The 71600-nt window shown below is 42.3% G+C and overlaps 2 protein-coding genes across 3 annotated transcripts in view; both read left to right on the top strand.

Annotated features, from left to right (window-relative positions):
* Positions 1-18985: 18985 nt before the first annotated feature.
* On the top strand, positions 18986-60321 carry SLC22A15 (solute carrier family 22 member 15). Its single transcript, XM_037389444.1, has 12 exons — positions 18986-19162; positions 33613-33825; positions 36945-37077; positions 38088-38252; positions 39246-39375; positions 41152-41367; positions 42687-42827; positions 43598-43683; positions 45774-45894; positions 46853-46925; positions 47906-48094; positions 51090-60321. Exons 1-12 carry the CDS (start codon positions 19076-19078, stop codon positions 51174-51176), a joined length of 1641 nt encoding a protein of 546 aa, XP_037245341.1. The 5' UTR covers positions 18986-19075; the 3' UTR covers positions 51177-60321.
* An 11088-nt stretch (positions 60322-71409) lies between these two features.
* Positions 71410-71600, top strand: part of MAB21L3 (mab-21 like 3) — a 17955-nt gene continuing 17764 nt past the window's right edge. Inside the window, exon 1 of one of the 2 annotated variants that reach the window (XM_037390428.1) lies at positions 71410-71600. This exon is cut by the window's right edge and continues 59 nt beyond it. The gene's annotated coding sequence lies outside the window, so the exon portion shown is untranslated. The other variant, XM_037390427.1, reaches the window with a different exon arrangement.

Raw genomic sequence — 71600 nt, forward strand, 5'->3', positions numbered from 1 at the left:
CTTGAAATACAGTAGATGTACGTAAGGTGTGTGGCCCGCTTCAAGGGCTTGTATGCTTCTCAGTGGTGTAGGTAGAATCTATTTGTCTCTTCTCATAATTTCCTAGATTCCCATCACATCCCTAATGTATCTCAGTTTCTAAGGATCCAGTCTCATTTGAGGAAGTTATCAGTTTAATGCTGTGTATGGTCATGAATCCTAGCTATGCCTGTGGCAGATCACATGCTTCATTTTCACTATACAACCAGGGCTTGCTTTGCCACTGGCTGTTCCTCTTCACATTGTCATAAAAAGTCTATAGATAGCTATAGATGCAGACCTTCATTGTTTCCTAGCTTGACAGTCAAGGCCAGCATAACTTTATACTTCAGTAGTCTCACAGGTGGCACAAAGGGATCAATATCGAACTTTATCTTAGCCTCACAGGACTTTCACCTTCTTGAAATATTTTTCTACAGTGCTGGATAAGATTTACAATAACTTCTTCATCCTTACACATGGCGAGTATGTTCTGGCATTCCATCATGATCCTAGATCACAAAATAAGCAATAGCATCTCTTGTTCCCTGAGGTTTTCAAGCTGAAAGTTTTAAATAATCACTACTTGAAAAGAGTGTTTCCAGGTGCTACTAGGACCCGAGGGCACGAATTAGACTTTAATTGCCCTGCCCAGCTTTTATTAGGCTCTCCACCAACACACTCTCTGCCTGTAGGGCTAAGGAATCTGTATAAGCTCAGGGTGCAGGTGCCCAGGTCTAGCCTGAGCAGTGCCCTAGGTGTACCTCTGCCTCATCTGGCCTTACTGGAGGATTTTCCAGGCTGAATGCCAGACCTATGTTGCGAACAGCTTTGTTCCAACTCTTGGCTCTTACCCTGGCTCCTACTGCTCCTGATCAGGCTTCCTACCTGACATATCACTTCACATTGTCTGGGACTGTCAGTGCACTGTAGCTGCTCTGTCCTGCTCAGGTACTGTGTTGAGGTCATCCCCAGTTCCCTGCCTCCCCTCTGCAGAGTAGCCCTTATCATGCTGCTCCTGGACAGGTATCATGTTGGTAGTCACGCACGTCCTGTCTGGTCGACTCTATGGCAATAAAAAGCAGTCAGTTTTCTGGCTGTTGTCAGGAGAAATAGCCCAATGTTGTTGTGGAAGATCCAAAGAGACAAGGATGTCATCATGCCTATAACCTTCAGGGAGATGTTGGCATCTAGATAAGCTTGCTTTAGTACACTGCACACATCAATACTGAAATTCTTTCCGCCGTTGTGGTTTTGCTCCTGACTTTTCTGAGGAAAACTTCCTTTGAATCCTTCCTGAGAGCAAGATGTGTTTAACCGTTTCAAGCACATAATAGGTTGTCATTTCTTGTACAGAATAATGCATTTCCTCCTATGAATTGCATTTGCCCTACACTGGCCAATGCATATCATCAGCACACGGATGTATTTCTCCCAGCTCATTTTCCTCCTTATCATTTTTGTTAGTACTACACAGCAGCTGGGTCTGCAGTCCAGCAGAAATCAAATTGGTGATTGATCTTAGAGCAGAGTTAGTACAATGGTAGCTGAACGGCACTGTTCAGAGATGTGCTTAGCATGTCTGAATCTCCCTGGCTCTGTTATTGCAGTACAGAAATCCTCTTCACTGGAAGTCTGTGTCATGTACCTTACCATCCATTACACAGCTGTGCTTTCCTTCTGCAGAAGGTACCCCACTGGGAGGTGAAATGGTGCCGTTTCTCCAACATCTTCCACACCTACTCGTGACCTGTGTATTATCCTCCTTGTCTCTTGAATTGATTCTGTGGGGTGTGCACTGGATTATGATTTATTAGTCAGCTTTCCTACTTCATGAAAACTGTTAGCTCTGGCATTCTACTGTTGCAGACGGGTTTTTTTGGTGCTGTCTGTGGTTCGGTTCAGCAGCCCTTGCGACTCCCTGAGTCTGGGTCTGTGTTTCTGGGCAAAGTGGAGTTCTCTTGTTTCAGAGGTGGGTCACTTTTAGGGATCTTTAGTGAGTCTCCAAGCCAGTTTTGTTGTTATTGTTGCTTTAAGTATATGTTTCTTCTGCATTATGTTTGTATAATCATCAATGCATTGTAACTTCCCCAAAAGTAGCTCTCTGAACTCTGATTGCACTGGGGTCACTGTACTCACCAAATACATTGCAGGCTTCCCTACATCATGTGGGTGTGGGCATGTTTACCCACAACAAGTGTATCTCACTCCCTACTTAAACTTTTCTTCCAGTGAGATACGAAAGGGATAGCTTTAGCTTTGGTGTCCATGTGCCCCTTGACCAATGGTGTTAGCACCAAAGCAGGAACACTCCTTTCCAGGTTTGGGCACATGGTTTTGAGATTGTAAATAGAGTATCCCTGCAGCATTTCTGCAAGTTGCTTTATTTCCATGTAGTCTCCTCCTTGCTGTGGATCTTCCATTTTGCCACATGCTCACTGGGTAAGAACCAGGAAGGGCTCCATCTATAAAAGAGAAGCCTCCTTAGAGAGGAAGATGTCTTTTTGCAATGATATGGCAGCCAGCATTAAAATACACATGTGCACTGACTTACCAGTTCCTCCAGTGGTTCCTTCCCCCTTCAGCAGACTGCTACATCAGAAAAGATACCTTTTGTTGGATCCTCAAAATCACAGCAAAAATGGCCCAGGAAGCTGTGAGCTTTGAGCCCCAAACAGATGGATAGGTTTCAATGGCTGAAGCCTCCACTTTGTGTAGTTGTTACTTTGTTAGTGCTAAGCAGATGTGTGTGCAAATCCCTCCTGCTGGAAGCAATGTCTTTGATGCTTGATATCTAAACTATCCACTGGAGAAGGAGTCAATAGCCCAGGTCTAATAATGAACTATTGTCACCCATTTCTTCCGTGGTCTCTGGGTCCTCTGAGATGAAGCAATGGCTTTGGTATATTACCTGGCAGATAGAAATAAGATGTTGGCAGCTTCTCAAAGATGCCCTAGGCTACAGAAATAAAAATCTTCAACCTCTGCCCCTCAAGGACAACCCCTGAGGTTGAATGCTACAGCACATTTTGTAACAGGATCTAAAGACAAACTTGCTTATTAACAGATCATAGAAACATGCCTTGAAACCTGCTGATTCCTGACTTTTATCTGACCATAAATGCCACCCCTCTTGCTCAGCCCTGGGAAGCAGCTTGTGAGAAGTGGTGTGATTGACCTTCCCTGTTTACCCATCTGACTCTGTGCACTTGCATGACAGGCACCACCGAAAGCTTACAGGGGATGTGGCACCTCTTCTAGGCTAGAAAGAAATGTCTGTCATGGCTGGTGTGACTCCAGGGTGGCAATTCAAACGCAGGGACTACTACCCCTGTCCTGCTTTGACAAGCAACATTACAGGGTGTATGATCCAAAGAGCTGGCTGAGTCTCACATATAGGTCAGTGCCTTTGTTTAGACATTCAGCACACTTCTTCCAACTGCCTGGCAAAAGGAATGCGTTTGGAGGTGTAAATGATTTTGACAATTCAAGTGTTGTGTGTTAATACACTGATCAAAATGCTGAGAATTTTCAGGTCAGGGTGCATCTGTTCATCTCTGCAATCTTGTTAAGAGGTAAACTCTTACAGCCTGGGAGACACTGAGGAAACATGCAGGATTTTTCTGTTTGACAAGATTCTTTTCCAGTATTAACTAGTGCTGGATCTTCACCTCGGAAAGATTCCTGTCAGGGTCTTAAGCACTAAGCGGAGACCTGAGCAGATCAGTGTTAAATCGAATGGGACCTAAAAGGTCAGAAGTGCCTCCACACTTTCCCAGCACCAGCACTGATGAACGGCCAAAGCAGACAACCATTCATCAACATGACTAAATGAACGCAAGGAGTTTAGCCAACACTGAAAGAAAAGGCAGAGTCGCAGAGCCAATCTGCAGAGCTGCTGTTGCTTGTGAGGTTTGGGTCAGTTCCCTGCCTGTGCTACCAATTCCTTAGATAAATCTGGGTACTTCTGAGGCCAATGTGAAGTTTCCTGTTTTCTGCCAGTAACTTGGCTTTAAACTGTCATTGCCTCTTCTTCCCTTCTTATGAAATAAGAATATTTCTCCTCACTAGGGAGGCTCTCTTTGGGCTTGTGCTGCCTAGGATGTAACAAAAAGCTAGATCTCCCCACCTGAGTGCAAGGCATCTTGCCTATCAAGAAATGTCCCTGGGAATAAACACTTCTGGTGAGTTGCTACACTTCATTCCTAACAAAGCAGAACAATTTGCATTACAAGTCAGTTGTTTTAGAAGACAATGGGCGAAATCTGGAGCTTGACACTTGGCTTTCACTCAGTCTGTCTTCTGTGGGAATTCTGTTGGTCTCCAGCCAAAGAACTGACTGAAGACAGTATAAGATGCACTAGTACTAGCAATGCATTTCTGCAGTGCTATTTGTCAAAAGACCTCAGAGTATATTTATTAACTAAGGTAGAGCCCAGGAAAATCAGTTGAAATCTTTGCATTGAGAGCCTTAAGTAGCTCTCAGATCAGTGACAAAATATGGAAATATGCAGGTTCTGGAAAATCATGACATGTAGGCAAGAAGAATAATCTATTTCCTTTGAGGGGTGGTGGGTGGGGATGGAGGCACAGAGGTGAAACAGCTTGTCTTGGTGCTGCTTGGATGATCTGAGACTGACACTAGGTAAATATGTATGTTTTAGGAAGTACTGACCATGGGGTGAGGATGTGCAGTTGATGTGAAATTGGCTAAAGTGCAAATTCTAATTGCTTCAAGAAATTTTTTAATCTAAAAGAAACCCCAAAACCTCATATGAATTTGGTATAGCATGAATTAACGACAAATTTCTTTTAATTGTATCCAAAAAGCTCTCTTGACTATTCTCTCTTCCATTTCTGCCTTCCTGCTCCTTTGGTGCCTGTGTAGCTGTTACGTTTTATTTACAGAGAATTGAAAATGGAATATAAACTCTTTCAGTGAGTCCAACTGGAACTCCAAAGAAATCAGAAATTGAGTGTATACTTAAAACAGTCTTGCTTAGAGGCAATAATAATGGATGGACGGATGGGGTGGCAGCAGGTACATTCTGGCATGTGGGGTGAAAATACATTAGGCTACCCAAATGTGGCCCCAGCTTTTCCTGGCTTAGGGAAAAGTTTGATCCCCCAACCTGAAACCTAGGAACTGACTTCAAGTGCTGTGCTTTCTGCACAGGACTGACCTAGCTCTGATCACAGCTCTCAATTGACTCAGTTGACAAGTCTCTATTGACTTCCAAATAGCTGAAAAACTAGATCCCCATCTGAATCATGGAGCGTGGTTCCCCTTTATGTATTAGAAATACAACTTAACTAGTGGCCAAGATGGGCCAGAACATGCCAGAGGGGAACATAGGACTCTGCTCAGACTCCTAGAATCACAGCCAGTTTTGAAGAAGGGGCTGTTCAACTCCACCTCTAGTGTTGCATTCCCTTTCCCAGGATCTGTGCCATCCACACTGGCTGATGGTTGTTCTTCTGTCTGCCCCATGGTCAAATCTGGGCCCAGTTCCACCTCTTGACTGTTTGCTTGTTAGTCTAGCCGTGCATCCCTGTCAAAAATAGACCCACTATTTCCATTTTGACTTCTTCTCTTCCAATCTACATAGACATATATACAATATTTTCCACTTAACTTCTTTCTGCTTCTTTCTTTATTAGCAAATATGAAACTGGTCAGAAGTTTGGGTTGCAGTCCATATGGCACATATGATAAAGTTGTGCTAAGTGGCACTGTGGACTAATCGCTTCCCAACCACTCTACACTCATAAGGAGCAAAGACAGCTCTGCCTGTTTCCTTTCCTTGCAAATCTTTCCTTGCTTTTATTGGCAATGCTTCTGTTTTGGCAGCAACCGTTAAGTTTAGATCTGGCAATCACAGGGCTTTTTGCATTCTCAGATGAAATGTAGGCAACATGTTTTCTAGGAAAACATCCTTCCTACACTTCATTAGTGCTTCTAACATTATTGTTCTTGGTACAGAAAGCAAACATTGGTAGCTTTCCCTCTTCCACCACTGTAACTGTAACTTGACAGGGTTGAACTGACATGAAGATTTTGACCAGGAAAAAAACGTCCAGTGAGGAAGTAACAAGCAAAGTCCCTCCCAGCGAGCCCAGAATGGCTGAGTCTTACACAAATGGACATCAAGGCTAAGAGCTGTAAGCTGGTTTTGAATGAGCTGGTAGGTCCACACTGTGCCATACAGAGATACTTGATTCAGGGTACTGGAAATGCTGTGGTGTGTTAGCATCACTCTGTTCATGTCCCATGCATCCCTTTTAGCTCTGCAAACTGGGCCTTAGAAACACATTACACTGGAAGCAAAGCATGTCAAGTCCAAGAAGTTTGGTTTCTCTTTCCACTCAGTATAAAAAAATGTGGTGTGCATCTGAGGCATCAACTGGATCAGGATTCTTTGCTTAAGCACAGAGGCTTGTCCCTACAATCCCTGTTTAAAACCCTTCTGGCTTCCTGTGAATCTCACAAATAATTTAAAATCCAAATCCCTGAAGAAGCCTTATTTTTATCCTCCTAAATCTCTGTTGTCCTACCTTGTCTATCTTTATTGGGAGTCTTCTACTGCTGGCCCCCTCCCTGCCGGAAGGTTGCCAGCCCAGAGCATGCTATGCTCCAGTCCTTCCTCATCAAATATCCTGTTTCTCTGTTGACTACACTCTCTCACTTGCAGCAAGACCAGGGATAGTGTCAGTCCACAGCTATATGTGGAAAAAGATCTTTTAACTTCTTCGAGCATTGTTCCTGACTCCCCACGCATCTCATAGAGCTTACAAAGTCAGTTTAGCTCATGGTCTCCGCTCCCCTAAGCCTCCTACACCGATTTGTGAATTCTTGCTCCACACCGACCCTTGGGAGATGTGGTAATCTAGGGTGGGATTCAATTCCAAATACCCCCACACAAGAATTTAAAAATAAACTGTAAGGCAATGAGGAAGTTAATCTCTGCTGAGAAGCTTGGAGCCCTTACTCTTGCCCACCCTGGGGTTAGGATGGATATCCCAGCCCCAGCGAAGAGTAACACAGCTGTTCACACTTGTGCTTCCTTCAGCCCTCATAACACAGCCTCTGCCCCCATGACACAACGCACTTCAGTGATTGCAATCATTAAAGGCGTTGGAAATAGGGTCTCAGACTTATGCAAACTCCTGCCTCAGGTGTCATGACCAATGAACCGATCAAAAATGCCAGCTCGTTTTAGAATGCCATCCCTGAATTCATACCCGATGGCAGATCTGTCACACAGTAGCCAAACATGTTAATACAGCTGAAGCCTTTAGGTGCACTTGTACCCTCAAAACTCAGTGGAGTTGCTGTCATCCTCCAACTGTTCAGTGGCCTAGAAATTAGTCAGAAGTCTAAATGCAGCTGCTAATAAAGATACTGTCTTTCCATCTCAGAAAAAGCACCAGCTCCCTTTGCTACCAGATGTCCTCTTTGGCAGTTCGAGTTAACGGGGAGCTAAGTGATGGGGAATGAACCTGGTCTCCAAAAGGAGGCCTCAGGCCCCAAATGGCAGTAGTGCAAACAGCAGAAGGGAAGTTCTTCATTGCTACTGCCTACTGGGGCTTGGAGTTGATGTCAGTTCCTACTAACGTTGCTTGTCACCAGAATCCAGTAGAGCTGCTTGTGTGAACTGTCTCCTGCTCAGGAAACTTCTTCCCTTAGCTCCACACCGGTCTCCTGCAGACGGGTTTGGGGGTGGATGGGCAGAGTGATCCCAGGAAGAACTGCAGCGTCTGAGGCCAGCTGACAAATACAGCTTGTCGATGTCCAGATTTTTGGGGGGAGAAACGTATATCCTACCTCCTCTGCCTGCTTGCTACTATCAGAAAGAATTAGACTGGGAAACCAAACTCAGCTGGATGACTAGCCTCACCTTCACTGAGAAGTCTGTAGATATGAAGGCTATGTGTAGCTTGAATTCAGCACCGCCACCACCTTTGGCAGCAGAAGTGCTCTCCAGCTTTCATTTCATTTCGAGCAACAGTCCTAAATCAGATTGCTCCAAATGGACAGCTCTGGACTGAGCAAAGTGTTTTGGGAGATGTCCACAGAAAATCACACATCTGAATGTTTTATGCACTCTTTCCCTGTGTTTCCAGCTAAGGAGCTTTCCTCAGGAAGTTCTTCCCCTGTGCACTGTCCCAGAAGGACAGCAGGAGATCTAACAGTGCCTATCAAAGTTTATAAAACTTCCAAGTGGCATGGAGGATGTGAACTCTCTTCCACTTCACCAAATGAAGAACATGGCATTGACAGATGGTGGGTCGCAGGATAACAAAAGGAGGTCCTCTTTCAGAGAACATGCAGTTAGGCAGTGGAAATCCTTGCCACAGGGCACAGTGAACAAGAGTTGGCAGGACTTCCAGAGGGACCTGGGCAATGGATGCGAGCCTGTCCAGACCCACTAAGCATAAAGGCATTAGCCGTGGCTGAACCAGCTACACATTGCAAGAAGACTGGGCAAGAGGTCTGGGAAGTCTTGGGATACGTTTTCCCTCTTCCCTGTACTCTTCCCTTGATATCTGCAACTGGTCAGTGTTGGAGACACTACTGATCTTTGATCTTTTATCAGGCCCAGTATAGCTACGTGTATATGAAGTGCATATTAATGATACAGGTTAATGGGACTAGGTAGATCCCAGAATAAGCTCATTTCAAAGCTCAATAGCCCACCATGGCTAACATGGGTAAAGTACACCTTCCCTGTGGCCATAAAACGAATAATCATGAGAACAGAAGTGCAGACATTCATGGCCTTTGACTCTGGATCAAGGGGGACATCCAAACCCTCCCATGGAGCTGTGTAAGAACTGTGTAAGAGTCAAATCCACCCAGAACAGCAACACTAAGTTTTGGAGAGACCATCCACATTTTCAGCAGACCTACAAAGAACAGAATCTGGCCTGGAATGCATGCAGCAGGGTTGCCAAGTTCATTCAGGGAATCACCCACGATTTTCCGGGATAAACATATTAGGGGAATTAAGATCTCCCTTTACCATACAAATCCAGAAATACCAGAGATTTGGAATGTATTTTAAATTCCCCTGGAATGCATTGTGTCAGAAGAGCATGTATTTTTAACGTGGAGACATTCTTCTCCATTTTGGAGGACAAGGGTGACTTTCTTAGATTTTAGCATCATCCAGATTTTTTAAAAAGTCTTTGAATTTGCTGCACACAACACTTGGATTCTACCATTTATATTTTCTGGAAGCATTTCTCCCATTCAGCCTAAGCTAACTGGAGACAAATTTGCTTCTGTGCTACCGTCCAGAGACTTAACTAGGTATAAAAACACCGCATGCATTTACCTCCAGGAATACAGCTATGTGATTTAGACTTGGAATGGCTGCATTCTTTCTGCCCCTCTCTCGGCTTTTGCCATCATAAACAAATTTTGCAGCTATTCTGTACTGTTATGGCAATTTAATACTCCCCAGCAGTCTAGAAAATGTGACCATCATGGCTAAGTGACCAATATGCTGGTAAGCTTGGTACTTAGCATTGTCATGTGAAGGCAGTCCTCTATAGAGCAGCTGCTTCCCTCACCTCTGGTAGAAAAACATTCTTTGGCTTTGGTGGTATATTATAGCTCCATGCCTGTATATAGCATGGTACAGTGATGCGCGCAGTGATTGATAGCAATAGCAACTAAGAACTAGATCTTTACAAGTCTGAATGGCAAATTTGCGTATCTTTTGCTGGAAACATCTGACAAGTCTGCCTTCATATCCTGACAAAGATTAATCTAGGCTACAGCATTCAAATTTCAGACATGCGAGTGCAGTCATATTTAAATAGCATATTTAAGCAGGAAGACGTGCAAGTTGTAATGCTCTGTGCGATCCATGCTTCAGGAGCCTGATGCTTGAGTGCCGCTCTGTGTACGCACTTTGCAACCCACACTCGCCTAGCCACAGAACTAATTTGCAGCAATTAAATAAAATGCACGGTGAACTGGGGTTCTCCCTTGCTCCCCACCGCATTTTCCTGTTTCAGGGCTGAACTCGAGCAGACGCAGAGAATGCGCTGGGTGAGGGAGAAAACTCGCCACAGCCACATATGGGGGACATTTACACTCGCAACGATCCGCTCCCGACCGACACAAGGCCGGGGCCGGCTGCAAGCACACAGCCCCGCTCCCCGCCCCGTGGGGAGCCCACCGGCGCCGCGGGGAGACCCCGGCCCCGGCCCCGCGGGCGCGGCAGCGCTCGGCCGCTCCCTGCTGGCCCCGACCGGCGCCGCAGGCGCTCTTTGTTCCCGGGGCAGAGGGAACCACGGGCCGCTGTGGATTGATTATTGCCCCTCCCCCGCCCCCTCCCGCCCTGGAAAGTGATTTCGGCAACTCCCTCGGTTCCCCCTTTTGCTGGTGGAGGGAATCCGCACTCCCGCGTTTGTTTCATCTGCGTTGGGACGCGGAGGGAGCCTCCCCCCAGCTCAGCGGGGCACGCTTTGCTTTCCTTCCACCCCGTTCTTCTTCCAGAAGTGCGAATTGCTGAGGATACTGAGCGGGAACGTGAGAAACTGTGCCCTGTACAAAAGATTACGCTAATCCCACCCAGCTGAGTTGCAAAACCCTGGGTTTGGGCCTATTTTAAGAATTATATCAATGGTTATGCTCAACTTTGGTGTCTGGGTGATTTAAGCTGGTGTTAAAGCTGGTTGTTAACTGCACAGTGAAAATGAGGTGAGACTGAAGTGTTTTGAACCTGTAAATTCCTTCCCTGACTCACCCGACAGCTACAAATGTTCAGACTATGAGCAGTGGGACAGCCAGCCTCCGTACAGATCCGACCTTCTCCAAAATCCAGATGTAGCCATGTTGTTTCCTTGTACAGCCAGCTGAACATTTTGAGCCCAGCTGGATGTCCATCCTTTTCTAGTCATTTGCAGGTTGTTCTGAACCAAATGTATAGGGAGGTCCCAGGTAAGACCTCGAGGCTTCCTGAGGTCCTTAGCACATAGGCAGTCAAGCATCTTTCCTGCTGTTAGGGCACTGTAATAGCACCAGCTATGACACCGTCTGCACTTTCACATGCAGGATACGTAACATCCTTTGCTATCACCTCTGCTGGAGAAAGTCCAAATCCACTCCATTTGAAAGCCTTCCTCAGGACCTCTTTCTACCTGAATGCCTGTGGAAATCTGCCAGCACGTATCAGCTGTAACAGGCAGTTCAGTGCCGGTGTATTTATCTCATTTCTATCATACCATTTGCCTCAGTGGCAAAACTTGTCTCCATGTGTTCTGCATCCAGCTAACTTGTGTATTCATTCGGATTCACATTCCTGCCTCCCTGTTTCACTGTCCCTCATTGCTCTCATTGACTCATGTCTTGCACCAGACTGTAAATTTCTGAGGCCAACAATCAACTCGGGAAAATAAATAGTATCGTGGATGGCTGAGAGATCCTTCTGAATGTAGGTGGGCAGGAGCTGCAGGGCAAAGGCAGCTGTTTTCTCTGGGATCCTGGGCTGGGTAGGGGGTTTGGTGTCTTTCTTTTCCCACTTATCAACTGGAATGTCTGAACACAAGGATAACTTGAAACCTCCCATTTCCTTGGGTAACGGAAAGTACTGAAATTCTCTGTTCCCACTGTGTAGCTAGCTGCACAAGCTTCAAAAGCATTCTTTGCTGTGAAACTCTGATTGTATGCACTATCCCTTCCTGTTATTATTGAGTGAGGGTCTTTCCTTGCTTACATTCTTTTGTAAATGCTCTTGCAGGATCCCAAGTTCACTTTGAGAACTACAGCTCTTTGGAGACACAAAGTCCACAAGACCTTTGCGTCTTGGGAACTCCCCCAAGCTGCAAACCTGTTTGCTGGAGAAATGCTGTACTGCTACCTATAGAAAACCACGCTGTGGCATCCTGATTATTGACATAATGAGTGTCCCCTGCCTCCCACATCTAAAGGTAAAAATACAGAATCCCATTACCCATGGATGCTTTCTCTTTTCTGTGCAGATGCCTAAGTTATGTTCAGTTCAGTAGATCACACTTCGGATAGCCCTGAGCTAGTGCCAGCCACTGCCCGGCAATCCATATAGTCTGTGCCAACCCATCAGGTCAGACAAGTAGGGCCTCATGAGACTTTCCATGTTGCTGCCACAGTGACCTTAGGTCTCCAAACTTCCGTTAATTTTGACTGTGAGCTTCTACCTGACACTCGGCAGCACCTGTCTGATGTCTGGCTGTCTTTGCACCTTCATTTTTGATGGGTTTTCCTAAGTTATCTCACTTTTGCAAGGGCAGGAGAGAACCAAAAGCCTTATTTTGCAGTTTGGAGTTGCCGTTGAAGGACAAGTTACTCCTGTGATAATTTCGTGGGACCAAACATACTGAGCAGAATACCAGTATTGCACTACATGACACACCTCAGGTAGGAATAGCTGCTGAAATCCATGAAGTTGTCCTTTCTAAGGGCTTTTCATGTTTGGAGGGCTTAATGAGGAAGCTACCACCTGCCAAGCGCCTTCTCTGCCTCCAAACCCAGAGCACTGTTGCTTCTGCCAGAAAAACACCTTTAAGTGCTTTTGTGTACTTCTGTGGGATCTTCAGCAGTCTGCAGAATGAGAGAGGCAGTCCAAACAAATCATCTGTACACTGGTGATAAGGCAGAGAATGAAGGGTGTAAATGTCAAGATTATGAACACTACTCCAGCCAAATGATAACTGCTTGAAAGGAAAAGAGCCTATGAAGAACACATGGGTTCTCTCAATGGCAGTGTGGCACAACCGTTCAAGAGAACCATTCTGAGATACAAGCACTCACCTTTATGTTCAACATCGTTATCTCTGTGTCAGTCACTGCTGGGAGACCACAATGGCCAATGCTGCCTCTTAGGACTAATCTAGGTGTTTTTTTATGTCTAGGCTTTTAGTATGTTTAAGCACAAAGTGTGGTTCCTAAACTCCTTTTCTCAGCCTGAAACCCCTGAAGGTGTTCGTGGTGAAACTGGAGCTCCCACTCCACGGGGGACACTGCAAGTAATGTCTAAGTGACGGGAAACTGAGCAGGGTCAGGACAGTAGTTACAGATGCTGTTGGCCAAGAAGGGTGTTGTCTGCAGATGTGCACCTTGGGACATGACCAGGGGAGACATCTTGAGAGCAACTGTCCACTGTCAGAGATACGTAATGTGTGAGGACGCTCAGATCTCTGAACCTGAATCAGAGCTGGTTTCAACAGGGAACTGTCCATCTAGCAAGGGATAGGGAATCAGCTTGTAGCATCATTCACAGCACAGCCAGAAATTCAGCATCCTCAAGCCTCATTTAAAATTGAAAAGTGCCTCCAAAGGAATTGTTTGTTGCTTTGTTTGCAAAAAGTGCAAACGGCACATCAGAGAAGCAAAAATGCCTTGGTGGCTTGTTTGGCTGAACACTTAGTCAGGGTGTATTGTAATGAGCCATATGCTAGCTTTGCATAGTATTATGGAGTAAGCCAGCTGCAATGCGCAGCTGACTAATCTGGCTGGAAAAATCTTCATTTTCCATAACAGAAGGCCAGCAAAGGCAAGCATTCTGGCAGGTACCGTCAACCCCTCTCACTGCTCCTGTCATCTTGCTGTGGATCAGATGAAGCTAAGAGAGCAAGAAACCTCTGCTTCATTTTTGTCCTAAAGGAGAGACCCTCTTCAGCTCTAAGCTGGTTTAATGGTAACTGCTTTTATGAACCATAAGCGCTTTGTACTCTTACGGAAGAGGTTCCCACCACTTCTTCTCGCAGCTGCCATTCTCATTGCCTCAGTCAGAGCTCCATCATTTGCCATTCAGCATTCAGCTCAGTTGATGCAGTGGAAACCTCCTGTGAGTTAAAGGGAAGGAAGTCAGGAGGGGATGAGAACCTGATGAAGTGCAAGATCACAAACATGGCTGTGCAGCAAGAGAGCAAATGTCCTTTTTGACCCAAATCCCAACTCCTGCTGTGGCCAAAACCTAATGCCTAGGCAGAAGTATAAGAAGAGAGGATAAATATTTCCTCCAGATATCAACTTTGAGCAATTTATCTTTCAGGGACTTTCTGGAGCCAGAGGTGTTTCCTCTTTGCATTAGATAAACCTCAGTGGACTTTTCTTCTGTGTATTTGTCGAGCTCTCACTTGAACCCACTTGATCTTCCGGCATCCATGGCAGCCTGGGCTAAAACGTTTCACAGCTTACAATGTCCACTGTTGGACAAGCTGTACCTTCCTGCACCAGAAACAGATCTTCAGACTTCAGCTGTGCTAAGTGCTGATCCAAGGATTTGTCTGGCCACCCTCTGAATAGGTGAGAAATCCCCACCTAGAAGGTGGGAACATCAATAGTCCTTTTAAGTTCTTTTTTCAAACTATTATTGGTTGTGTTTCCAAGGCAAAATTAACAGCCATGTCAGAATCTACTACAAATGAATACAGCAAATCAGGAAACAATGCTGATGAACCAGAATTAGGTTAGCTCTGATTTATTTTTTTAAAGAGAAGAACTTAGCTTAGGGTTACCCCTCTGCATTTACATGTATCTAGAGCTTTGAATGCTCTGGGCCATCATTACATACAGACAGAAAGGGGCTGATCATGTATAGAACTATTATTTCAGAAAGGCTGAAAAAGAAGCCATGAAGCTGTCTCACTTTTGGAGTGCCCATGTAAATGTGACATCTAAGCCTCTCAAGTGCAACAAAACCATGACGTGGTAGTAATGGGAGGTGGGGGGGTGGGGGGGATGTGGGAAAACCTCAGGGATACCATATTTGTGTCTGAGTTAGAAGCCTGAATCACTCTCATTAAAAGAAAAATTCCCCACAGACAGGATTGTTAAGACTATTCTTATTTGACATGGTTATTAATGAGGAGGAGGAGGGAGAAAATTGCACATTAATGAACTTCTCAGACAATAATACTCTGGGAAGATCTGAGGGCTCCAGTGAGGAAAGATCATTGGCCAAGTGGAGTGCAGTGCTATCATTATGTTGACAAAATGCTGAAACCTCTGAACATTGCATCCAATCCTTTCCAAAACTGCCAGCCTCACAGGGCAAATACTTTTCATTGTCAGTGAAAATCGGGAAGATGAAAAAGCCTGTTTTCTTCTAAATTCACCGTATGGTCATTGCAGAATGTGACATGAGGTACCTGCATGTTTGGAGTGTAGGGTGGCAGTTAGTGGTATTTTACTTCACTCAGCCACTTCTACCTCTCCTCCCCCTACGCTCCACCTGGGTTCCTTGCTTTATACCTCTGGTCAGTGTCCCATAGATACACTCCTGCCAAGTCCTATCCTTCAGGCTGACTCTGAAACAACACCCTTTCTGCCCAACACTCAGGTTTCACTGCAAAAAATGAAAAGCCAAATCCCTGCTAAAATCAGGCATTTTTGGTGGTGTGACCAAAATCTGTAAGAACGAAGTGGGAATGTGAGAGGCTCAGTCATAGCTGGGATGTGCTAACTACAGAATCATAAAATGGTTGAGGTTGGAAATGAGCTCTGGAGATCATCTAGATCATCACCTCTTCTGCTCACGCCTGGACCGTGTCCAGTTGGGTGCTATCTCCACAGATGGGACACTCCATAGCCTATGTAGGCAACCTGTTCCAGTGTTTGACCACACCCACAGTAAAAATAAATAAATAAAATTATTGTATTCAAATCAAGTTTGTTGGTGGTTGTTTTCTTTTAAATGTGTGCCCATTGCCTCTGGCCCTGTTGGTAGGCACCACTGAGAAGAGTCTGGGCTCCTCTCTTCATTCCTTCCCATCAGACATTATTTACAGGTTGGGAAGTTCTTCCCTGAACCTTCCCTGCTGCAGGCTGAACACTCCTGGCTCTCTCAGCCTCTCCTCACATGACAGATACTCCAGTCCATCATCTTCATGGTCCTCCACTGGACTTTGCTTGGGAAGCACCTGCACAAGAGGAGACAGCTCCCCGGTAGCTGTTTTCCCCAGACGCAGGGCATTGCTGCATGCTACAGATATGCCTAAAGCCAACCCAGTAACCTCGGTACAGTCAGGACTGGAGGCTACGGGAGTCAGAAGTGTTATCTCAGCAGAGTGATGGCAGGGGCAGAGCAAGAGCATCATCTGGAAGGCAGCAACATGTGGAGATGAATACAGCACAGCACTGCCAGTCCTAATTGCTGCGCACGCAGCAGGCAGAGCCTGTAGCTTGGGTGGCTGTAAGGAAGCAGGGAACATTGGAAGGAAAACTCCCAGGCAGGTGTGCTGGAGGTCCCAAGCAAGAGCAAGGACAGAAGTGCCAAGGGGCTGAAGGGAGCACGGGGATTTGGAGTCAGCACCCTCCCTGACAGGGAGTAAGTGCTATCACCTTCCCCTGCCTCTGCTCACTTTGACTCCAGAGCCGCAGGGGGGCTGGGAGCTGGTGTCAACAGCAGCAGCTCTGCCTGGTGCTGGGCAAGATGGAATAAAGCTGTGGTTGCCCTCGAGTGTGGCTGAACTGACTGGGTGGGAAGGGTGCAGGGGAGAGGAATGCTGGGCTCCTGAGCACCAGGACACCTCCTCTGCATCTTAGCCGAGTAATAAAATAAGTGCGGTTGGGTGAACACCAGAAAGGTCCTGACATTTCAGAAATCCTTCGCTGTTTTGCCTTTAATCAATCTGTACTAAGCCTCAAATACAAAAAGAAGTGCTTAGGGCAAAGGTGAATTTCATATTAAGAGTAAATTGCTTTGATGCTTGTCAATTTGCTGAGATTTTTACAGCAAGGAAATAGTATTATTTCCCAGGCTCCTGGCATGGTCCTAAAGGTCACATCTTGTCATATAACCCTCTTCCTTTCTCTCCAGCTGTTGTTCACATGATAAAAGCTGCAAGTATAAAGATGTTGCTGCTGCTTTTTGGTACCACCAGGTAAAAAAAAAAATAATAAAAAAAAAGTCTCAGTTGTTTCATGTTCTTGGAGCTTTATTGTAAAGTGGAATGAAAATGGACCGTGAAAAGCTCATTGCCACTTTGCATTGATATTATTTCACACATGTATTTATCTTCCTTCCTACTCAGCTGAGTTCACATTTCTTCACAAACCAGTCCCATTACTTCTAAGTGAGAACTTCTACCACATGTTCACAATGAAGGCTCTCCAAATAAATGGCAAATGCTTTTCATAAAACACATTACAACTACAGTTTCATGAAGACTGCTGTAACAGAGAGGCATGTCCTCACTAGGCATTAAATCAAGAACAGTGAGATCTGCATAGGTCCAGAACTGAACTCGTGACACCTACGTGTCTCACATCAAATCTGGTTTTTTTCAGCTACCAGCAGGTATGCTATTAAGTATAATTACAGAATATTCCACAGTTGAGATATGACAGCATTTAGGGCCCTGTGTGAATTTATAGAACTTAAGTGACATGTACTACATGGGTACAGCCTCTCAGGCACAGGGCTAACACTATTCAATGCAGGTGCAAACCCACTGAGCACAGACTGTAACTTGGCGTGCTCTTATGATGAAATTGGATTTGAGTTACGCTGCTGCATGGAGAGTGCCATAAAACCCAGAACCACCTTGCTTGCAGGTACCCAGAGAAGCCTTCTTGCCAAGCCTGTGGGGCCAGTGCGCTGCCTTGGCGTAACCAAGGGTCCAGGGGTAATGCCTCTTTCCCCTTCCCATTTCCAACTATGACCAGAGGTGCTGCACCTCATGAGGAAGACCACTCCCCTCCACCTAGGGCCCATCTCCCCAGTCATGTGCTTGCTTGCTGTAAGCAGCCCAGCCATCCAAGCCACCTCCACGCCTCACACACCCTTGGCAAACTCCCTCAGTCCTCTCACCCGTCCTTCATAGCCACCACATCCCACTTCACCTCACACACCCCTCAGACACCCCTCACAAAGAGAAAGCACAAGACCCTTCACAGAGAGTGACAAAGACCCCTCACAGAGAAAGCACAGGCACAAGAGATCCCTCACAGATGGCGAGCCCTCACAGCATAAGACCCCTCACAGACAGCATGATCCCTCAGAGAGCGAGAGCAAGTGCAAACCCTCGCAGTGAGACCCCTCACACAGACACCCCTCAGAGTGTGACCCTCAGAGCACAAGCAACACATCAGAGCACACAAGCGGGTGCAAGAGACCCCTCACAGAAAGCGAGTGTGCGAGAGACCCCTCACAGAAAGTGCGAGCCCTCACAGAGTGAGAGTAAGCACAACCCCTCACAGAGACACTCCTCATAGAGCGTGACCCCTCAGAGCACGCGAGCGGGTGCAAGAGGCCCCTCACAGAGCACGCGTGCCCTCAGATAGCAAGAGCAAGCGTGACCCCTCAGAGACACCCTTCATAGAGTGCGATCCCTTAAGTGCATAAGTGGCCCCTCACAAAGCATGACAGACCCCTCACAGATTGAATCTTCAGTGAGAGATCCCTCACAGAGAGGGCGTGGGTGCAAGAGACCCCTCACAGAGGGCGAGCTCTTACAGAGCAAGAGCGAGCACGACCCCTCACAGTGAGTGTGCAAGAGACCCCTCACGGATAGCACAAGCCCTGAGAAAGTGAGAGCAAGCGCAACCCCTCACAGAGTGAGACCCCTAACAGAGACATCCCTCAGAGAGCGTGAGCGACCCCTCAGAGACAGCACGGATGCAAGAGACCCCTCACTGAGAGGGCGCGGGCTCAAGATCCCCCACAGAGAGCGCGACCCCTCACGGACAGTGAGTGCGTGAGAGACCTCTCAGAGAGCCTGACCCCTCACAGAGCTGCCTCGCCCCCCCGCCTCTCCCCCCGCCGGCAGCCGGCAGCAGCCCCAACCGCGCGCGAGCCGCCTAACTGGGGAGACGCGCGCGGGCGCCACACGCCCCCACCGGCACCGCGGCGGCCGCTGCACTTCCGCTTCCCCCGGCGCGCGCCCGGGAAGGAGGGGGGCTGCGCGTGCGCTCTGGGCGGGCCGCTTCCCGGGCGCCTGCGCGTGAGCGCCGCCTCGCGCCTCCCGCCCTTTCCTCCTCCACCTCCTCGGCGAGGGCCCGGCCGCTGCTCCGCGCCCCGCCCCGGGCCGGGGATGCGCTGCGTGGCGGGCGAGGAGCGGGATGGAGGTGGAGGAGGCGTTCCCGTTGGTGGGGCAGATGGGGCCCTACCAGGTGTATCTGTGCGTCCTGCTGGCCGTGCTTCTCCAGGTGAGCCCCCCCCCCCCCCCTTCCGTGGGGTGCAGCGCCCGGCTTGCATGAGGGAGGCAGTGGCGGCGGGGGATGCTCCCACCCGCTCAGTGTGGGTGCTTTGGGCAGGTGGTGGCTCGGGTGGTTGGGTGGGTGTGCCTGGGGTGGGTGCTGCCTGGGGTGCAGATTGGTGCTGGAGGTTTTCTGCTGAGGGCTGCTGGTGGCAGGAACTGGTTTTCTGCGGTTTGCTGTGCCGCTGGCGCGGAGGTGACCTCTGTGCAAAGGCAGGGTGAACTTCTGCAGGGTGAATTTGGGGCAGACGGCTGGTGCTGTCTGTGCCGTGGTGCCTGGGGAGTCGTGTGCCTCGTGTCACTGGGTGAGCAAACTGGGAGTATTCAGTCTGTCAGGTGAAGGGCTTGTTGAAGTGAAATTAAACAGATTTCCATGAGCTGGGTTGGAAGACAGTGACTTCTGTCAGAGACTGTGCTGGGAATCTGACACAACCTAGGGTTAATGGCCTAGGCTAGTCATTTCTAGATTGCGTGGCTTGTTTGTGGTGGAAATGTTTGAATAGGTACAGGTGGTCACTGATACCTCTGTGTGCAGAAGCTGTCATCTAATCAGCTGATAGGCTATGGTTGCTTATGGTACTTTGATTTGCCTTAACTCTTGGAATGTAGGGGCAGTGGCTCTGCATTAGGTATTTGAACGAGGCTTTACATTTTGGGTAGTCAGGTTTGTATTCTGTGAGATAAAAAACTGGACTGCCCTTAAGTTTCATGATTAAAATGGAGCTCAAAGTAACAGCGGTATGCTCTAGTATTAGAGGCTGCATGACCAGGTGATGTGCTCTGCAACCAGGTGTGTTGTCTTCACTCCAGCTTTGCTTCATCTTTGTGCCTATTCCTGTGGAGGTGGAGAGGAGAGATGAGGTTAATATGTGCACCTTCACAGTCAGGCCTAGACATATAGTTTGAATCTGACAGAACTTTGGTTTACTCTATGCTAACTTCAGAAATTTAATTTTAGTGAATTCAGCTAGGCTGACAAATGCTGGGTTACAGCCACTGTGGAAACTTAGCAGCTGCAGGAGGGGAGAGGAGAACTTAAGTATCCTCCTGCCTCTGCTGCCCAGTATTTTATAGTGATCAAGAACTTCTAGTCATGAGCTGTGAGACTGAAGATGTCTTCTCCTGGCAGCTAGGGGACTGGCAGAAGTGTCAAGAAGCTGTATGAGAGGACCAAAGAAAATTCAAATGCCCGGTCCTGTCAACTGGGATATCTGTACTTGGTTGCAAAGCTATGATGATGAACAGCAAAAAATTTGCAGGTCTCTGTTCTTTGTATTGTTTCTCTTTGACTGATTTAGTTTATTAATCCTTTAAAGTTAGACATTGCTCAGAGTTTGTTCTGCTGGCTGACCAGCTTTGTATGCTCACTGAAGATCAGGAATTTAGGAAGAAATAGTTATTTTTTTCTTCTGGTGCCAGTCATGCTCTGGACCAATCTACAAGTGGTCTGTATTCCTACAGTTTTGAGTAGTATGGGTCAGCTGTTCTGTAATGCTTTTGTTTGTTTGTTTTCTTTTTAATGAATTAACTTGCATTTCTCATGGGAGAAGTAAACAAAGATCTTTACAAATCTGGAAGCTAATCAGAATAACTAAAGAAAAAAGGTAGCTGGTTTGCAGGACTTTTTTTTTTCTTTTTTTTTTTTTTTCTTCTCATATTATTGTTAATTCTTGAACTTTACCAATGAGGATCGTCCCCTGACTGGTATGTTTTCTTTGCTTCCTATCATGCCAGGCACAGGAGTTTGTAAGGGATTTAGATGTGAAGCTTGTTGTCTTTCAATCCATAAATTGATTCAGACTTGTACAACTGGTTCCTGCTTGGGTGGTTGATTGCTTTCTGTGTTCCTTTACTGATGCCAAGTTATGTAATGTGTCACTGGGATGTGCAAGAGCAAGACTGAAGGCAGGTTCCACGGCCACTGTTAGTCGTTTGTCTGGTTTATCGTCAAGTCTTTGGAGGATGGACTCAAGGGTAAGTAATGTAGAGGGTGTGTGATGTAGATTTAGGCAATCATGGGCTCCTTTAGTGGATTTGCTGCAGCATCAGGCTGCAGAATGAGAACTCCTGCTAGTCTATGTCACTGGCTCTGCCATGGACTGAGTATGCCATTTTATTGCTTGTTTCCCTGTCCCTTCCCATGTGCTCCCTCAGTTGGCTTGTATTTTTGCATTGGCCTATTGATATAAAAAATAATTTTACATTCTTAAAGATAAGACTACCACATGGGTGAAAAATATTTTTGTCTTTGCTGTGTCAAGTCCCTTAATCTCTGATGCTAATATACTGAAATTAAACTCTTGTTTTTCCTGCCCCATAAGATGCCCAGCAGATGTTCGTGCTTTCCTTATAGGCATTTGTGCTTTTTTATGTCTGCATGTTTCTTATCTCTTGAGTTTTCTACTTATATTTTTTGTCATCATAGTGCTTTTGTCATATAAATTTCTACAGTGGACTGTTTCTACCATGCAGCCTTACTGACATGCCAATGTATCTGGTCTCTGAATTCTAATTACAACCATAGTTTAGTCAGAGAACTTTTTTGAGGCAAGCTGTACCAAATATTTGTGTCTGTATGGATGAGACTTTCCACATGATAGTAAACTTCCCTGTGGGCTTGAGCGAACTGGTAACTCGACCTGTGTAACGCACTTACTGACACTCTTGGGAAAAAACCTCCAGGCTGCTTGTAGTTGAAAAAATATTTTTGTATGTCATCAGTGTAAAACTAGATTAAGTGTAAGTCTTGTGGGCTGCTTCTTTCATTTTCTTCACTGATCTGTATTATTTCTCTGCTACCTGCTGCTGTTATTCATTACCTTGTTGAGCTGTTACTGTATTAAGATATGCCTGGCTTATTCCCTACCAACTTCATAGGACTTTGCAAGATTTTTTAGGAATGTTTTATAGCAGTGGTTGGTAACTTTATAATGGAGTGACAACAGCTAATGTAGAGAAACATTTTCTTTTTTTTCCAAAATCTGTGGAATTACGCAAAGACCAAACTTACCCAACGAGTGTGGGGATAGTCTAATGATGTGACTTTGAGTCTTGCGTTTTCAGTGAACCTTTAAGAGAATGAGGGAGGAATAAAGGGAGCTGATGACTCTTAAAATACTTAGGGCTCTGAACTAAAAGCAATTGCTTGACACTTACTGATTACTAAAAAGGTGCTCACTACCTTTTGAAGAGTTTATATTGAAGCATTATTAAAGAATGATGTCTTCTGATGTTTGTTCAGTGTGTGTAGCAATGTTAGATAAAATCTCACATCTTGATCCGATGCTTGAAAGCATGCAAGCATATTTTAAAAAAAAGTTTCTTGGTCCCTTGTGACCCAAAATACATGGTTGGAAGAGGCTCTGTCTTTGTTGGTGAATCTGAGCTATGTGATAGCCCAAGTCCAAACTGAATTTGCAGAAATCTGAGAACAGGAGTGTGTTCCTACTGGATCTCTAGTAAAAGGCTTCTTAAAACATGTTAAGAGTTTAAAAGGGAGGTCTTGTTTGCACAGCTGAAAAAGTCTTTGCCTAAAGTAATGAGTAATGTGCATTACGCAGCAGTATGGATAATTACCAAGGGTGGTGTTTCCATCCATCTTAGGGAGAACGGTTAAGATGGTAACATCAAGTTCCTTGAATAATAATTATTTTAAGGCAAAGACATTCTTGATGTAGTGCAGCTGTAATGAGTGGTGCTGCTAACATCTCTTCGCTGTTGGCAGCAAGTCATGTATGACTTCTGTCATTAGAACATCCCAATGCAGAAAGCTGCTCTTTAATCAGCTCATCTGCACAAATGTTTTGAGGGAAAGCATATTCTGGGACATGTGGCTTAAGTAAGGCAGACTCATTCCAAATCTTTAGAAATACATCAAAAGCAGTAGTGTCTGCCTTTGGATAGGATACAGATGTGATCCCATATAAAGCCTTCTTTAACTCTGTTCCTTGACATTTCTGATATATCCCCTGTACACGTTCTACCTCCTTAATAGCATGAGATGTTACTTTGTAGTTGTAGTGACAGTAATGAAATACTTTGTCAGTGCATCTTCTTTTAATACTTACATCTGCTTGAGTCTATTAAGCTGCTGTTTGAACTAGCCAGAAATGACCAGCTTACTCCCAGTCCTTGATGAGGTATACCATTAGAACTTTATCTGAATAGAAAGTACAAAAAATCTGAAAAGTAATGAAGAATTTAAAATGAAAGAAAGAGATGGGAATTACACAAATTGCCTTACAATTGCTAGCGTAGGGTGCTGAAGGCATTCCAGGGGCTTCATGACAGGTGTGCTGTTTACTGAAAGTTACTTGGACATAGTTCAACTGTAAGTATCTGTAAGGTATGTAAGCAAGGTGGCAGATATAAAAAAGATTTGCAGAATTGCTGTGTAACCTTCCTTCACTTTGATTATCTCACTGTTTGCCTTTTTTCTTTATGTCTATGGGAAAAGAAAGAGTTTTAAGTCCCTCAGATTGTCAAGAAAGCAGTTGTGGAATGTATGTCAAATGTGCGGCCACTTACATGGGAGGGGCGGTTTCAAATGTGGCATGAATACAAACATAAAAAGTAGGGGCCCAAATTCTTATTTCTTAAAGTAAGGTTCTTATTTCCACATCTTTTTGTGCATTGTATCTTACTCAGAACATGCTTATGCTAGAGGATGGTGTTGCTTTCTTTGCAGAAATTATGAAGGCTTTTAAAGTAGTTGCATCACTGAATATAAGTCCTTGTTCTGGTATAGCTTGGGAAAAAAATAAGCTAGGTGGATGTAATTATGTAAGTTAATCACACAAAGTACTCATTTAGCTAAGAATATTTCTGCCTGAAAGTCAGTGGAACTTTGAGGTGAAGACCATTCCTACCATTTGCTCCAGTTGAGTGGAGGGAGTCTTTTAAAGAAAAAGAAGTAGTTATTTTTTCACTTATTACATTTCATTTCAATGATTCAGATGCTAACCGAGATTCCTTGGTCCTTTAGTGGCCTTCTGTGAAAAAAACAGCTGCCAGAAGAATCTAATACAGTCAAGACCAGTGTGGTCTGGCTTTCTATAATTACTTCTTTCAGATCCTTAACTGTTCCATAAAAGAAACAGTCACATATTTTCTGATATTATAGTGATGTATATCACCTTATAAAAGTGAATGCTAAAAGAAACAGTCACATATTTTCTGATATTATAGCGATGTATATCACCTTATAAAAGTGAATGCAGCTGACGCAGACATCATGCTATATTCTTTAGAAAACCTGAAATAACAATGCTGAGTTTTGACGTGCTTCATTAGCAGTGAGGTCCTTAACTCTCAGAAATAATGCAGAAGTCTAAATTCTAATAACTGTTTCCTTGCCGATTAATTTTAAATAGCTAAATTGCTACTGTTTTTTCCAGAAGCAATCCTGAGTGGAAGGTATTCATGAGACTCTTATCAGCTGCCTACATCCCAGTCTTCCCTCAAAATTATGTTGTGTCTTAATTCAAACCAGTGCATCCACATAGCTAAGCCTTAAATTTATGCAGGGGGAAAAGTGTGGTCAGAGTATGATAAGTATGGTCAAAGTATGGTCAGAGCAAGCTTGAGGTATAGAAGAAACATGAGCCGTAGCTTTTGGGACCTTCCTTTTAGCTGCACTTAAACTGCAAAGCACATGTAATTGAGCTCATTTAGGTGATTCTAAGTGTCATTCACAATTGCTGTGTCTTGCTCTTTTAATGATCACTACACTCACTCTGACAGGGAAACCAGGCATTCTGTATGTATGTAGCTATATAAACACATCTAGCCAGCTTTTGCAATTTAACTTACAAGGTGACTTCAGTTTCTTGCAGTTCAGTCCTAGAAGATGTCTGTTCAATGTGCTGTTGTAAAGACTTAGCAGAGTTACTGCTGATGGGCATAGCAAAAAGCATAAATTTTGGGAGAACCACAGTAGACATTCTGAAAGCCTGGCAACAGAGGGAAGGAAGCAGATTGTTCTGCCTATTAAAAAAAAACAAAACACAACAGCAGACAAATGAAACTTTTTTTTAAAAGCAAAGGTTACGTGCTGTGTAAAGAGCGAAGTTGTCAGAAGGAACTCACTCTGGGGCTCTACTCTAGCTATGGCTGAATGCCTTGTTTTTGCAATGTCTTTTTAACAACTGGGAGTGGAAGGTGCCTGGGAGGCACTGTGTCAGTGGTGATTGGCATCTTTATATGTAGTGTGGGTAAAACATATGGGGACATGTTTTCAGATTATTAACAAGAAAGTTTTAGAATATTTTGTGCAATGGGATGGTATTTGGATTCAGCGGGAGCTGAAGCAATCCCATCTTCTGCTATTAATCAAGATGGCTTTCAGCCTGGCAAACTGTTGAGACAATTCATCTAGCCAGTCTGTCCTCTGAGCACCTTCAGAAGATGAGCCGGGGGGTTAGCAGGCATAATTCTACCAGACAGCAAAGAGTATGGAATAAAAATACTTGTATTGACACACTTATCTCCCTTTGCTGCTTCCCTGCCCATATGTACACACAGTCTAGCTTCCCATATTTCATAGGCAATAAGTTGCCTGTATTTTTCCACTAGCAAGTCACATCATCAAGTCTCTCGTCACTGACACTTCCTCCATTTTAGAGACTAATTTCCTTTTCTCTCAAGTGATAGAACCGGTAGATGTATAATTGAACTCGGAATAATTGTTTCCAACTTGCACATAACTGTTGCTCTTTATTTCTGACCCAAATAAAGTTTTGTGCTCTCAAATGTTGTTTGTTTGACTGGAGTGGTTAATGTAACTACTTCTATTTATAGGTAATGTAGTGCTTCATGTGCGTTGTTTGCATTAAGTAAAACCTTGGCTGGTACTTGGAAAAAGCAAGCATAGTGGGACTGAAGTCCCTCTGGAGCAATCGCATCTGTCTTCTAGGTCTTTTCTGTTTGCAGTATGACCTCTGATGAAGTTTGGGCTTAACCTGGTTAAACATTGTATTTCTGTTCACCTGTTCTTTTTCCTAATCCCGGTGGGCTTGGGGGGGAAAGGGTGTTAAGAATTTGCCTTGGAAGGCACAATGAAGCTTTTGAGATCCTTGGGTAAGGAAAGCTGAAGACAGTTGCGTGTATGCCCTATTACTGCTTTCCATTTGTGGTATGCTCTTCAGTTATTGGTGTCTTAAAAATACTTAGAGAAAGACCAGAGCTCTTCAGTCTTTTTGAATTTCCACCCCCCCTACAGACTTCCCACTGAAGATGTTAAATCCTTGTACAGTAAATCTAAGACTGCTGGCAGCTTTGTGTTTCTTCATTATTTTTCCCAGAACTTTAAGAAGTAATTCAGGGACTTCTGAGGCCTGTAGGCTGTACATTGAAAAATCGCTGGTTTAGCAAGTTCCACCAGAAAATTAGAAAAAAAACCTGTTTTCAGTTCTGGCTCATCGTGTTGCTCTGAAATAGCAGTAAACCAAAAGCTTTTGTAATTAAAAAAACCAAACCCCAAAACAAAACACGAGTAGATCCAATTGCTTATCCTGCAGGCAAGTCCTTAAAATGAATAAATGAATGAAAGCAGCTTATATAAATGTCAGCAATGTCTTTTAGTCTGGATACTTAAATAGCAGAAACTTCTGAAGTAATCAGTGTGTGCTTTTATTATGTCTTTTTACCGAGTTAAATGCTGTAGTCATTTGGTAGTGAGGAAGTCCAGGCACAGCTGAGAATGGGCTTTTCTCATACTCTTAGCAGAACTGGCTCTGTGAGATTAAGACACTCGCCCAATATTCTTTGGCAGTGTCCCAAACCAGCGTCTAAGGTGAGGACTTTGGTCTCTTACGATACTGATATTGGCTGTCATTTGGCTATGTTGATAGCCAAAGCAGGCTGGGAGACACGGAGAGAAAGAAGGATAAAGATGAAATGCAAACAAAAGAATAATCCTGTTTGTGGAGGCAGGACTAAATTCTGCCTGATACTTGTCAGCCCACAATTCCTGCTTTTTTTGTTACCAGGAGTTGCTGACTTTTTTTGTCATGTTATCATATAACGCCATTGAGACTGTTCAGTCCTGGGCTGGTTTTTAGTATATTGATAAAGTGGAATAGTAACTTCTGGCACTTTTTTGCTTTGTTCTCCTCTAAGTCCTTCTTCACATAATAGTGGAGTGGCACTTCTGATGTGGTATTGATGAAACTGTATAGCTGGTATTCAACTGGGGAGTCTTGGCACTTTACACATTAATGTAATTTAACTTTCTGGAATACTCCTGTTAAAGTAGAGGTAGTATTTATAATGGGTTTTGTAATTTTTGTTCTTGGTTCTTGTTTATTGGCTTGGTTCTCTAACTTATCAGTGTGTGAGCATTTTTAGCAGAGAGGAACTGCAAGTTTACATATAGATATTTTAATATGGCACCTAAGCTTTCTTTCGTCCTTTTGATTCTAAAGGCAGAAAGTTAATACTTCCAACTTGCATGTTCAGAGGCCATTCAACCTGTGATGCTGAGGGTGACTATTTCCTTTGCTCAGGGTGATCCGGTTGTAGCAGTGGCAAGTCCTGTCTCGGCCCTTTGAGATGCAGGCTGTGAGGCCATGCTAGGTAACTATGTTTGCTTCTTCTAAGTGGTGTTGCACGTACTCCAGCATACTACAAAAATGAAAATTGTTTAGGCTATAGTGCCTGAAGCAGTTCTGGACTCATGGTTTCGGTCTACCCAGCATGCAGTTGGCTGCTGTGCTAACTGTTTAAATATATAGTAAAACTACTGTTCATTTCTGTCACTGAACTTGATGCTTTGTAGGGCAAGGCTGTGAGGTTTTTTTCGGCGTGGTGTACTTTGTAACATGCCAGAAGCATTGTAGCATCTGCTTCTCCAGTCTAGGTCTTCAGCAAATTCTAGGTCTCCTTGGTATCCTGTGCATTGCCTCTACCTCCTATGCTTTTTTTTTTTTTTGGGGGGGGGGGGCGGGGGGAAGTATTTATGGTAATTTTTAACGATTCTGTGGTAGGTAGGACACTAGCTGTTAATTTATCCAACAGACTTACATCACAGTAGAGGAATCCTACTGAGCTGTTCTTAATCTTGTAAATTTTCATCTGTCCCGGAGCAAACCATATAGATAACTGTCTTGCAAGATTTTGCTTCAGTACAAGACTGACTTCTTAACAGCAAACTCATTGTCTGTATTTATAGCACTGTGGAGAAATCCAGCTTGCAGAAAGTGATAGCAACCTGTTTCATGATGGCAAGTTTTCTTGATTGTTCTGATGTTTGGGAGAATGGGGTGGTGGAAGAGTAGAAGAAGAATGCTTTTGGCACAGTTTAAGGAAATATGCGTATTCAGAGTTAAAACTCACTCATGATCTTGTGTGAAGAATACTGTTTTGTTCTTGGAGAACATTTTGTGGAACTTTGTTTTGATTTTTGTTTGTCAGCATCTTCATTCCACCCTCTGTTTTGCTCTCCAGTTATAAGCAGACTCTGACATGCCCTCTGTCTTGGGTTTATTGGCAGTAACTGAGAAATATCAAATGGTATCAGTTTACTTAAGATACTGGATCTCTAGGATGGCACTAGTGAAAAAAGTGCAGAGCTGAAAATACCTCACTAAATTTTGCTGGTAAAGATCACTTCTGCATGTTGGCAGAAAAAGGGGAGGTTCATTTTATTGTGATAGACTACAAAATAATTATTAAAGCAACTTGAGCTGAAGAGTTGAAGGTTTAGGTACGTGTCCTGCAGTCCTATCACCGATGCTGTAATGGGTTTTGTCATTGTTAGGTAGGCACGAGTACAGGTCCAAGACATGTGCAGCGTTCCCGTGGCTCTGACAGGCAAAGGTGTGTGCACGGGAGTTAGCTGCCACTTGGTCTGTCTTTGCAGAAAACTTGTACAATGAAGCTATTTGCTCTTGAGACTCAAATATTTGCCTGTGCTGATGGGGAGTGACGTGTCCCTTGTCTGTGCATGCACTGTTTGGTGGCAGCAGTTGCCTGGCTGATCAGCACGTGTTGGCCGGCCAGTCTGAGCAGAAGGAGCACCAAACCCCTACTGCTGCCATTGCCCATCCAAATGATACTGAGCATGAAACAGAATTGAGGCGTGTGTCTGTTTGGATGTTTCAAACAGAGAAGAAGGGGAAGCTAAGGGGACATTTTCCACAGACCTGTGGGAAATGAGGCTCTGAGTGTTGTGGTTTGCTGTACAGTGTTAGATTTCGCTGTAGATGTTAAAGAATTTCTGGAATAAGGTTAGGTGTGGTTTTGGACAGACTTTGGACTTTTTTCTGTGGATTCTTGAGGTCTACATTTTAAGGTTGAAAAAACGAAACTGGGTAGATTTTCTCAGTTTCTCTACAGAAGTCCTAAGTTCTTTCAAAATGTGTGTTGATCCTCTCATTGACACAGGTAATAATCCAACAGTGGTTACATTCTTCATAGGGAATGTTTCCTGCCAGAGTGGGGCTGGGGTTGTCAAGTGTCTGAGAGATTACATCATGTTCTGCGCACTGTGATTCTTGCTTTGTAACTAAAACAGCCTTTCCTTCTGTCTTACATTCATTGTACAACCAAGAGGGGAAAGGTACTTTGGTAGAAGAGCGTGTTCTCAGCAGCCGATAATTTTGCAGCAGGAAGACGTTTTAGGGCTTTTCTAAGTAAGAGTTGGGGGGGGGGGGGGGGGGCATGGGACATCATGTGAATTTCAAGACAGATCGCTCTTTTGAAATAACTCAGAACAGATGAGATCATCAGACTTTTAAAAAATCAGGTGACCCTCCAGCTTTTCAGCTGCTTGTCATGGGTTCAGGAGAAATAAGTCTAATCCTAAAATGTAACCGTCTCTTCATCACGGGCTTCTACCAGAGCAAGGTCATTTGTTGTTCTTCCTTAATTTCTGTCTTTCCTCAAGGTACAGTTTTTTTCATGTTTCTGTATTTGAAAGGTCAGAAGTTAGTGGCTTACTCATTATCTTGGTCAGCAGTGAATGCTTCAGCTGATACTTGTCTGGAATGACCAGGCTGGTTGTGAATTGCTGATGAGCTGATTAAAAAGGTTGAAGAAACTTCACAGAATTTAAGTCTTGCTTTTGTTTTTCATTTTTGCTTCATAATAGGTAAATTATGAAGTCTAAAAGTTTCATAAATTATTTTTGTGGGTGTGTTCGTTATACACAAATGAAACTATTGAAGTTCTTCCTTGTCCCTTACTAGTCTTACAAGAGATTCTACATTTTTTGTGGAAATAATTTATTATCAAAATGAGCACCAAGAAAGCTGGTCACGGCATTCCAGGCATTTCTGTTAATGTTAATTTCAAAATGTTATTTTGAAGTTAGTTTCAAAACCTGTTAATGAAATAGCTATAAATGGCTAACTAAAATCTTTTCTGCGTAGCAGAGAAAGTGAAAGTTTACAGGTTATTAAGGTGTTGCCTTTTACCAAATCTCCTTACACCATAGACTTTTAATCTAGACAGACTATAAAATTTTAACATACAAAGAATACAAACAAACAGGTGAAACTTGAACCAAACTAACGCAACTCAGCATTTCATCATCGGTGACTATGAGCTGGTGCCTCCTCCCCCGTGCTTGGTACTCATCTTGATTAACACAGATCAGTGCAAGGAATTCAATAGGGAACTGTTAACATCCACACAGAGCCAATTAAAATGTTTTATGAATAGAAGGTATACATTAAATGACATAAATTTGACTTGACTTGGGTTACAGAACAAATGAAAAATGAAGGGCTTTGTTTGCCACAGTGCCTATATTGTAGCCATTTTACATCTTATAAAGTCAGTGTATATATTTATATTTGCTTTAATAGTGTTTTATATTGATTTATATTTAATATATATTTTAATATTTTAAATTGCATAAATATAAATATTAATATTTTATATTTGATAGTGTTTATTTGTTTATAATGATTACTAGTCTACACAACTATGTTGCTAAGTGCAAGCATTTAGAATTCTTAAGGGGGGAATCTGCAGATTCATTTAACACAAACTCCTGCCTCTTACTGGAATGATATAACTGTATTTTTAATTTCTTTAACTTTAGAGTTTGTTTCATCATTTTTTAAGACTGCTTCTAGAAAATGTTTCTGATCTTCAGAATTATAAATGAATTTTTGGGGTGTTTGGTGGGGTTTCTTTTTGTTTTTGCAATGAAATGAAGAGGGCTTACCTGTTACCCAAAGTACAATGCAGATGAGCTCTAGGAAATACAGTCTTATGTCAGCAGTGACTCCAGTGAACATGAAAATAGAACAATAGTATTTGGTAACATCAAAATGTGTCTCCATTTTCATGTATTTTTCTTATTCAACAGATCAATTGGAAGTGTTTCTATCTTTGTTACATCCTTGCTTGCTGCAGCTACTAGGATGCTTAAGACTGATTTATTTTTTTTTTTAATTGAAAAAATATCCATAGTGTTTCATTGTACCTGCAATCACTTATTTTTTGACTTAGTTTTCTGTAGCTGGGGTGGGTTTCACCTAGAGGAAAAATCAAAAGGGTTATGCTTTCTTTCTCTAAACCAAATGCCTTGAGGATTTCATTTCCTGAACTACTTCAAAAATATGTTTTGTTATTTCACAAGACAAAAGCAAGGATGTTATCACTTAGTCCTAACACGGAATTGTCTGAGTGAGTCAAGGTACAGGGATGCACCACAGATTGTGACCTATAATTCTCATTTCTCGGCAATTTCAAAACCTCTCAATATTGTTGAGAGTACTGTATCCACACATCCCTAGCAATGTGGCCACTCAGGTTTTTAACACCTGTTTCCCTATATAATGTAAGTCATTGCCTTCTTCCCCAGAAAGTCTTTTACTTTTCATTGTTGTCTGTCTGGAAGTTGTTCTGTAGCTTAAATAATAACATAGTCAACAGACTGTGGTTTTTCTTCTAAATGGCTTTTGATATTCAACAATTTTATATTAAAAAATGGAAAGAGGATGATTTTTTAAAAAATACTTATTTACCTCCTGCTGCTGTGGCAGCAGTATATCATGTAGAATGCAAAAAGGAGCTGGTGAAAAGAAAATGCTTTCTGTTAATACCTTGGGGTCTCTGTGTTAATTTAGTAGTAAATCTCATTTAAATCTGGGTGTAACTGACTGCTCAGCTGTTGTACAGAACGAAATAGGGTTACCTGGTGTTGCGTGCATCTGAATTCAGAGGTCTTCAGACTTTTTTTTTTTTTGTGCCTATCTATGGTCTTCTGAGTTTTGAGAATTACTTGTGTAGCAGCCTTCTGAGAGAACACAGCTCCTGCAGGTACATTCTTCAAGAGCAGAGGGAGGGGATGCTGAGAGCAGAGCAAGGACTGTATTCAGGATGTGACTGAAGTGGGGTTTCAGGAATGGAGTGACACATGCCTCGTGTCCACAGCATGGCCAAGGGGTTGTTATTCATGGAGGAAGTAGTAGGCGGGAGAAGCAACAGGATCTCTTTTGTTCAGGAGCTACTGTGCTGCGTTACTGTCCCTTAGTGAGGGCTTGAGACAAAAAGCAGTTTTATTTGGAGAGCAGGGGATCTTTGTGTTGTTGCCAGCAACTTGTGTTGTTTCTCAGAAGACTTTCTCATACGTCTTCTGTTCCAGAATTCATGGCACTTCTATGTTCAAACAGGTCTAAGAACCCTGGGCTTTAAGATGGAGTTGTAATGTAGCCTGTTAAAGCAGTGGCCTGTGAATGTTCTGAGCAAGCAGCGGTGACCCAGCTCTAGACCACACTTGAAATGTCTGTGTTTTCAGCAGTTTTATTAATTCTTTCCTAAACAAAGCCAGCTGTTAATCACTGTATTTAAATCTCTTGTATAAATGTGTAGAGTTGTAAGAAGATGCTTATGTACATTCACGTGTGCTTCTATATTTTTTTTTTTTTTTAAGAGTAAAACAGGTTCACGGAAGATTAAAAATAGAAAAGAATTAATTGTGGTAAAACTAGGATAGATTAAATATGAAACAGTGAAGAGGAGATCTATTCCAAATATCCAATTAGAGGAATGAACAACACAGGTGAAGTGAGAGGATATAATAAATATATTTGCATTAAAGAATAGTTTTATTGTGTCATTAGCAGTACTACCAACTGTTCATGCATCCAGGAGGTGCACTTGCTATGTGTGGGAGCTGGGGGGGCTCTGGCTGAGGGAGGGGTGTCAGGAGGGAAACTTCTCTCAAATAATCAACAGATTAAAAAGTGCAAGAACCACTGTGTTGAAGTTGTGGTTTAGTGTGTGATATTTGGTAGATGGGGGCTACATGTGCTGTCTTATAGTGGTAGAAGGCAAATATTAAAAAGGAATATTTTTTAATACCGACTTGATCCAGCTGCAGAGGAAACATTGCTTGGGTTATGTTTAGCAACCTTTACTTTTATTTTTTTTTTTCTTTTGTGCCAGCTCTATGCGGCCACTGAAGCCATCCTCATCGCATTGGTGGGCGCAACTCCTCCTTACCACTGGGATCTCCAAGAGCTCTCAGCAAATCAGAGCCATAGCAACCAGTCAGTGAGCGAGCAGAGAGCTTTTGGGGAATGGCTTCTGAACGCCAATGGCAGTGAGGTGCATAAGCACGTACACTTCAGCAGCAGCTTCACATCAATAGTCTCTGAGGTAAGTCGGAAATGTGTTTTGCTGCCTTGTGTCTGATCTTACCGAGTCGGTTGCAGGGAGCTGGTTGTACTGCTGCTTTCTTCCATACTAATGCATGTTTTGATTAACAAATGAAACAGGTGCTACCTCCAAGTAGAGAACAGGTAATCTGCTCATATCTTTACTGGCAACAAAAACTAGCTTTATTTTGCTGTGCAGACTCTGACCAAAGTTCTGCTCTAAAACTTCCCACCTTTTCCATGTGGAAGTTATGTATTGGATCCTGTAGCCTGGTTCCACAATTGAGCCGGAATCGTGCTGTCCATTGTACTAATGTGCTCAAAATCCTTTATGGACCCTGAGCTCGCTCTGGCCACCTCTTGAGATTCCCTTGCTAAGGTCAAATGCATATAGTGCATCCATCATGCAGCTAGCCAGCAGTGGAGGAACTGGAGGGAAAGTAGCTTCTGCAGTCTTTGTAACTCCAGATAGGGGGAAGACATGGGCACTAGGGAGTCAGGTGGACAAAGCAACTCCCCCATCCCATCCCAAACCAAGCTTTAGCTTTATTGGTGTGGTCTCTGTGTTTTCTAAGTGTCTTCTTTCATGGGTCTAGCCACAATCCCTACAGAAATTATTCCAGCCTCTGCACTGATGTGTGCAACACCTGCCCTTCCTGGGGCCTTCAGTATCTGTTAATGTCAAATTGTTCCGTGCGAGAGCCCTGTCTGAGTGCATCTGCTAAAAGACCTGAATTTAGAGCTGTACAGTTGAGTCAAGTGTAGTACCACCTGATAATTCATGGCTATTGTCCAGAGGTATTAATGCTATCTGAATTACTCCTCCAAAGCACTTTATTGGTTATGAGCATATTAATGTAAGCTGCCAGTTTTGGAATAGTACCAAACAGTTGTGTACAACAGGCATTTCCTCTTATTCTGGTAATAAAGAGGATATGAGTACTTATGCCACTATTTAAATTAAAATCGTAATGGACAGTGGGGTTTTGTAAGTGTTATTGAAAGCTCAGTAAGGTTTTCAGACTTTCTCTGGACTTTTTTGCTTTTCAGTTTATCCAAGAGTCTTTCATTCTCTTAAACTTGACAAGTCAGACATTTGTGGACCTTAGCAGTGTTTTAGGACATAAATTTTATGAAGATTCTTATGCATTTTACTTGCATAAATAAATTGAGGTAAAGAACAAAGTTTACTTGAAAAATACAAAACTAAAAAACCCACAAAACTTAACAAAAACCAACAAACCTCAAACAAAAACAAACAAACAAAAAAAAAACCCCAGGCAACTTGTAGATTCTGCTTTGTAGTTCTTTTAACATATTTCTCAGTAAAGACCCATGTGTATAAAATCTTGTTAGCTCTCCTGTTTCCCACTGTTAAAGTATAATTTTTTTCAAAATTTCTTAGCTGAATGTGTGGTATATTTGGAAGTTGAATTGCATGCTAAATAGAAAGATTTTAGTGTGACTTGGGGGGGGGTATGTCATCACTGTCTACTTTATTGATGTGTAAAGAAGCTTTTTCTATACTTGAGGAGGATGTTTTTAATGCTTATCTTGTAGCATCACTTACTACTACCATGACCATTGCAAATTTGCACTGAAAAATACTCTGATGTAAATACATGTAACATACATGTACATACATGTACCATGCTTTATACAAGGGAAAAGCCTTGAGTCCTTTAAAGGGCTTCTTAGCTGTTGAGATTAATTTGCAGAACAAATTTTGCTTCGCAACCAAATTATCCCTTAATCCCTGAATGATTCAGAAAGCATGTAATGTCACTGAGTTTCAGTGTTGGCAGCTTTTTAAATTTTTATACCAAAAGTCAGGGTATGATTCTTGTAGCTCTTATAAAACAAACTGACCATGTTATTTCAAGATAAAATTAATCTCATGTGCTATTATTATACAAATGGATTTTTCTGGGAATTGTCTTTAAAATCTGGAGAAGCTTCAAAAACTGATTTGTGGTCATGTGGTTAGTTTTAGAATTGAATTTTGTCAGTCTTGATGTTTTATGGGCACATTACCTACCATATCCGTAAACACCTCGCCGTTAAAGTGACAATTCAAAATGAAGCATATACTGAGAATAAGTAAGTTGTTTTCTTGGAGCTTCTGAATGATTTTGTTTTGTTAGCTCCCCTAATCTTGGTGAGGTTTAATTGCATGGCTCTGTTCTCGTGGTGAGGTAGTTTATAACTGAGCTTTGAAATAATATAAGCTTTGCTAGAAAGGATATCTAATGGGATTTTGGTAGAGGAAGAGAAGATTATGAGGAGAAGATTAGAGTGTTATTGCTGGGATAATGACATAATCACCAGCTTACCAGCACAGGAAGAAAAGTTGGGTGTCACTAATAGGAAACATTATCTCAAGATGCAAGAGGAGTAGAAAAAGAACAGATGTGGAGTTTTTAGAATACAAAAGGAAATAACTTTTGAGCAGTGAGGGCATGGCTTATTTTCATTCTGCTTTTTTTTTGGTGGGGAAAAAATCTCCTGTCAGGTTCAAATTGAGACATTAAGTCTGTTAGAATGAAAACATATAAAGGTCACTTTTGTATTTGGAATTAAAAGAACAGGAAATGACAGGAAGTACACTGTAAAAAAGATGAGTATTTGCAATACCAGAAAACCTGTCTAACCAAAGTGTTTCTCAGTGACAAGACAGTTCTTGGAGGAGCATATGCAGGATTCTCTTTGGACGTAAACCACAATTTTTATTTTTGCATAGTATGCCTACACACTGTGGGTGACATGTATCAAGAGATAGTACTGAGTCTTTTTAAGCTAACAGACTTATGTGAAAAAAAGCAATAAAAGAGAGAGTGGGAGAAGACTGCAAAACCTACAATACTCTATGAGGGATCTGTCCCTGGTTTCAGAATCAACGACTGCATGTGATTTGGGGGAACGATGCAATTGGTTACTACCACCTGGTGAGTCTGGGAGACAGCAGTCGTGTTTTGGTGACCTGATGCTTAGGAGATGTATGTAAAGTTTGATCACTCTTAAAATATGTGTCATGCCCCTCCAGCTATTGGCTCTTGGTGAACTGCTGAACTTCTTGTATTCTGGTTAATTCACCTTTATTTGTTTTTCCCCTCCATCCAGTGGTTTTTAATTGGCAACACATCATACAAAGTCAGTGCTGCCAGTTCTTTCTACTTCAGTGGTGTGTTTATTGGAGCCATCTCCTTTGGGCAGCTCTCTGATCGCTTCGGGAGGAAGAAAGTCTATCTTACAGGTAACATCTAACGAAATGAATGAAGTAGTGGTGTTGTGCCTCTGAAGATCAATGGCAAGAGCTCAGTTTCTGCTGAGAGCTTGATACATAGCAGTGATGTGCTTTGAGTTTTATTTTTCTGTTTTGCCCTTCCAGTATTCTTCAGGAATATAAGTAGTGACAAATTAATATTTGACTTTTCAATCACCATCTGAATATCTGGGAGATGTTCTGGATTTAGGAATTGTACTGTAAGGGTTTTACACGCATTCATGTCATGCTCATGGGATCTCCACAGGTTGCAATTAATATTTCTAGTAATTTGTTAGCAGTGTTCTTACATATATAACCTGCTAGGAATTTGTTGCACTTTTTATCTCCTGTCTGCGTGATTTAATTTTTATATATTTGTGATCCTCATAGTGTTTTAAAGCTCGTAAGCTTTTTTACTGTCTCCGGATCAAACAACACTTGGAACTTCATTTTTTGTCTGTGTATTTATAAATTTGTATGTCAATGGATGAGCATGTAGAATTAAAAAACTTGATTATTTTTTGTTTTTAAAAGGAACAATCTCATTCAAAGCAGATAAAGGTGGGCCTGCTACACAGTGCAAACTCCCCATGTACTGTCCCCTGGTAACATTTCTCTAGCTTGTATAGGGCACTTTCCAAGAATGAGGGGAGGTATTTGGTCAGGTATGTAATCTGTGGCTCCTGTACAGGGATGAATATTAAGCCATCTTAACTGGAGCCAGACAGTAGTTCTGAGTATGTGAAAACATTGTCTGCTGTGAACTGAATTTGAAGGTTTAGTACTGCATATTACATATCAGAAACCACTCCTTTTGTGTGTCCCCTTTCATGGTACTGACTTCAGGTACTTAAACTTCTGCCCAAACCTGCATTGTAGTTGTTGACTATGATTACTTAGGATGGATCCTAGTGAACGTGAAGTAAAGATACTGATAAAATGCTTCTGCTTTTCTTTAGGTACTCCTCTGAAATGAAACCTTTTGTCTCGTTTTCCAGGTTTTGCTCTTGACATCTTGTTTGCCATTGCAAATGGATTCTCACCCTCATATGAATTCTTCGCCGTCTCTCGCTTCTTGGTAGGGATGATGAATGGTGGGATGTCACTGGTGGCCTTTGTTCTGCTGAATGAGTGTGTGGGTACTGCATACTGGGCGTTAGCAGGTAAAGTTTGAGTGCTAGTGTTTTTATTGTCAGAATTTATAAATTTCAGTCTCGTGCATCACTTGAGACACCCCAAAGCTAGCACCATAGCAGTTGCAAATTTTACTCTGCTTCAAGATCTTTATGTAATATGAACCTTAGACAAGCACAGTAGATGACTTAGGGCCATTCAGATCTCTGCATCACTCAAGCTGACAAAGGTCTAGTTGAAATGTCCCCTGTGAATATTACACAGTTAAATATTCGTCCAAGGTTCATGATAGCTGAGCTCTATCCATCGGAATTTTGCACTCTGCTAAACAGAGCTTAGTATTTGTACACTAAATAGAAATCCTTTCATTTCTGGCAGTTCTCAAAAAAAATTAATATATTTAAGCGTCTTATCTTCCCATTATATAAAAACCTTTTTTATATGTTAAAAAAACCAAAAATTGCCCCATGTAGTAATCAACTTTAGAATTTACAACAAAAGATACAGACACCTTAACTGTCTCGGTTGCCAGTGTTGAAGCTGTCCTTCAGGTATGATGTGTATAAATTGCACTGTTACAGCTCTGAGACCTGGCTTGCCCACCTGTGACAAGTGCCAAAGTGCTATGCTGAGACTGTTTTAAAACAGAGTATCTTAGAAATTGTGAGAGCTACAAATGAATACTATGTATTCCTAAAAATACCAGTTTTCCAATGCTTTGGGTTTTTTATATTTATTTTTATACATGGAAAGCTGAAACATACTTTTGGAATTACAAGACTCAACTGTTCATGGGGGCTTTTGTTGAGCAGGATGTAGAAAAGTGCATTTTGGTCTTGTGTTGATCTTTGCAATTAGATGTAATACTGCTGCCCTGCATGGGAAAAGGGTAGAATATTCTTTGGTCAGATGTGTTGCTGGGTGAATATTTCTTAATGAAGTGTTCTGTCTGTTCCCATGTGTTGAGAGTTAGTAATGTTCCTTCAAGGTGTGATAATGTTTTGTTTTTAATTGTGTGTTAGGATCTATTGGTGGCTTGTTCTTTGCTGTGGGAATTGCCCAGTATGCTTTATTAGGGTACTTCATTCGTTCCTGGAGGACTCTGGCTGTTGTGGTTAACCTGGAAGGAACAATCGTCTTTCTTCTCTCTCTGTAAGTTATTTTTTCAAACCGAGTTTCATCAAGAAAGGTGTCAATAAATAAATTTTAAAAAAACATACACCACCACCACCACCCCCCCCTCCCAAAAAAAACCCCAACACACACACACAAAACACCCAAGAAAAAAACCTAGGGAACAAACCAAACAGCTAAGTCAAAGTGCCTTTTGAGGATGGAACGAAATGGTGTAACTAAGGTATTTCTCTCAACCCCATGTAGACACCTCACGTTCTGTGCTTTCTTTAAATAGCAGTGCTGCAGTATTGGAAAATATAAGTGTACATGGTATTGTATATGCATTAGTACTGTAGATAGGAACACAGCAGAGTGTTGTAGAAGCATATCCTTGTCTTTAACCGGTGTATGCAGATGATCTAAACTCTTGTCTGGTGTGCTAGAAGACACTATATATGCATGTGAAAAGGTACAGAAATGTTTTTTGCAGTTAAGTGATAACATGATGTTTCTCTTATACTTGTGCTTACACAGAAGGAACAGCTTCAGAATTACTTGCACATACAGTCTTAAAGGTGACATGCAAAATGGGCAGCTTCCTTTTATTTTTCAAGTGTGATTAGGAAAGAATAGGAAGAAGGCTTCTTTAGATCAATATAGTAGGGGTTTTGTGTTTGTAGGCTTTTGCACTGAAAGCTATATGATGCAGCATGCTCTTCTTATATACTTCCTGACAGCAGAATCCCAGTAACTGAAAGAAGATAAATTTGCTGTTTAGATTTAGGGCTTTTTTCCTTCCAACATCTATTTAACTTCAGTAACCAACTTTCTGAATAAAGGTCTTTGCTAAAGAGTCAACACACCCTTTCAAAGGAAGCATCAGAACTCAGGGAAAGGTCTTAGAGGCTGTTCATGGGTGAAAGGCAGAGATGACACTTCTGATATTTCAAAACTTAGTGATGTTTGGGGGTTTTGGGGAAAAAAATTGTAACTTTCATATTGGTATGTACAGTTTCTCAAAGTGCTTTATGCTTAGAACTTCAGAGCTGTGCTCAGAGGCCTGTCTTACTGTAAGAAAGGATATTTTCTTATTCCAAATTTCACGCTGCCTGCCTCCCTCCCACATTACTTAAAAATTACTCTGTGCAGAAAATGCTACCAGATTTTTTTTCTATCATGAGGAAGAAAACATGTTCCTTTCTAAGCTGTTTTCTTTTATAAAAGCACAGATTCACTTTCCTTTATGTTTTAAATAAAGATGTCATTTCTTATCAGAGGCAAAAATCTTAAAAAGCTTCTGGCAAAAGACTAAATTTTATATTAGTTCTGGGAATCTGAAAATAATAGAACATTTGTTTTGAAGGCTCTGTTGGAGTTACAAACCTATAATGTGAACAGTGCATGTGGGGAGCAAGAGTATGACTTTGCACAGCCTCTGCCTTCCTGTCTACAGGAGAGAACTTGAGAAAAATTTGGAAAATGCGAAATGGTGTTACAAAAACATCCTGTTACTTGTAGTCATGTGGTGTCTCCTTAATTCTGAATTCTCTGAAGACAGGGTCCTAATGGTATACTGTGACTTGTAGTTTTGTGTATCTATGTAATATTCAATGTAATGCTTAGTATTTAAATTACATACAATGTTCCCTTTCAACATGTTTTGTCTCTGTTTCAATAAGTGAGTTTTATACCTGAAGGGTTGTTTGAAAAACTCTTTGTTATACCAAAATGTATTTCAGCCTTATTTATGTGGACAAGTCCAGCCTCATAGACAAGAAGTGCCCTAAAGCTGTCTGTGTTTGTGTGTTTCAGATTCATTCCAGAGTCCCCCCGCTGGCTCTATTCACAAGGCCGGCTGAATGAAGCAGAAGATGCCCTCTACCTCATTGCGAAGAGGAACCGCAAGCAAAAGTGCACTTTTTCATTAAAACTCCCAGCAGAGAGGAGCTCCAGAGAGGCTGGCAGCTTCTTGGATCTGTTCCGATATAAGATTCTCTTGGGACGCACCTTGATCATGATGTTTACCTGGTACTTGAAATACTTCGTAGGCTTTGTGCTGCTGTTGTCTTTTTAAGTCTTTGAGAGAAGATGTTGCTGAGAATTGGCCCATCCTGCAGATTGTGCTTGGTCTCAGCCTGTGGTGTTAGGGACACTGTACCTAAAAAGGATCCTTGTATTATAGCATTTCCTTAGTGCATTTGTAACATGAAGCCATTTTTACAGTCTAGTTCTTAGGTGTTTTATCTATGCGCTTCTGTCATGCTTTCTCAATCTCAGAATAGTTCAGAACTACCCCTTCTTTTCTGACCCTCGAAGGCAGCTGAGGTCAGTCATGCGGTCCTCCTCTTTGGCCCAGTGCTTTGTCAGTACTTTAAGTCACATGAGTTATTCATTGTTTTGTGTGTAAGGAGCCCATTAACAGGTGGGTGGCCTACCTTGTCTGAGTGTGTTTATTTTCTTAAGAGAAAGTGCTGCCAGTGGTAGTAAGGAGCAGGAACCCATGATGCGACCTCTTGTCACTAGCAGAAATTTAACTCCAAAAGTGTCTTGTCTTGTTTTCCATAGCTCTGCTGCCCCTGAGGTTATTTGGTGCTACTTGGAAATAAACCTTGTGTATGACATGGTATGGGGGTCCTCTGGCATTACCATTCATTCAGTTGCTTTTATAATGCATGTATTTGGGGAAGAGGTATTGATTAAGAAAAAAAAAAAAAGGTATTTTGTCAGCAGACAACACAGAGCTGTTTTCCTGTTCTTTTCCAGATGCTTACTGCAAAATAGTTGATTATTCTTTTTTTGTTCCTTAAATGAGAATTGCTGATTTCCTGCAGAATGAATTGGTGGCCTGTTCCATTCTTCTCTGTAAGGATAACAGTCAGTCAGGGTTACAAAAGAAAAGTAAAAAAATCAGAATTGGAAAATTAATAAAACTGGACCAGGATTTAGAAATTAGAAGGTGGAAGTGTCATCTGAACTGTTTGAGAAAGGATTTACACACAGTTGGAAAAATATGGATAAAAGTGAAATCTGATAAAAACAAAAAGGACCAAGATATCATTTGTCAAGTCAGATACTATAATCATGTTCTTATTTTAACTTTATTCTGGTTTATGCACATTCTTCTTAAGTGTAGTCTGAAGTTTAACTGAGTAGTAAGTCAGGAATTGGCTCTATGCAGAGACAAAATGGTTTCTTTACCTAGAAAACATCATATGCTTGTAGAGAAACATTTTAGACCTATCTTCGGAAACACTAAATGTAGTTTTTAGTGTATTGTGCCAGACCAGTGCTTTGATTTGGCAGGCAAAGCAGCAGCTCTGATTTTATTCTTTCTCTGTCTTTTGCAGGTTTGTGTGCAGCTTGGTTTACTATGGTCTTACCCTTAATGTGGGCGACTTAGGTGGAAGTATTTATGCCAATTTAGCCCTTTCAGGGTTGATAGAAATCCCAGCATACCCAATCTGTATTTATTTGATTAACCAGAAATGGTAAGTATGAAATTTATTAACCCATTCAGGGGGTTGTTATAATTTTTCTTAAAGATAATTTCTTGTATATTGCATCTCCTAGTTTATATCTGCTGTGTGGGGCTTCCTGCTTCAATTTGAAATTGCTATTGCTATATCTTTATTTCAAATAACAATTTAACTTGTTCTCAGTAGCTGCCTTGTTAATGAGACATCTAAATTTGGCTCAGAGATGAGGCTGGTCCCCAGGTCAGTTGAACCGAGCGGTGCTGACTCCGTGCTAACACAAGATGGCATTCTCCCCACCTCTCTCTCCTGATCCCCATTCTCACTGCTAGGTCAGAGCTGTTGCAACTAAACGCAACAGAAGCTGTGTGGTTTCATGGAATAGTTGCTGTGTGCGCTAGTATGTGAGCAGAGCTCTTGATTCAGATATTTAGCCGTTTCCTGAGCCATGATACTCTGGACAATGTCTTTCACTTTTTGTAGAATTCACCTCTCAATCTCTTCTCTACGTATCTCCTGAGGAGCTTTACAAATGTGCACACACAGTGGGAAGCAAATCAAAAATCCTAGAAACTGTCAGCCACTGCATAAAGACTTCTTAGTGCTCATTTTATTAAGAGTGCAGTAGAAGCTTGTTTAAAAACAGTGTGAGAGGAAGTATTTGTGGGAGATGGCATTCAGAATTTCCAACTGCAGATAAAGAGACAACGTGAATTTAGAGGACTCGTTGCTCTGCAAGCTACAGATCTAATGCAGAATAAAGCTTTGTTATCCTTGCACATCAGGTTTGGTCGGAAGCGAACATTGAGTACATTTCTGTTCCTGGGAGGATTGGCTTGTCTTATTGTCATGTTTCTTCCTAAAAAGAAAGGTAAATATTTCCTTTTGTCTCTGGAGTATGTGATAAGAATTGGTAAACACAGCATCCTATGGCCTAAGAATTTGTTGGTTGCCAGTAGATTAGGCTCATAGCCCATATGAGTCTCAATTTTTGAAGCCAGAGAAGCCACAACTCACTAAAAGGATAAGCAGCAACCTTTCTCAGACCTTAAGGAAAGGTGGAAAGGTAGAAAGGTTTAGTATTGAACTTTTGTCTTTGGATTCTGCCCTTTATATCTGATCACATCAATCACTCCTCTCTAGTGCTTCTGACTTACTCCAAGAAACATCATTCTTTGGGATTATCTTCATTAGCCAAATGATATGTCAGTGTAAGTAGTACCTGTGCAACTTATATGTGTCTCTCCAAGCGAAATACCAATGTCATAAGATCCTAAGATTTGATTCTTGTGGCAAGTTTCCATCTTTTCCTCACTGCTGTGTAATGTTCAAGACTGGTGTGATTGTAGTGTTAGTAATGTGGCTGCATTATAGTTCAGAGGGCATTCTGAAAATCTTCTCAAGCAAGGGGTCTTTAAAAGAAGTGAAATAAAATGTCTTTTCTGTAAAGACACACTAATGCTCATTTCTTCATTTTTGGAAATTTTTCAAAATGATAGAAGCAGAATTGCACAGCGAGCAATTCTTCCTTTAAATATTAGGTACATGAATTCATCTCAGCTTGTAAGATTTGTGCATGTATAACACCTGTCATAAGGAGGGAAAATGTTTCAAATATTTGAAGCATGATTCAAAAAGATTAAACATTTATGATGAGAGAGTGTGTAAGTTGCTCTAGATGGCAATTAATCTAATAGGTAAAACTTTCTTTAAAGGGGTGCAACTCAGTTTTCCAGAAGTATTCCAAATCCTAGAGCCTGGATGCTCAGGTTTTCTGGTTAAGCTGGTACCAGTCACCAAGCAGTTTCTGCATATCAAAGTATAACATGTGAAAATGAGAGCTTTTCAGAGGATAGGACTGCAGGACCCCAGGAAATCAGCTGCATGCTGAACCACCAAAGTCAGCCAGGAGCAAAGTGGCTTAGGAAGCAGAATGGCTGACTGGCCAGGAGCCACCTGTCTCTGCCTGTGATTTGCCCAAAGCAGTAAAGGCTTATGCTGTGGGCTTCCTTGGTAGGCAATTAATGCATGTTCTGACGTGCCTGGTGAAGAAGCACTGGCTGTTCTGACAAAACTGAGCTGGATGGAAAACTTGGTATGATTCTTTACAGCATCTTCCTGTCTTTTGTGTTTCTTTCAGAGTAATAACATTAGAAGCGTGCTATCTTGCATACTAGGAATTGACACTGAATAGGGCTCTTTTTACTAAACAAACTTGCTCACTTTTTCAAAAGACATCAATTATTCTTTTCCTCAACTTAGCAATGGGACTACTTTAGTATTTTATTAGTGGTAGACTCATAAAATATTGAGGTTTAGTTTCAGCCTTTACTATGTTTATAGGGTTTTTTATCTTACATATCTAGAGTTTGATGTTGTGGTAGAATGCAGGATTTTAGTGTTTTAAAGATGTCATTTATTGTAATGCTGAGGAAAAGGAAAGGAAAACTCAGTTTCTCTTTTTTTTCTAGCCTTGAGCAATAATTCCATTCTGTAGTCTCTGGAACTGTTCAGTCATTCAACTCAGTTTATTTCTGTTGGATTATATTGAATAGAATGGAAACAATTTTGGGCTAGTAGCAAGTCTGCCATGAATTTAAAATCCATTTTTTTCAGTTATTTTTTTCAAGTGTGTTACGTGGGGAATAATTTTCCTCTTTGTACAAATTTGATTGCACAGATAAAGGTAATAAATCTGTAGACGGAATATAAATTATGTTGTGTGATTTCTGCCCTTGCTGCCTAAAAGAAAGCTCCTTGGATTCTCTGCAGTTTTGAGAGTTCTCCTGAAGGTACAGATCACCCCTGACAAATACTGTCCTTTAAAGGAAAAATGCTTGGCTGTCATAGCAGGTTCTTCAGAGGATTCCTTTTCAGTCCATACTGTTGTGTGATTGAAATTATTATGGAGATGTATTTGAGTGCTCGAAAGCCTTACAAGAGTCACGTTTTCTCTGTCAGATACTGGAGTGTTTGCTGTGGTGAATAGTCGCTCTCTGTCTTTGCTGGGGAAACTGACAATCAGTGCTGCATTTAACATTGTCTACATCTACACATCAGAACTTTATCCCACAGTGATCAGGTAACGCAAATCTAAGGTCTTCATTTTTCTAGTTCTCTTACTTCTTCACCTTTTACTTCTCTGTTACTTCTTTCTATTAACTATACCTTTTCATATGAGATTTTTCAGTTATATATAATGATCAGCTGTAGCCTTATATGCTAAATTTCTTCCCTTATCCTCTTCTCACTACTTCCCTCAAATATGCAGTGTTCTCTTCAGACTAACTGTATTCTTTGTGTAACAGTAAATAGTAGTTTGGCTGCTTGGTATGCTCACAGCCCTCTCCACTTATAAGGATTACAATAGTATTTCTGGTATCTCTTTATTGAGTGATATCTGTAACTTTTTCAATGCTTTATAAATGAGACAACTCTATTAAATGTTCATACTTGCTTAACCAGCAACACTGAAGATGACTGGTCAGTAAGCTTTGGAAAAAATAACTTGATGCTTCATGTGCCATAGGGAAGCAGCAGTAAGGTTTCACTCATTAGAGGCAGAAGTACCCTGTGCTTGTGCTGACAGGGTAGACAAAAGCCTCGATTACATGGGTGCAATTTTTAATAGATATTTTAACCAGGTATTATTGTTGATGATCAGCCACCTGTGAAATTATACCGTGGTGTTTTTCACAGGAGGGCAAATCTACTGATAAATAGGATTTGGATAAAGGAATTTAGCTAAAGCTTTAGGCAGAGACAAGATGCATTAACTGAAATTGTACTTTCATTGCCTCTCTATGTGCATATGTGTTAGAATTCTGAACGTGGAGGGGATTTTTTGCTTCTCTTTAAGCCCAAAGCATATGTTTTAATTCCTGTCTTGGGGTGCTTTCAGTTATGTTTGACTTTTCTTCAATAGTTAATGTGGTCAGGGTCATGATGGAGGGTTTTTTCCTTGCTCAGTGGCACTTTTCAAAAGTTGTAATTTCTCCTGTGCAGATGTCACTGATCAATGATTTTTGTTTTCTTCTTAGGAATGTTGGAATGGGTGCCTGCTCCATGTTTTCCCGTGTTGGTGGAATCATTGCTCCTTTCGTCCCTTCATTGGTTTGTCTGAACTTCTCACTGTTATGTATATTTTTGTTTTGTGTCTCTGATATATCATCAGAGGCTTACAGAAGTGGGAATATTTTGTATAACATATGTATACAAACTAAGGTATACCTCAGACTGGGAACCAACTGGTTGAGTAGCAGCCTTGCTGGAAGAGACCTGAGTATGAAAATGGATGACAAGTAAAATGGGAGCTAGCAGCATCCTCTCATCACAAACAGGCAAAGTTCACACTGAGCTACATCAGACCCAGTCTGGGTATGTGGCCCACAGATTACATTCCCACCCAGTTCTAGAGGGATGTTAAAAAATCTGGGGAGGGCCCAGTGGAAGGTAACCAAGAGGTCATGGGCCTAGAGCACATGGCTCCAGATGAAAACTTGAGGGAATGTTGCTACTCTGATTCTCCCAGCAGTGTTCAGCAGGGGTCTATGACCACAAGTTTTGGCTTGGGGGTTAGATAGGAAATTTGGAAAATAGTCTTGAGAGGCTTAATGAGCCCTGGAACAGGCTACTTGGGGGAGAAATCTCCATCCTTGGGAGTTTTTTCAATACTTGGTTACACAAAGCTCTGATTGACCTGGTCTAGTGTTGGCTGTAGTCATGCTCAGAGTCAGTGGGTGACCTCAAGAGATCTCTTCCAACTAGCACATTTGCAATTCTGTGATATCTGTTCCCTGCTACAAAGTGATGTTGCATTTGTTAAAAAGTCCATGTTATGGACAAGAATTGAGTATACATTCAGCAGGCATTTCTTTTAAAGTCCATCTAAAAACCTGTGTGGATCTAATAGTATTGATCAGATACAACTGACAATATTAGTTAAAAAAAACCCTAGTAGGACTGGTAACTTTTATGCTAAATAAGAACACAAATACTTCCCAGATGGAATGGTTGTAAGGGTGAAGTGCTTTAACATGCAGTATGAACTAGAGGGAACCAATCTCAACCTAACTTTCTGTTCTGTTTTCCAGAAATCTGTACAGTGGTCTCTGCCTTACATTGTGTTTGGAGCGACTGGTCTTTTGTCTGGGCTCTTAAGTTTGTTGTTGCCAGAGACCTTAAACAGTCCTTTGCTAGAAACTATTTCAGACCTGCAAGTGTGTTCGTACTGGAGGCTGGGTGACGAAGCCATGTCATTACAAGCCCTAGATGGCTCACAGGTATGTTCATTTTTTTTTCCTAGTACTTTTCTGTTGTGTTTATTTCAACTGTCAGCTTGAATATGCCACTCTAGATAGATTTGGATAGTGATTCTTGGCCTGTGGAGGACAGGCCCCAAGGAGGTACAGAAGATAGTTAGTGACCTTACCCATTGCATCTGAAATGTCTGGAAATGCAGGCTGAAACATAGCTGGGTTAGTTCATCCCTTTAAGGCCAAAGCTTACAATTTCTTCCTTTGGCATAAAGGACTTGGTGGTGTCTAGTCTAATCTAAGACGGATTGCTGCAGCATGCTCTGTGCAAAGCTGGCCATTGAAGTCTGAGAAGCCTTAGATGTTAAAGAACACAGAAGCCTGTTCGTGAGGGGCTGTTCTGAAAGGTAGCACACTGTACTTCTGCTCTGGCTGTTCTGCAGTGTTGATGGTTAGATCTATCCTAGAGAGACTTTAAATGGGCTCAAGCTAGGCTGACCTCTGAGATCTGTCCCGCTGTTGATTCTGGGAAACGAGGTTCATTGAAAATGTTGGAACTACAAAATTCCTAGGCATAAGCATAAATAAATGTTTTCTATTGAGATTTCCTTGGAACGTTGTTTTTTCATGCTTCCTTTTGTCCACCTCCTCTTGAGCTGTGTACATCTTGCAGTCACGCAGAGGTTTTTTCACATGGCTGCTTCTCTGTGAATTGAGTGGGGTTAGAGAGAAGTAGCTAGAGAGCTGGAAGTGGGTGTTTTGAATTTGGCTAAGGTTTTAATGTTTAAATCCTAGTCCCAAAATTTTAAGTGTCAATGGACTAACAAAAGTTGAGGAAGTGATGAGTTGCCCTTCAAGTAGAAAGTTAGTTGTCCCATTACGCAGAGATAAGATGGGATCTTTATACCATCTTTTACTTTCATTTGATTAATTTTTGGTCAAGCGGTCTGAGATTCACAACTTTGTGTATTCATAAACTTATTTTCACACAAATCAGGAGGCAGAGTAACATTTGTTTCTAGGATGAGAACAGTTGTTTCCTTTCAAAGGCTTCAACATGTTGCCTTGTTTACCAATTTTAGCTGTAGTGATTTTTGACAGGACAGCACAGTTCGCTCACAAAAACACCCTTGAAGAAAGCTTGAAAGAGGCAGTTCTGTAATAATTAATTTTATGCTGTAGCTACTTTACATGCACGTTTTATAAACATTTTTACCCATACTGGGTAATATGTTATGGCACCACATTCTTGAAGACAACACAAATCCATCATATACACTTATATCAAGTTTACACCAGCTGTTATTTTGGTAATTATGTCATTATTACATCTTAACTGTGCAGATGGCTTACTAACAAAAAACAGTTCTAGCAAATAGTGCAGGTGTTACAGCTTAGAAGAGAGAAAGTCGCATTTTTATTTTCCTTTCTAACAAAGTAAGGTCAGTATTGCCCTTTGAGGTGACAAGTGTTTGTCAGTATTTGCACAACTTGATTCACTTATGTCAGGCAGCCTTCTCAGGTTTAAATCTTCCCTGCTTGCACTTCTGTATGCTTCTTAAAAATCGCAACCTGAACAGGATCCACAAAAGAAAATAAAGGAATGGATGGATTAAAATTATTGAATCCAAATCTAAAAAAAAGTCATTGGTTCAGGCCTGAAATAATCCTGTAACTGCAGTGAAGTTGTATCTGGAATGTCTGTGACACATTAGGGGTTTATTTTAAAGCCCACAAAGCACTGATAAAATGGAAAGCTGTTAAACATTAACCTTATTTGACAAGGCCATGGAGAGGTCTTATGAAGCTGCTATAAGAAAGATGTAGAATTTAGTTGGCATACCCTGAATTCCGCCTGTGGAATCCATTGTCCTTTTGTACCACTTTCAAGATAACGTGTTCTGGTTGCCCAGAATGTATGTTAACAGGGACAAAACCTCCAAGAATGTGACATTCAAGTTGGGCAGCATCCAGTGATAGCCTGACTTTCCTCAAATAATTTTAGAAATCCAGAAAAAAGCATAACATAATTCCCTTTATATCTTCTGACATGTCTTAGTGCTCAAACTGTTTGAAATTCCTTTGCAGTTAACGCACATTGCTGTAGCAAAACTCTGAAGACAGATCTAAAGCTACAGATTTTGCTTGCGTGGTACTGTCAGTCAGGAACATGATTTCCATTTCTCTATTTTTCACCCTTCTTCACATATGACTAGGCAGGCAGAAGTCTTAGGGTGGATACAAGCATACTGGAAAAAAGTCCTAAATACTCAAACTAGATGGAGTTTATACTAGCAAGAGAATCTTTTTAACTGGAATGATTTGTATCAGTTCTAATGGAAAAATGCTACACTGGCCAAATAAAAATCAATTAGCTGTAATAGTTGAATGTAATTTGGGTATGTGATATAAATTCTGTTTTTTAAAAGGACACTGGCTGAGGTAGGTATACTTATGATGAGGAGTTTAGTTTCCGAACATAGAAAATGGTAATTTCCACCCCCCCACCCCCCCCTTTCCATAACACCTTTATTTGGTATTTCAGGGGATCTTTTTAATTGAACTTGCATAGGAAAATGCCCATGCTACACATGGAGAAGTAATAATTCAGGGTGGAGAAGCTTTTTAACTTATCAAGTAATCTGTGTGTTCTGGAAACAGAGGTTCAGTAGCTCACCACAGAGTAGGGGCCTCAGACTTACTTTAGGAGAGCTGAGTAGATTATCACTTCAGAACCATTCTAGCCAGGCTGTCTCCTGCATGTATTCTCTAGTGTACTGATGGAGCAGAGAAAGTCCATCCACTAGAAGCCCATGTCTTTTAAAGAGATTTTGAGGAACTGAGGACACAAATTTTAATTCACCTAGCGTCTTTTACAGGGCTTTAATACAGTGATTTGACCTGTCTCATCTTACTTTTCCTCTACCAGCATTCCAACAGAGGTGTAATGGCTCATGCTTACATATTTTGAGGTTGACTTAGTGTTTTCTGTGCTAACTGATGGCTTCATTTTTGTTTCTAGTCTGGAGACAAAGACAGTTCTTCGGGGAGTGGAAGTGAAGATGAGCAGTTTTATGATGCTGATGAAGAGACTCATATGATCAAGTAATGAAAAGAAGAAACACTGGCCTATTTTATGCCTTTTCTTACTTGTCCAGTCAGACCAGCTGTAAGTCGAATGCTGGGGATCTCACCTGTCAGGGAATGTAATTGGGCGAGTGCCTGTGTCTTTTCCTGACCAGGAGAGGGTTTTGAGTACTGTTCAGTCTAATTACACCGCTGATGCTCTCCATATGAGACAGCTGTTCAAATTCTTGTGGTTCAGAATAACAGTGCACAGACCGAAGCTGAAGCCAAGTGAGACAGCAAGGGTGGGATTAAGTATTTGCCTAGGAAATTACCTAGGCTTAGACAGATTTGGACTGTTCATCAATGCACATGGTTGTATTTTATTTTCAAGGTGGTTGATTTTTGATTCCGTATAAATCGATAAGCTTGAAAACATCCACTGTTGTTTTCTGTAGGGTGAAAGCGGTCACAGAATGTGCTGTATGAAACCCTGGTGGGAACAGAGTTCTGAAATTGTATGTTAAAATGGCTTCTGCATATTGAACTGGGGGAGAGGCAACTATGAACATAAGGTTCTTGTCTGTGCGTACAGACACCTGTGTGGAGAGTTACAGGGTGCAGCTGATTAGTCATGTGCCGTGCATTAACGTAGTGATAATTGAATGCTGGGAGGAAGGACTATGGAAAAGAGCGAATATAAAACCTGCAGATGTAAAGGACATTACTGATAATTTTTTTTTTTTCCTTCTTTTCATCCACCAAGCATCTTCTTGGGCTGTCTTATACATATATTTGCCACATGTTCCTCACATCTCAGCACTGCTGTTTATAGCTTTAAGTCTTTTACCTTGTCCTCACTTTGCCATAAGTATAGAAGCTCAGCAACTTCTCTGTGCAGTGAAATAATTCTGTGAAGGATATAATTTCGTGGGTGGGGCATAGGTGAGGTATTTATCACATACTGTGTTTGTGAGGTGTGTGTTAGAATATATAGCTCATTTTTGTGGACCTGTCTGTATCTTTATTTCTGGAAGAAACTTAACTCTGAAGTGGTAAGAGGAACTGTGTGTTGCTGTTACACTTCGGGGGTTATTGCCAGGAAGCTGCTAGTATTTATTTATAAATCTTGTGTGTAGATAAAGTTCTCAGTTTTTTTTCTTTTTAAAAAAAAGGTTAACCTCTTTGAGGCAGCATTTGGTTACTTGATGTTGTTTCTTAACCGGTGTGTGCTCAAGCACTTGGTTACTTGACCTTCTTGAAGGCAACTTTCTTCTGCTGTTTACACTGAACTTCGTGTAAGTGCTTCATCAGAGGGATAGGGAATCTTGAAATATGAAACATGAACATATGAAATGTTACAGCTACAAAGATGAGGCCTTACAAGGATTCAGTTTTCTTGATTACATTGTCATCTTCATCCTCTGATCTGTGGCTTTCTATTTATTAAGATTGATTTCTATAAAATATTTATTAGTCTTTATACTTGGAGTTCCTAGCAAAGTGCCACACAATGGCAGCAAGTGTATTGTCAGGCTCACTAGCCATTTTTAGGGATGTTGGACTAAAAAAAAAAAGCTGGATTAAAAAAAAATGGAAAAGCTGACTGCTGAATATTTTCTGGTTAAACTGAGAAGCTTCTTTACTCTGAAAGAAGGTGAAAGTAAATGCATCTGAATTCTGTACCTAGCTGCGTGAACTTTGTTTGCTGGGAACTGTAACGCTGAGCAAAGTGCAGCTACCCTGGTTGGTGCAGAGAGCAGCCCAGAGACAGCAGATGCCCACGTGCAGTAATCCCACTTGGCCTGAACTTCATCCAGGCATTGACTGTGAGCAAAGTTGGGAACTTCAGTCCCTATGGACAATGTATCAATATTGTTGTAATTTTTGCCTGTTATGAGCTTCACTAGAAGAATTCCAGCCTGCAGTCTGCACTTTGTTTTTTCCAGATTGTTGAATAGTTGTAGATGTGGCAAAGCACTTTTAAACACAGCTGCATAGTCTTTCTGCCTTATTTGGTCCTTTTGTATGCAAGAAAATTACTCCAAATAAGACACTTGGAAATACTTTAAAAAAAAATATTCTTTTCCTAGTTTTGCATTCACATTTTGAATTATGGACAGCTGGAAAAAATACTTTTTGTTGCTGATGGCTTTTAAATAAATAAAACCTGCTTGCTTAGAAGCAAACAGTGATAAGCCTGGTGGTATTAACAAACTGCTAAGACCCAACAGGTTTTTTAGGTGTGTGCTGCCTCTGTCCCTCTTTGGATGGTAGATGGAGTAAGTCATCTGGGAGGCAGACAGGAGCTGTTGGGTTTCCTCCCTCCATAGTTTCACAGTTGTTGCTGCTGGCACCCCTCGTTATGCCACACCTCAACATAATTTTCATTAGAAAGGTAGGATGCTGTAATGGTTCAGGTGGAGGAGATCACTCTTTGCAGGACCTGAGCTGGATTTTGTGACAGTCACCAACTTTTAATTAAACTTACCTCTCCACTCATGCACTCTTGTATCATAAGTATACATGTGTAAAATTGCAAAACCAAGAGTGAAAATAACATGAGCAGGTTTTTTTCCATAAAAGTTGCTGCTCTTTTTTTAACCTTAAATATGTTCTGTGTTTGCACCTTTGGAGTTTTACAGGGCAGCATCCTTTTTTTGTCAACCATAGGAACTCTCTATTGTTACTTTCCCTGCCCAGTTAATTCAGAAGTTTTATAGGAGAGAATCCATTCAGGAGGAGCTCAGCAATGTAATATCAGGCTTCTTAAAATTACTTGGTCTAGTAATTCCTAGATTAGGAAGTCCTAATCCATTAGGTGCATTAAGCTTCTTTTCATAGAGGTTTGTTTTATACAAACTCGCTTTCTAGTACAGAAATGTGCAGGTTCACTTTTTTCTTACCCATGGAGTGTAATGCTTTATAGTATTGAGATACTTGTGCTACATATAATGTTCACTGGGGAGAGATGCTGTACAGTGTTATGTAGCCTATGTGGTCAGCGTTTTCTGTATCTAGATAGAGCGTTATTGCTAAGCAAAAGTTCTTCAGCTGAGCAGTACCTGCTCTTATGTGTGTCACAGCCATGTTACTTGAAAGCCCGAATCAGGTCAGAGAGAACTTGTGATGTTGAAGTTATGTGTAAGCAGTGTATGTAGACCCAATTAATAAATCTCAGTGTTTCAGCAGTACGTTTGCCCTGAGGAGTACTGCAGAGCAGAGGCTGAGGCAGCACTAGATACACCACAGCGTACGACATATGTTGTGATGCTGAGCCCGAGACTTGGATCCTTGCTATAGTTGAGTGAAGGATGACAACCTTATCCCACATTTTTTGCTAGACTAGCTTTGTATACTAAGCAGCCTGCACTGTTAACTGCTTTTTGTGTTGTGCAGGCACTACAATACCTAACCCACAGGATGGGAATTCCTTCCCTGGACTCCTTTTGGTTTTGGAGCTGTCATTTTTTTTTTTCCAGCCAGCTCACTTAGTGGGATTATGCTAGAGATTAAAGAGGCTTTCCTATGGTGCTGATTAATCAGATTTTAGTACTGTCTCAGCAGAATCCCAAACATACCTCACCTGTCTGGGGACCTCACAAGTGATCCTTGAATACAGCTAAAAGTGAGGGAGAGTGACAGGTCATGTGAGTCAGCATGGAGGAGAATTAGCTGGAGGGAGTTGAAAGAGTAGAGGATTCAGCAAAAAAACTTTAGGGCAAGGGTAAGTGAAAACACAAGATAGTAACCATTGGGTGGAAGTGCCCTTCTTGCTGCTTGTCTTGGCTTGCAGCTTCTCCTTTCAGAGCTAGCATTGGTTCCAAAATGTCCTACTGGGGCCGGCAGTTTCATAATTTCCTTTTAACATAGACTTTGTTCAGCACTACTATAGTGATGAAACATTTGGATCAATATAAAATGTGGCACACTTCAGTTTTCTTTTGGACTCAGCTTTTCTATGAAATGGCATGTCTACTTAAATCATTAACGTTTATAAAACCCTCTTTGGGAGAATGCTGTCCAACTGGTTATCACTTATTTGCCAGCTTCCCTTTAGAAAGATAGGAAGATCACAATTATTTGGTTCACTTTTTTCGCACAACTTCTTGTGAAGTGATACCTCAGCCTTTTAAAACAGTTTTAGTACCTGGCTGGTTTTGATAGGCTGAAGAGAATAGAATAAGCAAGTGATTAAACAAATTAACTTGTCAAAACTACTTCCTCTGAAAACAAAGTTAGTACTCTCCATTTAAGGATTAGAAAAGTGCTGCTCAGACTCCCTGTTGCACCAGAAACTTAGAAGGTTAAAGGAGGGCCACAGGTGACCTGATGTTCAGGTCAGGTTGCTGAGTGAAGAACATGTCCACATCTCTCCAGAGACACCAAATTAACGTGGAGCAGACTGTAGCTAGTTGCCACCTTTGTTACAGCCAAGGCTTTAAGGATTGCTGCCACATGCTCACCTGGTTACAGTGTGAAATCCATGCCAGGGTTTCCAGACTGTATGGATGTACTGAGGTTAGCAGAATATCCCTTGCAGAACTGTGGGGAATGCAGTTGAGCAGTACATTTTCCAGTCTGTTTAACCTAAACATATAAAAGCGGTTTGCAAGAGAATGTTTTTGTTGTACTGAGAAAAAAGGGAAAGTGAGGAACCAACCTACTTTTCCGAGAGTGTGTTAATGGAAACGTTTGAGCTAACACTTTTCTTCCCAAGTCTTCTGTGTAATCACCAAATGCAAGTTTGGTTAGTATTCCTTTGTTCTAGCTGAAGGATGGTGTGCTATGCAAACCTTTTCCTACCCTCTTAGAGCTTCTTTCATCATGCTCTTTGACACGGCTGAATCCAGGCATCTGTGCATGTAAGTTGTGAGCCATACAGTAAATCTGTCAAAAAAGCCCGAGAGCAGTGCTGTCACTTGATGGCGGAAGATAGTCTGGCCTGACACACTTAATGCCAGTGTCAGAAATGTCTATATTCAGCTGTTTACCAAACAGGAGGCTTAGGATGTAGCTGTGTTTTGAGTCTTACTGCTTGTATCTTACTACAAGATGTATTAAGTGCAAGAAAGATACCTACACACACAAAAAAAACAACCTCTGTGACAGATCTAAATGTAGAACTGGAGGGTGAACAAATTTATACAAAATTTTTTTCCGTGCTATGTATTTTTATTGTCTTGTCCAGTCTGTTAGCCTTCAGATTTTCCAGGTGCTAGGTCTAACAGCTGGGTAAAACGTTCACCCTGACAGTTTGAATTTACTGAACATTCTCATCTTATTTTTGGTACTACTTGCTGTTTCTGTCATTCTGAGAAGGGCTCCTGTATTGCCTAATGGGGAGCAGATTTTTCTGTTCTGATTTGAAGTGCCTGTTTTATAAAAGTCATCTTTAATTTCCTCAGCCAACTTGATAGGGGACTGTGTGTAAAGTAACATCATAGAATTGTATTACATAAGTGCCAAAGACAGTTTTTCTGGAAAGCAATGGTCCAAAACTAGTTCTAGCTGCATTCATTTGGAATTCTTCCACGCAACCTGCTACAACTGGTGTTTACAAGCATCTCTGGAGCTTTAGGGGACAGAAAGAGTTACCTTTGCTTGTCTTTCATTGCTCAGTTCACTTAAGTAGCTTTTCTTTCTGAGAAACCAAATAAATTAAATGAAGGATTTAAATAAAGCTAGGTTTTGTAGAATGTGCAGAATTTATACCATGTAGCCATTATCGAGAAATCTGCAGAGCCTGTTTGCTTCAGAGTTGCAAATGTCAAAGCTTATTCTGAGACTGATAAAACCTGGGTTTAAAACTGCACATTGGAATTTGTTAGTTCATTCACCAGCCTTACAAATTAGCATTGCTAATAACAGCTCGCCTGGAGCTTCAGAGTATCTAGCACTTTTCTATAAAAATATACAGTCTGAGGCATTGCTAAATAATAACATCTAAAGTTTAAATCCCTATTACAACTAAAATTCACTGCAAGTCAGCCCTGTTGTGGCTGCTTCTTTGCCAGTAAATAGGCAGGTTTGGGCAGCAAGAGCTGGCTGTCCCCAGAAGAATGGTTTAAAAAAATATATATCTTTCTCCAGTGTGTGGGCAGAGCGAAGTAGGACCATGGGGTGTCAGGGTCCTGTTGTACACGGCAAGCTTATAGGGTGGAATATATTTAAATAAGTAGTTGTCCACTCTCATTTACAAAAGCAAAAGGGTAGTAGATGAAACAGGTCTTTTACAGCTTCCCGTCAACATATCTGAGGTGATCGTATTATACCTGCTTTTATCAGGAGGCAGGAAAAAGTATGGTGGTAAGAATACCTTTGCCAATATTGAAAGTTATATTTACTTAAAGATGACCCATGAGAGGTATCTGGCACATCTGTGTTCAAACAACATGTTTTTAAATGATGAAAATTTGATTGGGAGACAGGCATTTCTGGTGTTTGTAGAAAAAAAATAATCAGTGTTGATGAAAATTGTTACAGAGCAGACAACTGCTGGGTGATTTCTGATGAAAGAATGTATTGTGGTTGCTGTGATTTCAAGTATGCCTCTAAAAGACTAATTTTGAGTATTTAATCCTTGTCACTCTCCAAAGTCTAATCCAAATTTTATTTTCTTCTTGTTAAAATTTAATTGGTACTTCTATTGCACTACATTTCCTTCCTGAATCTAATGAGTCTGATTTTTAAGCTACCTCTTTATGTTGAGCTTTTTTGTCAATTTTGTATTTAATTAATTTTTCAGAAGGTAGAAAATATTTCCTTTGTTTATTTATGTAGGAGTCAATGACTTAAGGACCACAAGTCCTCCTTCTGTTTAAAGTTTTTTCTTAAAGGCCTTTTAAATTTAGTTAAAAGACTTAAGCTTTTGAAGGAGCAGAATAATTACACACTTAGAACATGGATTCTCCTGTGTGTACTGTTTGTTTTTTAGAAGGGCCTGAAAGCCCTTGGTGTTATACTAATCTCAGTTGAGGACCTGACTTTTGAGGCAATAAAGTTTTGAGTTGGGGAGTTTTAATCAATTTAATTTATTGGCAGTTAAGGAGCTTTTAAGTGCTGGTTTTGGAACTGGAAGAAAACCTAAAGAAAACACTGCTGCTTTCTTCCAGACAATGCTTTTCGCTCTCTTGCCCCCATGCCACCCCCCACCCCAAGGTGGTCTCCAGTTCCTTGGCTGTGTGCTATGCTCGGGCCCTTCAGCAAGGCAGCGGGTAGGACAGGGGACTGGGATCAGTCTGTTGCGCTTGCTGCTGTTCTGCTGCTCCTTGTTTCTTACTCTGCTTTCGTGGGGTTTCTTCACCAGCCGCCAATCCCTTTAGAGTTGTAGCTTCTTCTGAGTCTACTCTCAGCCTCTGCTCAGGCTATGATTTTTCCTTTGGCATTTCTCCTGCTCAGCTGTCTCTCCTTCCCGCTCCTCTTGTGCTGGCATGGTCCCATCCTTTTTTCCTCCCACTGCTATAGCACTGTAATCTCTTTCTTGGCATTTATTGCCCTTTCTTAAACATGCCCTTGCAGAAGTGACAGAAACTCCTCTGGCAGTGTTGGAGTACAGTGGGTCAGTGCCCTCTGTGCCCAAGAGGCGCAGGAGGATCCATCTGAAGATCACTTTTTTTACTGTGAGGGTCACTGAGCACTAACACAGGTTGCCTGGGGAAGTTAATGGAGTTTCCACGCGTGGAAGTATTCAGAAGGTTTGTGGACATAGTCCTAGGCAGCCTGCTCTAGTAGGTGGCCCTGCTTGAACAGAGTGGTTGGACTAGATGACCTCCAGAGGTCCCTTCAAACATCAGCCATTCTGTGATTCCTGTGCCGCCTGTTGTTGAGCTGGCTGGGACCCGCACGGGGCAGTCACTGGCCTCTTCCCACACAAGACACCCCACAGCCCCTCTCTACCAAAACCCTGACAGTTATGCTCGATACATGACGGTGTAGGGGTTTCTTGCAAGTAAAGGCCTTATAGTTTGGGCTGACAGTTTTTGTGAGTTGTAATTGGTACTGTGTTCCCTTTCTGTGTTAGTGTTGTTGTAGGTCAAATAAATGAAACTCCTAGGGACATAATCAGACATGTGTAGCCAAGTTCTGTGTCTGTTTACATTTGCATCCCTGCTGATTTCAGAAGACAGAACTTAGATCTCCACTTGACCAGAGGAGCAGCCAAAGGGGTAAACTACTTTTTCTGCTCAACCCTTCATCATGAAAACAAACCTTTGTATAGTCTCTATATCCTTTAGACTTTGTATTGTTTCCTCATGCCAGATTAATTTGAACCAACCGTCAAAAAGTCCTTGGCAGTTGAGAGTTACTTGAGTAGGAGGAAAGTAGAAATTGGGGGGGGAATAGATTCACTGCTTCAAACAAAAATCAAGTTCTATATGGTTGGTGTGTGTTATTTTTAAATATTTTATTTGGATTACTTGAATACTGAGTGTTATGAGCCTTCCCATGTTAAACTGAGGACTGATACGTTTCAGAAGAACTTTAACTGTATTAGTGTGTTGCTGTTAACTCAGAGTTATACCGCCGAATGTTTTTAGAATACTTGACCTGAGAAGTCACAACTAAAGACAGCATAAGCTTTTCCACAACAGACCTTTTCTGGTGGTATATCCATATGTTCTGTGAACAGCTGTTGGATTCATCTTTTTAAGATGTTCTTTGCCATGAGTGAAGGACCATAACGGCTGTTGAAATATTCAGAACAATTGCACTTACCTGTTCTGTTTTCTTAATGTGTTTCCTATGCATACTGCCTTACCTGTATGTACTGTACTTCACTGAAGGTACAAAAAGTAAATATCAGGTTCTTAATTTATAAAATGTAAATGAGTTCTAAAAATAATTCTGTAATAGTACATATTTTCCAGTGATATCTGTCTTCTAAGAGAAGGGTGGTGGTGGTAATCCAGGTGAATTTAGTCAAGAGTTAATATTGGTGGTCTTCACAGTCTCACTTAATTTCTGAATGATTTTGATCATTTGAAATACATTTTTTTCTTTTAAGATTTTTTTTTAGAGGCTAACCTATGTTAGTAAGCCAACTTTAAGGTGACTTGTAACAGCTCTGATACTGCCTCTGACTCATACAGTTCATATAATGTCTTTGTAACTTATTTTGTGCCTTTTCTTCCCCTGACACACAATCTCTCAATAAAAACAAGCTCTTTTGCAACACTGCAAACCTATTTTATTGTCCTGGTTTTTTTACTTGCCTGACCCTTTTGTTTTGTTTTCTGGAGGGGGCTGAAGGTCTCATAATAGAATAGATATTTATAATGGACTCTGCAGAAGAAAATTGACAAGGTGGAAAGCAGGTCATTTTGGAACGGCAGTGCTACAAAGCGCCTGGGAAACTGGGACTGTCAGTACTAATCAATATATTCCACCATATCTATCACAAATAATTTCTAACAAAAACCAGCACCAGTGGAATGCGAGAATCAATTTACTACTGGCTCCAGTTGTGCTGATTGATGTTGAAAGACTGGAAACACTTTGGGGGGTTTAGGAATAGCAAAGTGTCTGTGGTACTGTTACTAATATTTGTCTGGGGGAGTTCCCACGAGCCCTGGTTGGCACTATAACACCCCTCCTTTGAAGCGCTGTGGCAAATGCACAAAAACATGGTCCCTGTCCTCGGCCGGGGCTTCTGCCTAAATATCTTGGCGGGGAATGGCAGAATTTGAACATTTGTCTTCATTACCTGGAAATGAGGTGATAAATAGCTTGACTGCATTTCCTGTCCCCTGTCCAGTGACAAGAAAATATTGTTGAACCTGAAAAAAAGTGACTATGTGAGATGGGGATCAGTGCTCTTTTTTTAAACTGCTGGGTACCAGAGCTTTCATACCTCTGTGTATGCTTTAAAAAAAGATAAATTAAAGATTCTCCATGATTAGGCAGTCCTTTGAGCAGATGCCAAAGCACTGCATTGATCAGTATTTTAAAGTGTACATTCTGAAGGAGGCAGGTGGTCTGCATGATAGGTAACATTACCAGGCCTTGTGTTCTGTTGCATTTTACTTTTCGACACCGTGGAGCTAAGAAGATCAATCCGGCCAGCCGCCCTGTTCACACTGCTGGGCACAGACCACGGCAAAAGTCACCCTTTGCTCTTGGCTGGCTTACTGCAAAAGAGAAATACAGCTATCTTAAGTATCTTTTTGGATTAATCTGTCATGCTTTCCAGAATCTCCTGAAGCTTTAAACAAGGTATTTTGAAGTCTTTTGAATGCCACGTGTTTTCAGCAGCAGCCTTTCTAGGGTGAGTAATTGGAATATATGAAGCATACATAAGCATCCAAAATCACTTGTTCATCCCTTGATCTGAAGATACCAGACAAAGGCCATCTTTTGTTCTTGTTGTTTTCTGATTCCGTGAGCCCTACTCTTATTCCTGGTGCTTGAGATACTTAGGATTTTACTTTAGTTTTCACTTTCGCTGCTGTTTCACCATGGAGGTGATGATTGACGGCCCCATTTTTCAGATGTGTGGGTATGTGCTCAGCATAGTTCCACCCGTAGCCATTCAGATTTGTTGTTCTCTCCTCTCTAATACGTTCCCACTCCCTGCTGCAGGGAACTAGTGGCGTGAAAGACTTTGGTTGTTCCCTGCATCAGCATAAGGAGCGTTTCTGTGAGCCACTGCTGGGTATGGCAGTATGAGCTCCCGTATCCACGGGCTGATGTACATGGACGCACCTTTCTTTTGAAACTGTCCACTTGGGCTGGTCTTAAATGCAGCTTTAAACTGGCTGTATCTTGCTGCGACTGGAGCCGGTTTGACGACCAGGCCGTTGCCTCAGACTCTTTGTTGGACCGAGATAAGGAAAAACAGGGTGAGAGACCGAGAGTGGGGGAAGGGGCCACAAATTGAAGGGACGTTGGTTCATATGGCTCTGAGATTATTTTTTTATTTAGGGGGTGGGGATGGTTTGTCTTTGGTGGTTTGGTGGGTTTTTTGAGTCATTGTAGCTTTAAGCTTTGCTTTGTTGTGATGCTTCTGCCATCAGTAATTTTTCATACTGAGAAGAGGAAGACGCCTCTGAACTCTTCAGATGGGAGGTGTGGAGCTAAAGTGCCGTCCCTGGAAAGCTGGGACATTTTGAGAAATGTGCTTGTCCCTTACCCAGTGACTGGTGCAGAATGGCAGTAGTAAGCGTTGCCTACCAGCTGCCAAGCAGCTATCAGGCAGAATTCCTCAGTTCTTCCAAACTGCGCCAGGCTGAAATTTCACTACAGTTACCTTACTTCTGCTGGGCTCAGACTGTCTCCAAGCGGTGTGGTTCTGAGAGAGACTCAACCCTGCCTTCTCCAGCATCGTCATCTTGTGTCTTGTTGGTTACACAGAGACAAGACAAATACTTGTTCTGAAATTCTCTCTGTCTTGGCAAATAAAGGTCTCTAATCCTGATTTATGGCTTAAGAGCACCTTCAATGAACAATCCTTGCTGCAAGGAGGAGGGAGGAACCTCAATTTATTGATCCAACTCTGTAACAACAGGTAATATAATGTCACACTTGGAAAAGTGGTTCTTGAGTGACTTATTCTTGCCCTTTGTTTTGCTAGTAAAGATGACAAAGATGCAACTGATCAGATTTGCCTCCATCTTGGGGAGGGAAGAGGTAATATGCACCAGAAAAGCTGTAGCATTTCATCACATTTTCCCTTCCTCATGTCTGCTGCTGAAAGGTAGCTAAGATATGAAAATCCTGCAATCTGTTCTGCAGCTCAAAGTGGGCAGTTTTGTTCATTTCTCCGCACTTTGTACAATCTATGCAGCAGCTTGGCAAAACTACAATGGGGGGGTGTTACAAGGACTCATTGAAGGGAAGGCTGATGGAGCCATGCAGATGGGATTACTTGGAAGATTGCAAATCCAGAAACAATTAAAAGTCTAGTTCATCTTTATTTTGATTCAGCTATGGTTTGAGCCATGGACCAGATCCCAAAGCTGGAGTGCTCTAATGTGTTTCGAGGGGGGGATGGTGTTATTTTATTTTATTTTTTTTTTTTTTAGGACTGTTGTTAGCTCTTAGGCACTGTGTCTTACAGTATGAGACTCCTGATCTTCCAGCTGCTCTGCTTACCAGCCGTGCCAGGACAAGGTGATGCCTTTGCTAATGCTGTCATGGAGCTGTCTGCTGGGTGTGCTTAATGCAGAGAAACAAGCGTAAGCAGCATGCAGGCACTTTGTGGAAGCAAAAACTACTGAAGAAGGGATTTGTTCAGTGCAGGGTAATTCCTCTCTTGATCAACTACTTTTCCCGAGAGCTCCTGCAAGCTTTGCCCCCTCCTAAAGCTATCAATAATACTTGGATTTGATAGAAATCTTCTACCTCATTTTGGATGGTGGGTGACCAGATAGCAGAAGCTACCTCTGCATGAGTCCTAGCAACTGAGTGACAGTTTCTCCTTCTTCCCCAAGTATGAGGTGCTACCTTGCAAATGCTGGGCTTAAGTAAAAGTAGAAGCTGTTAGAGGAGGTGTTCTGTCCATGGTTACATCAAGGAGCCAAATGCAGGTTAGCGCAGAGCTCCCTTGTGTGACAGGAGAGTGGTGGGGCTCCATCCTTCGGCATGCCGGTACTGCCCTTTGGGAAGATCTGCCCTGCCAACTGGAGCCTACAATGCTGCTTTTTTTTTTTTTTTTTTTTTCTATGGTGCTGGTTTCCTGCTCTGCAGTCACCATTCTTTTTCTGTAATAGTGGAAGTGGCCACTTGTACTTCATACTATTCATTTTTCTGATTTAAAACTGATTTTAAACCTGCAGCAAGGCACCTTGCCAGCCGTGTTGCGTATCCTGACCCACGGATAGGGTTGCAGTGGGTACCAAATGCCCACCCTGCTGTATACTGCTTCCTACATAGCGATGAGAGCCTTGTGCTTGCACAGGCCTTATTTTGTTTGAGTCAAGCTCTCTTTCTGGTTTGTTTGATATTAATTTTGAAATGTTTGATTAACAACTTGTTAAAGGAAGTGGAGAAAAATCCTCTGAAGCCTCTGCAAGCCCTGTCAGTGCATACGCTAGCGATGCAGTGATTAGGATGGAAGCTTTGAATGCTACAGCTGAAATTGGCACCAGCTCTGGGTAAGTCACCTTCTCTCACCAAAGTCTGTTGCTTTCTTGAACCCTCCACCCCCACCCCCACTCCCACATATAAAGTGGCTGAGTTTGCCAGATCACAGGTTATGTTCAATTAGTGTTTATAATGATGATGCTGGGCAAGGTGCATCTCTGTTACAGCTGGCACAGAGATGTCGTAGAGAAACTGAAAATTTCTAGGAAATCAGTTTTTAATGCTTTGATCCTTGCACGATACGTAGGGAGGGCGAGCTTTGGGGGTGGCATGGCTTTCAGAAACAGTACACACAAGGGCAGGAGAAAGCAGTGCTTGCACAGTGGTCTTTTCTCAGGGATATTGGATTGTTTGAATCGAGGGTCCATTATCTTCTCTAAAATTCTGAGTTACAGCTGAGGTCATTTGGTCTGCTAGCCTTTGGGTTGTTAGAAGGCAGCGAATGTAGTAGAAGCTCACTCAGATGAGATCTTTGTTGTCCCTGATAGCAGAAACTGGACTAAATGACCTATGGATGCTGTTCTGCATCCTCTTCCCTTCTCACCCTAACTGAGCATGGTGGAAAAGCAGTCCTGCGCTCTCCTCCTAGACAACTAATAGCTTTATTCACCTTGTTTCCCCTCCAAAATACACACACGCCCACCTGCCTGCCCTCCCCTCCCTCCACGAAAGGCCAAGGAGCAGAGATGGCTTGCTCCTCCATGAATTAGCCTGGCCAAGCAACTTGTTCTGCATATTCCCAGCGCTTTTATTCCAGGGTTGTTTCTCCTCCCCCACTCTCGCTTTCAGTGCCCTGAATCTGCATTTAACTAGTTCTAGCCCTAAAGATCTACCCTGTGTCCTAGCACTGCCTGGAGCAGATGCAGCGCAAATGATTGATCCTCTCCCGTTGGCGATTTGGCTTTGACTGCACAAACCAGCCAATAAAGCCGAAAGGGCCAGGCAGCTGGTCACGAGGATTCGCTTGTAGCTGCAAAGTTTTAGGCTCAAAGAGAGGAGGAAGTGTTTGCTCGAAGAATGCAATTGCATTCCTCCTCCTTTCTCCCGCCGCCTGCTCTCGATGATGACAAGTTTTTAGAAGTTGCTGTCTGAAAGAAGAGACGTGTGTGTGCCAGGCACGGCTTGGACGGGAGGCTGACACCTCGTTTTCCAGCGACTGAAGCCGGAGTGTGTAGCAATGGAGGTCATGACCTGATCTGTGTAGAAATGCTCTGAGAAGGCTTCGCTGAAGCCCCTGTTGAGATTCTCTCTCAGACAAGTCTGCTTCTCACCGGTTTGTCCACTGAATCTCTTGATCTGCTTTGCGGTACATACAGCACACTTCTAATGAAGAGCGTCGCTTTTCTTCTGCTGGCGCTCTCATTCTCATCTGTATAGTAATTACTCTCTTACAGCAACTGTTCCCCTTGGGGCCCTTGCATCGTAAAGACTCAATGATTCCCTCCTCCCCTCCTTTCTTCCCACCCAAAGCATGCACTCGTCTGGCCCCTTCCCTGTGTTTTTCTTGAGACACTTCTACAGTTATAGTGACAAAACCTTCCTTTATCCCTTCAAATTCTGTTTTTCATCCTCTCCTCAATGCCATGTTAGCCCTGGAACACAACACAGCGTCCAAGCGGACATACCCTAGGGATCACCTGTAAGTTTGATATCTGTTACAGCGTGCGTGAGATGGCACAAGCTGCGAAGGTTGACCAGACAGCTTTGACAGCAGATGGGCCATACCACTAAGATTGTCCAAACCCACGGTTGCTTTAGTATGTTCAAGCTCTTGCAGAATGTGGTTGTCCAGTCCTTTCTACTGTGTTTGTGGTTTGGGTTTTTTTAATCCCATTCCCCCCCATACAAATATATCTCCCAGCAATCAGAAGTAGCTCCTGAGACCTGGGGTCTTTGGGTCTGGAGACCTTTCTCAACAGCTCGCTAAAGCTGACCTGTTCGGCAATAATTACATTTTCATCAAGAGAAACCAATAGATTTTATGGGTACATAGCTGTCAGTGGCCTGTGAGATATGAGACCTAGTTTCTAGTTCTGGCTCCAGTGAACACTTGTACATTTTTTACTAGTCAGTCATGGGATGAAGCACATGAACAGGGATGCTGGTCTGTCTTCTCTCTCCCAAGCGAGTTTGTGCTGGAGTGACTACTCTCACTTAGCACTGGTGATTTATTTAATTTGCTTTGAACTGCCATAGACTCAGCAGTAAGTTCTGAATTGGGTCAATTTGCGCACAACGTCAAAGTGTAAAAAATAATACAAGCTAACATTGTTTGTGTTCTGGAGGTCAGCCACGGAAAAAATACCTGCTCCTGGAAATGCTGTGGTCCAGTCTGATTCAGCTCCTCATACAGACAAAGCATCACTGCAAGCAAGCTTCTTGTTTTGGCTCTTGTAAATCTCGGCTGTGGTCTGTCTGTCCCAGAGTTATTGTGCCTCTAGATTTAAAGTCCTTTTCTTGACAGCTGAAAATGATCAGTCTACCAAGAGCTGAGCAAATCTATGCTGAGATCAAAAATGAGGCAGCTTTCTCTCACCTGCCAAGACTTCCAGTGCTAAATGTTTTTCCAGTTGCACTGTGGTCTGCCAAGCATCATGTTTTCTCCAGACACCTTTCTTCTAACCATGTGTTTAAATCAGTGAGAGCTTCTTGGGATTGAGTATTTCCTTTTTGGCATTCAGGCCATTTACCTAGGCATATAAATACAAGTGCTGGAAGGCTCCTGTTTTCATGAATGCTGGCCACAGGTGGTTTTTCAGGATGGTGGGGCATCCTGATTGAAACAAAAGATCAGTAGTTGTAGTTCAGTGATGGATAAAACATAGTGGTGGAGGAAAAATATCATTTGCAGATGCTTGGAAATGGTCCAGAGGGATATTTCATGTTTAAATCATGATGCACTGCACTTGTACTATTTCAGTGAATGTCCAGAGGACAATGCATGAATTTAGAACTCAAAATACCAATTTTCCTGCCCAACATCTCGGCTAACTCTCCCGGGAGCCTCAGAGTCAATGCAGGGAGGGATCCCAGCTTCCTGCCCCCCCATCACCCTCTGAGCTGACCATTATGAACTTGGAAACCTCCACACTCTCTGAACAGCTCGCCACACCGGGTGCGTGATTTTGGCAATGCTGGAAGCCTTGCTGTATGATTTATGTTTGCTGTCCAGTGGCTTGCTTCTTAACTATAGCTGCAAAACTGGCTGGATTCTTATGGATTTGCTAGTTGAGGCTGGTGAGTGGTGAGTAGCAGCATCATAAGCTCAGCAGTTTTCAGAATTTCCTGCATCCTCAGCTTGTGATCCTGGAGTGATTGCATTCTTTGGAAATGCTATGCTGCAGCCTGAAAAGATTCAGGTTGTAAATAATTTTGGATTTCAAAACTCTTCCCAGGTTAAGAGAACTCATTTCTAGCAAAAACTAACTGCTTTTTTCTGACATGTTTTGTCTGGCCATGAATGGAAAAAAGTATCAGGCTTGATAAACCACTGGACCTGATCCAATGCTATGCTTAGTTTGGAAGGGATATAAACCTTTAACTTACTTGATATGAAGTGCAGGCCCAAGGCTGATGTGAGAACGTGTGGCAGTGAGAACAAGCAGCACAGGCAGTTGGAGCATTTTTGAGCCTGCCAAGTATTCATTGGTAAGGGGTGGGAATGAGTGGAGAAACATTTCAATTTGGCATCCCTATGCGATTCGGATGCTGTCACAGTGAATTAGCAGCACTTTTTTTCCTGTGGTCCATCCTAGGCTTTTGTCATTGAAGCATCGCTTTTGCCTGGATGTACTTGTTAAAAGACAAAGTGGGAATAAAAAAAACCCAATTCACAGAAGTGTCCCAAGAAAGGCTGATGATGTTATGCCAGTATCCTCTGAACGGAGAGTCTGAACAGTACTGAACCATCACTACCAAAGACTGTTGCAGCATAAATGTTACAGGGGATTCAAGCTACAATTACTCATTTTGTACAGTCACTTAATCCACTAATGGGGAGAAATGGGGCAACAGTTTAAGAAGGCAAGAGAACTGTCAGAGATTATTAAATCTACTAGAATGATTTGTTTTGGTAGTCTCTCTTGACCCAAGTACATGCTTCAGCTAATGCAACAGACTTAATGCCTCTGGTAATTAGAGCAAGAAGTGATGGGTCATCATTAGCAACTGCAAATTAAGGGTTATATTTCATCTGGAAGGCAGCGTCTTCAATGGGGTTTATTTGTTGCCACTGCAGATCATCTGTGAGTCACAAGTGGTACACTGGACTGACTCATTTGTGTGATTTAGTAGAGGCTTTTTAATACATGCTTACTGTTCCGTATGAGTAGTTTTTCTAAATAGTTGCCAAACAGAAAAAGGCACAATATTGGACTTCCCTATACAGTTAATACTACTGCTCTTATTTACATGAGATCAGCCATTTTTTATTGTTGTACCGTTCACAGTTCGGATTATTTTTGACTGTAGGTTTGAAATATATTTGTCATATCTGTGAACCTGGAGAGTGAAGAAAGGAAAGCCAGGCACGCATGGAAAGCATCAGTAATTGGCAGCTTCAGAAGATCCAAGAGCCAATCTAATAACCTTCAAGGTATATATTCACAGAATACCTTTATGTGGGTTTCACAGATCCACAATCACATGAAGTTCTGGGTATTGCCAAAGGCACGAATAGGGATGATATATCACAGATTCAGTATTTTTGCAGATACTAGGAAATCCCTAAATCCTCTTAGAAGAATACTGATAAGCCAACGAAGGCACAGGTACAGAGGCAATTAGCCACAAACTGAACTCCATTGCAAGGTGGGTGTAAGGTGGGCACTAAAATACTAGGCTATGAGGTGGGTACTGAAATAAAATAAGGGGTTGTGTGTGGGGGTGGGTGTGTGTGATACAGCTGAGTCACTGCAGATGAACTTAGATCAGCTGAATGGGAACACATGGCCCTGGCTGCTACTCCATGAAGCCACGTTCTGCGGCAGGGCATGGCCCCCCTGTGCAGTGGGTGTGGGGAAGGAGTGTGTAAGCTGCTCAAAAAGCAACAGTTAGCAAACGCTGTCCTTCAATGAACAAAATACGCCTGGTGCTGGAGAAAGGAGGAGGGTTTAAGTGGCAAGAGGGATGTTCTTTCCTTCTGTGCTTCTCAAAGAGTGAGGAACAAAGAAATGGGCTTTTTTCTCTCCACCTGGCTGGTGTGCCTGGGGCATTAAGCTGTAGGCTCAGAGGAAATATTTTCTCAGGTGATCGTGTTTATCAGCCTTTGGACCTTGGGTCCATCTTGGGTTTTCTCCATTTATCATCTTACTTTCCTATAGAAGAACTATCAGGATAGATGCTCCCTGGGAGGGAGCACGGGTTTACTTCTGTAGTTTTGGTGGTCAACTGGAGAAAAGAAAGAAAAAAAAGAGACAATCTAGAAATCCTGAGCTTTGACTGGGGAGAGCTGCAAAAGCTGTGACTGTTGGCTGAAGTTAGATGAAGGTTTCACTGCAACAGCGCTGCATCAGCTCAGCAGATCTGGCTGAAGGAGCCTGGATTCTTCCCAGTTTGAGCCTATGTCCTCCTTTATCTCCGCAGACATTCCTCTCTGCACTGCCCTTGCTCTGTATTATTCTTTTCTGATGCAGATTTTCCCCACAGTAATATTCCTTCCTCACCCATGGCCATCTGCCTCTACTTTTTCCCCTGTGTTCTGCGCTGTCTGGTCCTCACGTGAGAGTCCTTACGATGTCTGTTCTCATCAGTGAGCCCAAGGCTGGCTGCTGCCTCCCGTACCACCGCGCTGCTTTTCCCTTACAGAAGGGCCTCTTGCCACTTCTAGCCTGCACTCTATTTTGCTGCTGGTGTAAGGGCTTTTTATAGGCAACACCATTTTCTGTCGGTCAAAGAGTGCTTTTCTCATCCTATCAGTAGCGTAATAAAATCCACAGGTACTCGGTGCAGTTGTCCGTCTGCTATCATCTCCTGCATCCAGTTCTTGCAATGGTTCTTCTTTCTTTCTCTGAATTCATTGAAGTCCAAGGAAATTAGGAAGCAGCAGGTTCTTACAGGTGAAGCAAGGAGTTGTCAGAGCTGAGAAAAGCCTGTGGTTGGTGTTACTTTTTGTTGCCTTTTCCTCTGCCATCTCCCCTTCCACCTCCTTAATAGGGACAGGGAGAGTTATTTTTTCTCTTTTGTCTCTTCAGATGGCAGGAGCAGGTAGGAACTGTTGCTCATATCCTGGACTTCGGCATAAACTTGGACTCGAGCTTAAATATGCTTGAACATCAATCAAAAAGATGGTCCTTGTCCAAGGCTTTATGCCACCTTCCCTCGCTACAAAGAGGGGGAGCTGGCCTTCTTGGGGAAGTGTTTCCCAATAGAAAAGGATTATAAACATAAGTTGTGTTGTTGTACACAAGAAAAGTGACCAAACCCACTTCTTCATCTGTCTGCCAGCACCTGTGACTCTGGACAGCTGTTGTGAGGAGAGACCTCAGGGGTGCGTGACAGAGAGACCCCCAATCTCTCTTTGCTTCCTAACACGCCTCTGAGGTTCTGGGCATTAACGTACGGTATCAGGAGTGTCAAGAAAATTGCCTTCTGTACGTACAGCTAGCTGCCTGAAGGGACACAAGGGAGTCGATGTTTTAGGGACACCCTTTTACCAGAGCCCAACCATTTAGAAGGTTCATTCTCCTGCCTTATATGCTCTGCTTGGACCTAACCCCAGCCAGCCTGCCCCTACATCCTTCCAAACCCGTTGTCCAGGTTCGTAAAAGGTTTGCTTTGCAGATTCGGGGGAGTCAGATGTCCTGCAGGTATTGGTACTCCACTAACGTACTTAGTATTTTACTAAGGACCATCGTGCAGGATGACGAGCACTGAGTGCCTGCCCTGAGGTAGCACCTGGCGCCTGCCCAAGTGCCACCTGCACTCGCCAGCTGCTGCTGAGGTCATAAATCAGTCAAGGGACATCAACGTTCGGTTTCCAGGGGGAAACAACGATTTTACTCAAAAGTGGAGTGTGCCTTCCTTAATAAGGGACACTTAGCAGCACGGCACCTCATCTCTATACCCTGTCACTCCCTTCCATGTGCTGATGTACCCTTTTTTTTTTTTCTAAAAGCCACCAACCCTCACTGGATCAATGAGGCCTGATCAATTGTTTTCCTCTCTGAATTATCCACGCGGGGTTGTTAGCTGAGCTGCTGGCAGAAAATGAGAGAGAGCTTTCTGTTTGTTTACTGTAAAGAAGGCAAAGCAAACTACAGGAGGGGACAGGCTGCAGGATATTTACTGTCAATACAGCCGGAGAGAGAGAGGAAACTGGAGGAGAGGGGAAGAGGGGAGCAGCGGCTGCAGACGGCAACCCCAGTGCATGAGCCGAGTGTAAAAA

Source organism: Falco rusticolus, chromosome 5, assembly GCF_015220075.1.
Source record: "Falco rusticolus isolate bFalRus1 chromosome 5, bFalRus1.pri, whole genome shotgun sequence".
Lineage (NCBI taxonomy): Eukaryota > Metazoa > Chordata > Aves > Falconiformes > Falconidae > Falco > Falco rusticolus.

What these genes read in the sequence shown, in the direction of transcription:
- SLC22A15 (XM_037389444.1), top strand. Translation starts at nt 19,076, where the DNA reads ATGGAGGTGGAGGAGGCGTTCCCGTTGGTGGGGCAGATGGGGCCCTAC. An exon ending in ATCGTCTTTCTTCTCTCTCT is followed by an intron (nt 39,376 to 41,151) that starts GTAAGTTATTTT and finishes TGTGTGTTTCAG; the next exon opens with ATTCATTCCAGAGTCCCCCC. An exon ending in CTTTATCCCACAGTGATCAG is followed by an intron (nt 45,895 to 46,852) that starts GTAACGCAAATC and finishes TTTTCTTCTTAG; the next exon opens with GAATGTTGGAATGGGTGCCT.